We start from the raw sequence: 72089 nt of genomic DNA, 5'->3' as shown, positions 1-72089 counted from the left end.
CTCCTACGATGAATGTGCAGAAACCTAGTACATCAACAATTTTTCTCTTCGCTTAGCTATCCATGGCTTAATTCACATTCCAAATATCAATAATTATTTTTCAAGAGAATATAAAATAAGCATAGTAGTCTACAATGTCATGCCACAAAGTGAAAGGAAATAAAAACAACTTTCTTCAAACCACAAAATATAAAGAAAACAATAATAATTATAAAACTACATCTATGAATCTAATCATGAAGTAAGAACTAAAACAATTTAAGGGACTAACATAATATTTGACCAAAACAAAATTCAAAACTCAATAAAATGCCCCAAACACAAGCAACATATAAACCATTAAAAAATTCCAAGATATTAGAGTTGGACATCAAGGTAGTTTCATGTATTTGAATGAGCCCATTGATGTTTTGTGTTATTCTTGTTAAATTAGTTATTTATTATTTAATAATAGTTGGACACTATCAATGTGAAAAGAAATAGGTCCCTGCCTCATCAAATCCAACTTTATTTCCTGTCACAAAAAAGAAACAAACAATGTAATGATTAAATATGAAACATCAATCTTAAAATAAAATGCATCTAAGAAATGTCACTGTAATGTTACAATGAAAAATAAAAATATAGAAACTATTTTTCCATGAATTTGACATATAGTAATCTTGCATGACCAATGGAACATGTATACCAAAATAAGAGTCCTAGGGTATTTCAATTTCCTAGTTCTCATCTTGGTCCACATTTTCTAAATTGTGAACATGATCTTCTCTAAATTAATTGTCATTATGAGCCTCCAAAACATTATGTTATATATGAATTTCATTAGAGAAATTGGTTATATTGTTTTCTCCCCTTGTATCACAATCTGATCGCCAAAGAGTTAGTGTTGTTTCGTATGGAAAGTTGTCAATGTCATACTTTGTTACATATAATCTTAAACATGTATCCACATGTTTATCAAGCTTGTTCCTCAACTTTGAATTCAAGAATGATAATGCACTAAACATTCTCTCATCCTCCACTAATACCAAAATCATGGTTTGACACAAATATGCTAATTTGAAATATTCTTATATGTTTTCTTGGACGTATTGGCTAGCACTTAAAGTAGTCCATAATCTTGTTATAGCACCATTTTCATTAGGATTCTTAAAAAGAGGATATTGCATCCACATTGTTTTAGCAAAGCGTCCACCTTGTTGATACAATTCTGATGAATCTAAAATACCTTCAATTTGTTCTCCATGTATCGAGACTTTCTTACCAAAAATGGTCTACTAAACATTTTAATATTTTTTGAAAATTGACTTTTAAAGTTCTTGGAAATTGAAAATTGCTCCAACATTGAGGGTACACAACACACATGGCCTCCAACAATTCATCTCAAGGAAATCGTTGTCTTATCTCTAATGATAGTGATCTTGCAATTTTTATCAAATTTTGTCTCACTGAAATCACAATATTATCAAATTTGTCTCTTGACACGGGGCAGTCTTTTATGATTCATCCCATCTTACTAATATAATGAAAGGGAACCATATACCCATGCACTACGATACATAGTATCTCTTTTTCATCAAATATCAAAAAAATTCAGTATTTTCTATATTGATGATATTAGTCCAACTTTTAAACTCTGGACCAGTAAAAGAGTCTTGCATAATATACAAATTATCCAATGCAAGACATGTTGATTTTCTCGCATTTGTGTATTCCACAATATAAATTGTGTGATTCTGAGACATTTTAACGAGGACATTCAATTCATGTAGCATAGGAAGAATTCCACCTACCAATGTCAATAATGTCTCTATATTGGTTATCCGAGAAAGAAGAAATTGAGTTGTGTCTAAATTGTAGAGATTGTCATACATCAACCTTACCAAAGATTTGTGTTGGCATTATGGCATTATGAACATGTGTTGAACTTGATGGCAGCTCTCTCACAGATGGACATCTCTCTTATATACATCTTGATGGGGTCAAGAAGAGCCAAGAGGAGCTAAGAGGAGAGAAGAGGGGCCATTTACATATGTTTATATCACAAAGAAGCAGTTATCGGAACCATTAAGCCATTGGGAGCTTATCGGAGCAATAGAGGCTCATTATCATATATATGCTTATCGGGAGGTATCGGGATTATTAAAACCGATATATGCATGAATTAATATTATCGGGAGTGGTTTGGGTGCGTAAAACCCATATACATATGCTTTATTCAATAAGCAATAGGATGTATGCATTGTCCCCTTTTGGCGCATATATCCCAGGTACATGAGTATTAATACATGTTTTTCGGCATATCGACATCGGGGCTTGTCGACCCGATTGCATTGGACCCAATGGCATTTCAAATATGGTTTATAATAATATCACATCCATCGCCAATAGCAATGAAAATAGCAGACCCGATATATACAAAAAGGAGGGTTAATGGGCATGTCGCATCCGATCCATTAGATCGGAAGTCGGGAATAAGCCATGACATGGGCATGCATTGTTAGCGATGAGGAGCAAACCCGATATATATATAGGTTGGTTAATGGGGCATGTCGCATCTGATCTATCGGATCGGCTATCGGCAAATAGATGATGTTATACAACGATAAGGAGCAGACCCGATATATTATTGTTATGGGTGCATGATGTTTAAAGTCCGCCTTTTGTTGTTTGGACTTGCTTTTTCATTTTCCCGCTATCATCAGTCAAAGCAAGCGAGCCTCAGGATTTCGGATCCTCTGGTTTCGACTCATGGTTTTATCAAAAGCATGACTATATAAGAAGAAAAGAGATCCTTTGGCAAGGCATCGATTATGAATTGAAGATCTTAAGGGAGAATTGATTGGCATTCTTGTGATCATTTAAGGAGCAATTACAGAACCTAAATCAAGGAGAATGCGCGTAGAACAAAGCAAAGGATCGCAAGCTTGAAGTTCAGATATTTCTTCGAGAGAAATTGCATTGCTTCGGGTGTATTGCAGTTCAGTAAGTAGCATAAGAGCAGCCAACCACAGGGTTTCTTTTAAGCAACAATCATTCTTTAACTCTGATATAGCCTCCTCTGGTCTTTCGCTAAAGGGTTCTGGGTGCGCATATTGGGTTTTTCTTGTCTCTAGCCTCCGGGTGCACTGTTATATGTATATCCTGTGCATTGTGTTCTGATTTCAGCATAAACAACCTTTGTTTTATTGGGTGGCCACATCAAATATTTATTTATATTTGATCTAGTGCTTGGGTTGGCGCTTGGGTGTTTTTGAAAGATCTGTTGTATAAAGAAAATATATATTGATCTGATGCTTGGGTAATCCTGAAGAATTGTTTATACTTGATAACCATTTGATATTCTTGGATCCAGTCTGAAAATTAATGAAACATGGTCCTTAAACGAGAGGGGGTTGTAGCTCCCTTCTAGGAGAGACTGGAAAATGAGAGAGGGTTGTAGCTCTCTGCAGGTTGCAGCCTGCATACTGGTAAAGGACTGCACCAGTAAAAATTCATTGTAAAAGAAATTCCAGCTGGACCAGAAAGTGAAGCTATTGACGGGAAAAGACTATAACCACAAGACTACACCCTAAAATGATATGTACTAAAGCACTTTGTTTTTTCCATACCATCATATATGCGGCCATTGCCAATTACTGAGCCATTGGAAGAAGATAGAGACATATTGCAGCAGCTGGTTTTCACCCACATTGGGTTTCCACCTTATATCTGGTGTTCCGTTGTGTGACAATCTGTTTTTAACTGTTCATGTTCATCATTTTATGGTTCTGACATACAAGTTAATTATCAATTTCGGAAGAATAATTTAAAAGCATAAATCTGGATGGTTTATTGAAAAGAAATTAATAATACTGATTCACCCCCCCTCTTAGTATTATTTCCAACAATTGGTATCAGAGCAGGTCCTTCTAAAGAAGCTTGATCACTTGAAGGAGATCGTTCATCATGAGCAACTACGAGAGGGAAGCATCAATCAGGCCACCAATTTTTGATTGGACAAACTTCGTATATTGGAAGGTAAGAGTTACTGCCTATCTTCAATCTCTAGGTACAGAAGTCTGGGACATCATAGAAACAGGGTATACTTTTCCATCAGCTACTCCTACAGATCCAGCTGAGAAGAAGAAATAAGAAACAAATGCAAAGGCAGTCAATACTCTTCTAGGATGTCTATCTCAATCAGAATTCGTGAAATTTATGCAGTTAAAATCAATAAAAGAAATATGGGACAAGATTGTCCTAAGCTATGAAGGAGATGATCAGGTAAAACGAGAAAAACTTCAAACCCTCAGGATTCAGTATGAAAATCTCAAGATGTATAATGATGAAAGTGTGGCTAACTATTTTCTTCATGTAGATGAGATTGTTAATTGTATGAAAAACTTGGGAAAAGAAATAAAAGAGGTTGTTGTGGTTGCAAAAGTTCTAAGATCTTTGTCACCTAGGTTTGAATCTAAGGTTTCTGCAATAGAAGAAAAGGAGAATCTACAAAGTCTTAAAATGTCATAGCTGCATGGAATTCTTACTGCTTATGAAATGAGGAAAGCAGGTCCATCAGATAGGAGAGAAGTTGCCTTCAAGGCTTCAGGCAAAGGAGAATACTATGAATCAGGACACGTGTCAAAAGAAGAAGAAGAATCAAATTTTGTCAAAAATCTCCAACGGGGTGTTGGACGATTCCGAGGTAAGTTACCTTTCAAATGCTTTGCATGTGGAAGAGTGGGTCACTATGCTACCAAATGTCCTCATAAAGAAAATAATGACAAAGGAAAGGAACCTGTTAGATGGAACAAGAAACAGAATGCTAACAGGAAAAGCTATTACACTCATGAAGATAGTGATGGACTCTCAAATAGCGATAAAGATGAACGAGGTAATGACTATAAACTCTTAATGGCTTTTGAGGATGATGACTACATGGATGCTATAGATGAAGAAGGTTTTTATGAAGAAATGTCTAATCTCAAAATTTTCTTAGAAGAGAAAAATGTGATTATTGAATCTCTGCAATGTCAACTAGCTGAAAGAGAAAAACATCTTGAAAAATTGGAATGTGAAATTGTTGGTCTTAGAAAAGAGATTGAGAAGACAAAAGATCTTAATCTTAAATTTGTTAAACGATCTGAAACTCTGGATGAGATCATCAACGTGCAACTTTCTCCATTAATCAAGACAGGTCTGGGATATAATGGAGAAGCATCTCAAGCATCCACCTCCAAAAGTTATCTTGATGCAGTAAGGAGGAGCGAGCAAAGGCCTAATAGAAATCATCAAGTAAATCGGGGACATTTTATCTCAAGAACGAACAAAAACTATCAAGAAAATCGGAGGCAAGCTACAATCAGCCACAGGTAAAATCTTCCCAATTTGCCTCAAGAATGGATGTTGGTAGAAACTACAATCGGTTGGATGACAGATTTGATAATCACAGAAGTTTCTTCAATGGGCAATGTTTCTCTTGCCATAAATTTTGTCACAAAGAAGCTAAATGTGTTGCCTATAAGACAATCATGACTAGAGAAGCTCAAAAACAAAGAAGTATGTATGGAATCAATAAAAGGACCTATAACAATTTTTCCGCCCTTGAAAGTGAAATTGAATGTTCTATTTGTAATAACTTCGGTCACGAAGAATCTGAATGCAGGCGCAGGTTTCGGAAGACAACTCAGAAGGAACAAAGCCTGAATGCCAGAACATGGAGAATGAAGGAACCGCAACCAAAAAGATGTGGAATAGCTTTTTATGTAGAAGGACAGGAAAATTTATGGTTTATCGACAGTGGATGTTCGAAGCATATGACAGGTGATAAAGAAAAACTTGAATCATATACTACTCTAGAGAAGGGAAAGAAGGTTTCTTTTGGAAATGATACTCCTGCGGCCATAAAAGGAAAAGGCATTGCTCAGTTGAAAGAAAAGGTCAAGGCTGGAAATGTTTTGTATGTTGATGGCTTGAAGCATAATCTACTGAGTGTCAGTCAGATGTGCGATCAAGGAACGGAGGTAATATTTCAATCAAATGGATGTAGTTTTCGTGATCTCGATACAGGAAAAATAGTGATCAAAGGCAGAAGAACTCCAAATAATTTATACATATTTGAAGAAGGACAACAACAATGCTATTTGAGCAAGGACGATGAACATTGGTTATGGCACCGGAGGTTGGGGCACCTAAGCTTTTCACAAATAAGGAAAGCATGCAAATACCAGGCAGTCCGTGGTCTTCCAAACATCAAAATTCCAGACAACACAATATGCAAATCATGTCAGTTTGGTAAGCAAACCAGAACTAACTTTCCTGAAAAGGAAGGATCAGCTAGTAGGCCTCTTGAGCTGGTACATACAGATGTATGTGGTCCATTTAGGACAAGGTCACCTCGAGGAGAAGAATATTTTATATTATTCATTGATGACTTCTGTAGGATGGTTTGGTTAGAACTTATGAAGCACAAAGACGAAGCATTCGAAAAGTTCAAGTCTTTCAAAGCCTTGGTTAAAAATGAATCAGATTACAAAATTAAGTGCCTCAGGTCTGACAAAGGTGGGGAATTTACCTCAAATGAATTTTTCGATTTCTGTGAAGAACATGGAATAAGAAGGGAATTCTCTATAGCTAGGACTCCTCAGCAGAATGGAGTTGTGGAAAGGATGAACAGAACAATCCAACAAATGGCTCGTGCTATGCTTGATGAGTCTGGAACTCCCGCAACCTTCTGGGGAGAAGCTACATTTGCTGCGGTTGTTATTCTCAACAAAACAAATGTCCGAGTGAACAGCACTCAAACTCTGCATGAACTCTGGTATGGTGAGACTCCTTCCATAAAGCACTTCAAAATTTTTGGGAGCAAATGCTATATTAAGAATACTGATGAACAGCTTGGCAAACTTGAGCCTAGAGCAGACGAAGGCATTCTCCTTGGTTATTCTCCTCACAACAAAGCATATAAGTGTTACAATAAGAGACTTGGAAGAATTGTTGACAACATTGATGTAGTGGTTGATGAAAAGGGATACATTCCTAGGCAAGTAAGGTATGAAAATATCGAAGAAGATGAAAACTACCCTCCAAATCAGACCAATGATGAAGAAAAAGAACCTCAAGAGGCACCCGAAGAACAGATAATGATACAAGAGAAGACTCCATCCAGGTATGTACAGAAGAATCATCCAGAATCTCAAATTTTGGGACAAAAAGAGGCAGGCGTACAAACAAGAAGATCAACTGCAGAAGCTTCAAGCTATTTGGCATTACTCTCCTCCACTAAACCACAAAATGTAAGAGAGGCATGCAAGGATGAATGTTGGGTCAAGGCAATGGATGAAGAACTTGAACAGATCGAAAAGAACAACACTTGGGAGTTGGTTCCTAGACCAAAGGATAAGAATGTCATAGGAACAAAATGGATTTTCAAAAATAAGTTGAACGAAAATGGGGAGGTAATTAGAAACAAGGAAAGACTTGTGTGTAAAGGGTATGCCCAACAAGAAGGAATAGATTTTGAAGAAACTTTTTCTCCTGTTGCAAGACTTGAGCACATCCGAATGTTCCTTGCTCTCTTAAGCTTTCAAAAGTTCAAAGTATTTCAAATGGATGTGAAATCAGCTTTTCTGAATGGAGACTTAGAAGAAGAAGTATACATTGAGCAGCCAGATGGTTTCATTCTTGGGAATGCTCCAAATCTTGTATGCAGATTGAAAAAGGCTCTCTATGGTCTTAAACAGGCTCCAAGGGCTTGGTACTACCATTTGGACAAATATCTTCATCAACAAGGTTTTTCAAAAGGATCAGCAGATAGCAATCTTTATATAAAAATTGAAAATGACAAGTTGCTAATACTTGTTTTGTATGTAGATGATATTATCTTTGGCAGCAATGAAGAAGCTATGAGTCAAAGCTTTGCCTTGGTAATGCAGAAAGAATTCGAAATGTCCCTGCTAGGAGAACTGACATACTTTCTTGGATTGCAAATCCAACAAAATGAAGACGGCATCTTCTTGTCTCAAACCAAGTACCTCAAGCAGATTTTGAAGAAGTATGGCATGAAGATTCAAAACCAGTATGAACCCCCATGGTTACATGATGCAGTCTTAGTGCGAATGATGAATCAGGAGTAGTTCATCAACCAACCTACAGATCTATGATTGGAAGTCTACTTTATTTGACAGGTACCTGACCAGAAATCATGCATGCAGTGGGAATAGTTGGAAGATTTCAGGCCAATCCTAAGGAAACTCATCTTCAGGTAGTTAAGAGAATCTTCAAATATTTTTCGAGGTACTCAAAACTATGGCTTATGGTATCCTAGAAACACAGATCTCACACTCCATGCTTACACAGATGCAGATTGGGCCGGAAGTGTGGATGACAGGAAAAGCACAAGTGGTGGTGCTTTCTTTATGGGTTCCAGATTAGTATCATGGTTCAGCAAGAAACAGAGTTCAATTGCCTTATCTACAGATGAAGCAGAATATGTGGCTGCTGCATCTTGTTGCACTCAACTTCTTTGGATGATGCATACCTTGCAGGATTTTCAGATCACTTGTACTCCACCTATCTCCATCTTATGTGATAATACAAGTGCAATCAGCATTTCAAAGAACCCAGTCATGCATTCAAAAACCAAGCACATACCAATCAAGTATCATTTTCTCAGGGAACAAGTGCTCGAACAAAAGGTCAAGTTGGAATATGTTTCTTCTAAGGAACAAGTGGCTGATATATTTACCAAACCATTGCCTCGGGAGACTTTTGAATACCTCAGGAAAAAGCTGGGGGTTGTCGACGCATCATCCTGTTGTTAATTCTCAGATTGGTGCTTGTACGCGAGGTTCTTATGGGGTATACACGTACAAGGTTTAGGGGGAGCATAATTCATTGTTGGCATTATAGTATTACAGAAGAAGTAATATGTTGGTAGATGAACTGTAAATAAGGCGTGCACCATATTTGATTTCAGTAGGAGCGAACAGGGCAGCCGGCGGGCCTCTGTAAGTTCCTTTAACGGCACCAGCTGAAGGGAAAAACAGGGCGGTCTCTGTATTATACGTAGCCAGCATAGCTCGACTTTCTGTCATAAAGAACATGGTGTCGCCAACTATTGTGGAATGAAATGGTTGCCAGAAAACTCTGAAGTTGATGTCACTTTCAGAATCCAGTTCATAATCAGGCAGAACAGGTTCTCAGGGGGAGAAATCAGGAGGAGCAAGCTCTCAGGGGGAGAAATAGTCAGGAGAAGCAGATATCCACCCTTTGCCCTTGATGTCAAAGGGGGAGAGTGCTTTTTGGTCGATGTTGTTGCCATCAAGTCCAAAGGGGGAGATTGTTGGCATTATGGCATTATGGACATGTGTTGAACTTGATGGCAACTCTCTCACAGACGGACATCTCTCTTATATACATCTTGATGGGGTCAAGAAGAGCCAAGAGGAGCTAAGAGGAGAGAAGAGGGGCCATTTACATATGTTTATATCACAAAGAAGCAGTTATCGGAACCATTGAGCCATTGGGAGCTTATCGGAGCAATAGAGGCTCATTATCATATATATGCTTATCGGGAGGTATCGGGCTTATTAAAACCCATATATGCATGCATTAATATTATCGGGAGCGGTTTGGGTGCGTAAAACCCATATACATATGCTTTATTCAATAAGCAATAGGATGTATGCATTTCCCCTTTCGGCGGATATATCCCAGGTAAATGAGTATTAATACATGTGTTTCGGCATATCGGCATCGAGGCTTGTATACCTGATTGCATTGGACCAACTGGCATTTCAAATATGGTTTATAATAATATCACATCCGCTGTATATCGCAAGGTATATAGGGTCGCCCACCTCAAATCCTCTGATTGCGATAACTCCGTGGACCCGATGGCGGAGTTAAAACTGGCTTATAACAATATCGCATCCACAGTATGTCGCAATGTATATAGGGCCATCCACCCTAATCCTCCGATTGCGATAAGAGGTAGTGGACCCGATGGGAACTTTAAAGGACCTTTATAATATAACGCATCCATCGCCGATAGCAATGAAAAGAGCGGACCCGATATATATATATATATATATATATATATATATATATATATATATATATATATATATATATATATATATATATATATATATATATATAGGCTGGTTAATGGGGCATGTTGCATCCGATCTATCGGATCGGCCATCGGCAAATAGACGATGTTATACAACGATAAGGAGCGGACCCGATATATTATTGTTATGGGTGCATAATGTTTAAAGTCTGCCTTTTGTTGTTTGGACTTGTTTTTTCGTTTTCCCGCTATCATTGGTCAAAGCAAGCGAGCCTCAGGATTTCGGATCCTCCGGTTTCGACTCATGGTTTTATCAAAAGCATGACTATATAAGAAGAAAAGAGATCTTTTGGCAAGGCATCGATTATGAATTGAAGATCTTAAGGGAGAATTGATTGGCATTCTTGTGATCAGTTAAGGAGCAATTACTGAACCTAAATCAAGGAGAATGCGCACAGAACAAAGCAAAGGATCGCAGGCTTGAAGTTCAGACATTTCCTCGAGAGAAATTGCATTGCTTCGGGTGTATTGCAGTTCAGTAAGTAGCATAAGAGCAGCCAACCGCAGGGTTTCTTTTAAGCAGCAGCCATTCTTTAACTCCGATATAGCCTCCTCTGCTGTTTCGCTAAAGGGTTCTGGGTGCGCATATTGGGTTTGTCTTGTGTCTAGCCTCCGGGTGCATTGTTATACGTATATCCTCTACATTGTGTTCTAATTTCGGCATAAACAACCTCTGTTTTATTGGGTGGCCAGATCAAATATTTATTTATATTTGATCTAGTGCTTGGGTTGGCGCTTGGGTGTTTTTGAAAGATCTGCTGTATAAATAAAATATATATTGATCTGATGCTTGGGTAATTCTGAAGAATTGTTTATACTTGATAACCATTTGATCTTCTTGGATCCAGTCTGAAAATTAATGAAACATGGTCCTTAAACGAGAGGGGGTTGTAGCTCCCTTCCAGGAGAGACTGGAAAACGAGAGAGGGTTGTAGCTCTCTACAGGTTGCAGCCTGCGTATTGGTAAAGGACTGCACCAGTACAAATTCATTGTAAAAGAAATTCTATTTGAAAGAAGATAGAGACATATTGCAGCAGGTGGTTTTCACCCACATTGGGTTTCCACCTTATATCTGGTGTTCCGTTGTGTGACAATCTGTTTTTAACTGTTCATGTTCATCATTTTATGGTTCTGACATACAAGTTAATTATCAATTTCGGAAGAATAATTTAAAAGCATAAATCTGGATGGTTTATTGAAAAGAAATTAATAACACTGATTCACCCCCCCCCCCCCCCTCAGTATTATTTCCAACAATTTGAACTCACTAAATAGTCTTTGAGCTGGTCCATTTAATGAGATCCATCTTGTATCAACATCTTTCAGTAATTTTTTTCCATTCGTAACACCATCTGCAAATTGTTGAAAGTCTAAATATCATTTGAGACTACGAGAAAAGTATGCATGAGTCTCACGTACAAGATCTTAAACTTTTTAAAATGATGGAAACTTGCTTACTATTTTAAATGCGGGATTCATGCTATGAGCCATACAATGAATATTAATCATATATGGTGAAGTTGATAGTTGTTGCCTGACAAAAAAGCCATTCCTTTGTCCTTGCATTACTGATGCTCCATCTTCTCCAGCACATACCAAATTTTTTGCAATCATTAAATAATCCATACGACTTTCCTTCAAACCATTAAGAACAAGTTCATAAATATTTTTAGTTGTAGAAGTCTCTCTCGTCTTTTTAATCCCAAGTAGATAGGAATGCCTAATATGGTCATTAACGATATTAATGCTCATGAAAATCCATGAAGTATTATCTATAACCGTAACCTCATCCAAAGACAATCCCAAAAACCTAGCATTTGCAATCTTCTATTTCAAATCCTCCTTTTCTACTTGAGTTAGATATCTTGTGCATTCCCATCCACTCGTTACACACAAATGAGAAGATGGAAAGCTTGACACATGAAAAATATACAAATTTCATGTGATTTGGATAATCTGTCATATGACGACCTTTAGATAAGATGCGAAATACATTGCTCAATTGTATCATCTTTGATAATAAACTTCTTTCCGTCGTCTTTTCAAATAGAGATATGATGGTTCCTCCACTTGCCTCATGTTTCCTCTCTCTTATTAATATTTTTTATATTCTTCTGCATATTCAATATGTCGACATTCCTCGAAAGGTTTCCATCTAACAATCGATTTCTCTTTATCATTTACAATTTTCTTTTCCTACACCTTTCCTACATGATTCTGTATTATATCTAGCTTCATCTAAAATTTCATTACCTTTCAATTTTTCTAACTACATGAATTACATCTAAATTTTTGAAAAACCTCGTTCTAATTTGTACGAGGTATTTCTTCTATAAATGGAAAACTTGAGACCCAATTTTCTTGGAATCATCTCCCTATGGTCCACTGGCCTTTTTCCCTTTTCGCAAATCGATTATGTCACTTTCCAAGCAAAACTATTTAATATTTTAATCACGAATTTCTATTGAAACTGAATTTATCTCACCATGATCACTTGAGGAACCTCTTATTTCATCCATCGTATCGATATCAAATGCATTTTGACAAGAGTTAACCTCTCTCTCAGTAACGAATTTTTCAAAGGAGCTTGAATCATGAGGAAAATGTGTATTTTTGGATGGAGCCTTTTGAAAGTTTGATAATACATCCAATTCTTTAGATGACCCTTAGTTGTGAGGTATATGTAGTGTTCATGTACTTCTTTTGATATGCATTGTGCTGGACATGTCCTTTCTTGATGTTTGATGTGGGATCATGTTTCTTACTCATTTTTATGTTTCCTTGCTTGATGTGATGCAAAATCGTCTATGTGATGTACTTATTGCCATGATTTGTCATGTTGTGTTTTGAGATCCCTTTGTTGTATGTTGATGGGATCCTCATATTGTCATCATGCATGTTTCCATTGATATCCCTGTTATGCCATGTTTGCGGGGTGCTCATCATACATGAATTTGTGTCATACTAATAAGAGTCATTTTTTATTGAGAGTTCTTGTAACAGAACATATCTTGGAGCCATTCCCACATGAGGGCATTTTCCTTGTATGATAGCGAAATCATCTCTATGTACATCATCACTATTGACAACACTTAATGCAGCGGCCTACACCATATTGACACTGGGGCCCAGAGACGTAGTCCCTCCTGGACGAACTCTATTATCAACGACTTATTCTTTTATGTTGCTGATGATTGTCATGTTCCTCTTCTTTACAACATGCAGATGTATTCATTTATGTTCTTTTAAAAATGAAATTTAACACATCATGAAAGTAAAAGGTCTTGGAAGGGTCCTTTGTCACACCCGGACCTGGATAATCCATGAACGTGGGTCGTATGCAATTGGGAGTTAACTAGCTAATTTGGAAAGAAAACTTATAAAAAAAAATGAAAATTCAGAGCTACAATATTACCTAGGTAGTGATGACATGCCAAATAATTGAGCTTGAGGACTCCTCCATTGCAGTGGAGTAAGAAATAGAACCAGATGCAAAGCCATGTTAGAAGGAGTAATTGTGAATGATAATATTTAAATTTTACACTATAGAGATTATTAACCTTGAAGTTTCAGTAGTTAGTATAAGTTAACTTAGTAACTTAGTGCCATAAATGGGTTATTTATCACAGTTCTAAAGTAATTTTCATAAGTACAAAAACATTATATGGAAAATAGACTGACCATAAGCAGAATATATCCGCAATGAATGAAAATTAAAAAAATCATGAAAATAGCATGATAGCATTTCCTTAACCCCATTTCTAATATAGAATGAATCTAAGTTTCCATAACCCTCTACGACGCTAAGGGAACACAGTGACCATTGATCTACAAGATAGTGACTGAGGATCAAGGATTTGACTTAATGGTCGTGATTATAACTAGAAACACCAAGCCAACGAAAGGAGTCATGCCTATCAAAGGGAAACTTGAAGGATGTTAGAGGCTAGTGAAATCTATTTCACACATTTAAGGAAAAAAGTTTCGTATGTTATTGGAGTCTGAGATTTAACAAATATTAAAAAAGGGTGAAAACCACTCCCTCCATAAAGTATCGATGTAACCCTTTATTAGTGAAAGAAATGAAATCAACCACACACAAAATGCATATATTAACATGGGGAAATGTGTAAAAAACAATAAAGGGTTTTTTTTTTTTTTTTTTTTTTTTTTTTATATCATGAGCCTGTGATAAATTAAACTAACATATTCGATGAGAATACCTACGTGTATTCCAATGGTTGATGATGCCTCAAGCTACTCTTGCTTCTGTTACCAAAATATCAAAACCACCCAGACAAACTGAGCAAAACCTCGCTCCTCAGTCTAGTAAGCCTCTCAGTTGAAGCAGATTGTTCCTCGTGCCCAGAAACCTCAGAACAACCAACTCTCATTCTATTGGTAACTCAAGTCTGCAAAGATCTGTCCTACTTCAGTATCCCCTTCGTTCGTTCTCCCTTCCTCCCTTCAAAACACTTCTTTCTGGTTTATATCTTGTTTCTTGATAGTCGTCGCCCTTTCACCAACAACCCAATGTTTCATCTCCTCGTGACACCCTCCCATGTCACGTCATTTATTTTAATATAAATGTATTATGAATTTAAGTTTAATATTCACTTTTTTTTATATATATTTTTTAATATAAAGGTCCTACGATTATACTAGGAACCCTACCCTTAGTTTATTTATTATTTATATTTTTCTCTAATAATTTTATTAACTTATTAATATAATTTATTAATAATCTAAAATGTGTAATTATATAGCCATATTTTAGGATTTAGCTTAATTTTTAACATTTATCTTTTATAATTATCTTTACATTATACATTTTAAATTTAGTATTTACCCATTAATCATGATGTATTTAAGCAATATGGGTATTGATGGGTGAATATAACTTCTATTTGAAGAAGCATCATGATATTTAATACGTATAGTTAATTTAGTATATAAATACTAGTGAGGTGCATGGGACACATGCATATGTAGCTATCATGTGCATGCATCGTATGCCTACTATTATTCTTGTGTTCTCTATATTATAGATAGGTTGTTACAAAATGAAACCCAAAAATAAGAAATTAGGCAAACAGAGAAACCCCTATTTCCCCAAATTGGTACTGAAGGAAAGAAAAATTAGAGTTCGACGGGCCGGAAATAATGAATATGGATAAATTTAGCTACAAAGGAAATTTTACCATTCTATGTCGGTAGAGAAAGTACCTTGCAACCAATACCTTCTTGGGGCTACGAATATGTGCCACGAACCTTGCCAGAAAAGTTGTTAGTGGAAACAAATGAGAATTTACTCTAGAAAGAGCAACACTTATCTCAGACCAAGTAAATTCTAAAACTAACAAGAGATCCATGAGTTTAGCTAAAGGGGTTTAGATGTGTAAGAGGCTAGCTAAGTAACAATTCCATATGTAGCAAAATCATTCCACCAAAAAGTAAGAGTATTTACTCAAGGAGTTAATAAAACATGAAAATTAACCCTAGCATGGTCAGATGCTTGGAAACTTGTAGAATTGGTTCACCAAGAACTACATTGCTTTACCTAACATGTAATCTCATATAAACATGAAAAGGAAGATGGATTCATATGTCATTATAGTGGGTATTAGCTTCCAGCTGTAAGGAATCCCTACCTTAAGGTGATGCTCTAAGTGGAAGACACCAAGTTACAAAATGGAACCGTGATAGAGAACATGTGTCACCCCAAGTCGAATGATAGAGTTTTCAAAATGAAATTTTATCCATTAGATCACTTGAGCATATCCAAACTATCCATCTAAACAATTCATGGTGGGCATGTGACCATCAAAAGGGTTAGAATTATGTGGAAGTAACCAATTTGATACCCACATTTCCATGACTCCTATTAAAATGCACCAATTTCATGGGAATTTGAGTTATTGGAGTTTTCAAAGGACTCATAATTCCTTACAATAGTTAAATATTAACCAAGCCAAGGATGTCATATGCATTTATGAACTGAGGACCATACCAAGGGTCCTTAAGGCACCAACACACCACTACCAAAAGTTCATTTACACAATTTAACATGTCAAATGTTTGGTAGTATTGTCACATAAATTAGAGAGAGGAAATTTAGCACCATAAAACATCCCATTACCTAGTTCATGGCAATCATCATGTAATTACCCTGAATGTAAAAATGTTAGGTAAAATCTTCAGGTATTTAGAGAACCAAATTATAATATATCAACATAATCTAAAGAGTATTCAAAGATGCAAGAATGAGATCTAAAAGAGCTTATGCAATTCTTGAAAACATCAAAGTAGATGTAGTAAGAGAAATGTATACAATTTATATTTGGTAAAATAGTGTAATAGTAACCCTATTTAAAACTTATTTTTATGAATCCATGATGTTGATCTAATATATGATGGACCAGTTATAGTTAAAATACTATTGAATGTATTCTAGTCGTGGAACAAGTCAAAGAAATGAATTTTGTGGAAACTTTAGAAACCAAGATAATCTATTTACAAAAAAATAGACTCATTATTGCAAAAAAAACTCACAAAGACAATATTCTAAATCATACCCTACCTAGTAAGTTTGTGCAAAAAAATTAAAATCAAATTCGGTATGTAATTGGTGTATGTTATAAAACTCTACCACGTGAGGATAATCCACCCACTTACTAGGTTTTTACATCACATAAATTTTGAGCATATGTTCTAGTACCTAGTTTACTCATTCAGTTTTCCTATCCATAGGTTGATGGTAACTAGTATTGAACTGCTCTTGGGCACCTAAACTAGTAAATAGAACCTTCCAAAAAGTGGAGGTAAACTTTACGTCCCTATCAATGATTACCATTTTTGGGTATTACATGTAATATAAAGATCTCTCTCATAAAAATATGAGTAATTTGCACATCATTATAAGTTGATTGCACAAGAATGAAACGAGAAGTTTTACTTAGTTTTTCTACAACCACTGTTATAGAGTCATTCTTCTTTTTCGACCCTCATAGATGTATAGTAAAGTATAGCATTAATATTTTCCATTTCTACTCACGAATGGGTAGTGGGTGGAGTATACCTACTAGGTGTTGATGTTCAACCTTTACTTGTTAGCGCTCCAATCATTTCACCAAGTACTTGGTCACTTCTTTCTTCATTTAAGGACAAAATTAATATTTTCCTATAGTTGTAATTAATTTCTGGTCACCGCAATGTGCAACATATGGACTTCTATGATATTTGCCAAGAAAAAATTGCTTAACAATTTGTTGATCAGGAGCATAGATTTGATTTTTATAAATGAAAAAAATTTCATTGTTAATATCATATCTCATCCTCCTTTCACGACTACTTTATTTTTTATCATGATGCTGTAGGAAATGGATTTCAAGATATTTTAAGGTAGCATCTGTAATCTAATTAGAAAAAACAAATTTCAGTTGATTGTAAGTGATTTCATATACACAATTCAATCTTCTTTCTAGAGAATCCACTGACCAATACTCCTTCTCTTTCACATACTTTATATCAAAGTCAAATTCACTGAGAAAAGTAGTCCACCACACTTCTTAAGCATTTAGATTTGGCTTCTTATAAAAACTAGTGAAGATGCTATGGTTAGTCATTAAGATAAATTTCTTCCCGAATAAATAATTTCATCATACCTTGAGAGCATCAACTATTGTAGCTAAGTATAGATGATAAGAAGAATAAGGTTATTCATGTTCTTTCTATTTTTGAGATTCATAAGCCATGAATCAGCCTTGTTGAATTATAATGCCTCCCACCCCTTCTTCACATTCATTAGTATATAAAATAAACTCCATTTCCAGTTTTTTTCCCTTATAATGCGTGTTCTTGTCAACAAGTATTCTAGTTGATCAAAACATTGTTGATATTTTGTTATGCATACCATTGACTCTCCTACAAATTTATAATACTATATGTGGATTCTTCTTGTGTTCCTCCATATTCTTAGAATAAATCAGGATATCGTCAATAGAAATCAACAAGGATTAGTCAAAATAGGAATGAAATATATTATTCATAAGATGCATGAATGTGGTTGGGGCATTAGTGAGCCCAAAATGGAAAACAGGAAATTAATAACCTTTGTAATGAGTTTTGATTGCAGTCTTGTAGATATCCTCATCCGTTATCCTTATTGATGGTACCACGAATGCAAGTCAATTTTTGAAAATATATTATAACCCTTGACTTGATCAAATAGGTCGTCAATCCTTAGTAGTATATATTTTTTTTTGATAGTCAATTTTTTAACTACTGATAATCGATATAAAGTCTCACAGTGCCATCCTACTTCTTAACAAAGAGGATAGGGTGCTCCACAAGGAGACACGTTGCAATGCATGTATTTTTTGTCTAACAATTCTTGTAATTGAATTTTCAATTCTATCAACTATGGTATGCTCATCTGATAGGGTGCCTTCGACATTCGGGAAAATCTTGGAACTAATTCAATGGTGAAATCTATATCTTGTTTAGGTGGTAGTTGTGGTATTTATCTTAGAGAGACATCAGCAAAGTCCTGAACAATTGACAGGTTTTTTAACGTTGTTGTTTTCTCCTTATAATTGGCATATCCCAACTAAGTTGCATATATTTGGCAGTATTTCCTAATAAATTTCCCTATTTGTGAGGTTATAATTGGTCTTAATCTCATAGACCTCTTAATTCCTTGAATTTCATATCCTTCCCCATTCAAAATTTATTGTCTTTTCGTTACAGTTTACAAGAGATGAATGACCGTCGACCAGATCCATACCAATTAAGACATCGTAGGACCCTAAACATAAAACATCTAAATTTGCTATTATAGGTTGTTCCACCGATTCAACTAAAGAGTTTTCTACTTTAGCCACTACTCTCCCTTTTGCCCCTATGGCTAATTCAACCAACCACATGGTCTTAAAATTATTGACTTGTAAATGACATAATTCCACCATCCTAGGACTTATGTAACTTAATCTTGTTCCAGAGTCTATTAGAATAGAAATCGTGTGCTTGAATTTCTTACCTTCAAATTCAATCATGGTAGGTTGATATTCTGCTTGATGATCTTCTAGTGCAACATTGATTTTAGGTATAATTTTTGCCACTTACCCAGAGTTGAAGCCTACTAGATGTTTGTTACTTGCTCAAATATTCCACAATAGGGACAATTCTTTATATAATGTGGTCCTTCACATCCCCAACACTGTAATGGTGGTTTTTTTGGCTGGTTGGCTTTGAGTATGGTTGTCTATTCTACAAATTTTGATTCATTCTGTGATCAAGGTTTTTGCCGACCTTTCTCCATGGATTTTCCTTGTTGATTTCTATGGGAATTTATAAAATTTACAGTTCCATTATTTTTATCATTTTGTGGGTTCTTTTTTTCAAGCCTTATTATTGTCTTTCTGCTACATTTCTTGATAACAAGTTCGAGCTTTCCTTACAACATTATCCATCATTTTAGGATTATCGAGTTCTAGTCATTCCTTCATATGTGTTGGAAAACTATTGATAAATCATTGCACCTTAGCCTTTTCTTCCCATATATATAGCGAAAATACTACAATAAGGAGGTAAAATTTTCCACGAATTCATCAATGGTTAGTTGTCTATGCTTAAGATCATGGAACTCTTTCACATTGTCATCGTACAATCATTCAGTTAGATACATTCCCTTGAAATATTTCTGGAAAGTTTCCAAGGTCATTACCTATTAATGAAATCCATCAATTGGCTTCACTTCTTCCGATCACAAGATTGTTTTTCCGTGTAGTTGGTAAATTTCTAAGCGGGCTTTCAAACTATGATTATGTTCATAAAATTGGAAGTACTTATTCATGTTAAATAACCATGAATGTGTTGCCTCTTCTACCTCTCCATCAAATTTCAAGTGTTTTATCTTTTTGAATTCTCCATGTAATTCCAATTTCACTGTCTTAGCACCTTTCCACATATTACTCCTAGAAACATTTCCTCACTCTTCCTCATCTATCTCTCTATAACCCTCTTATTCTTCTGTGTAACTCCTTTCAGGTATATTTTTCTCCCTCCTATTGTGGGACCTTGCTCTGTTTCCATTATGACGGATAGGGATTGAATTTCTATGATTTTGTCTCTGCATTAAACTTTTCATTATCCATTTGTATTCATTCATGATACTTTCATTATCTACCGTTAAATTTTCCATTTTAGCCTTTAGTTATTGCACGTTTTCTAGTAGTATGTCCATTTTATTATGATGGTCATCCCCTAATTGTATCCACATTTCTCAATTGGGTCCCACAAAAGGTATTGAACTAGATCCTATAAAGGGTCTTGTTGGTGAGGGAAAGCTACACTAGTTCCCATCCATAGATGTTTCCACACTCTCTGAACCATACAATACAACTTTGTATTATCGTGCCCAATTATACCATAGTGTAGAAACCTTGACTCTCATACCAAGTGTAACCTACCCTAACAATTTTTCATTTTAATATATCTAATATCTCTACCATGCTATATATGTTGTAAGTAATCTCATAATGTCTATATGTATGAGTTGATTTAGACTACATTAAAGGATGTTTGATTTGATTTATGTATCCATGTTAATGCAACATTAACTAAGTCATGATTGTCTCGGAATTCGAGCTTAACTTGATTATACGACTTGATTAGGATGTTTGATTTGATTTATGCATCCATGTTATATGCAACATTAACTAAGTGATTATTGTCCCAGACCTCGAGTTTAACTTAATTGTATGACTTGAATGAAATTCGTAACTCCTTGGGTCAATCTCGTAGTGGCCATATGATGTATTGAGAGACATTAACTTTTGATCTATCTAGGATCTCGTCCCATCACATGTCATATAGCACTCTTAGCACTAGGGATTTGTAATATATCTACGACTCTCTAAGATTGGGTTCTGATCGACAATGTAAATTGAAGGGGATGGTTGGAGGGTCCCCAACATCGTATGCGGCTCATTTGCCTAATTTCCCCTTGTCATAATATAGCTCTGCAACTTGGAAACTAAGGTTTCATTTTTATGGAGACACCCTCATCTATCTATGTCGACTCACTTAGTTATCTATATGACTTAAACCCTGAGGGCCGAGGGTTTGCAAATTACTCCTATTAGCACTCATCCTATAGGATTCGTGAGAATGAAGGGATTTCCATAATTTCCCACACTATGTTTTTTTACACAGGTAAGTTACAATTGCATCCTTTTCCATGTTAACATGTAATTAAACTAAATTCTTTCATGCTTTCGTACAAATAAATTTGTTTCATTTCTTGCTTCTTGTAGGTGCTAATGGAATATCCTCGTGAGAAGGGTAATTGTAGAAGATGAGGGTATTTGAACAGGTAAATTTTATCATTCGCATTTTACTGTTTCCTCAATTTGTCCTTTGTCATTCTAGCTTGGTCTTTTACTGCTTGTTGAAGAGTAGTGAATTGCTGAGGTCAACCATTTTATGATTCTTTACTTACTGATGAGCTTCTTTTCTTTTAGTGTAATGTCATGGTGTGCTATATTAATATTTTTTTTTACTTGGTTGGTCACTTACAAGTAATTCTTCCGTGGTTCCTTGATCGCTTTTCTTGAAAATTCACGGCTCCCTTCCCTAGATTCTTCTTTGAGAGTTTATTTCTCTATTGAATTTCCGCGGGTGGTCACATGCCCCTCTTGGGATTTTCTAGTTGTTGAACGTTAAGAGATTTTTGTGCAGTGAGGCTCAACAATGAGCTAGGGTTTTCAAAATATTATTATTATTATATAGGTACAATCTACCATTTAAATGAAATAAAAGTCCACGACCATACCCTTGTTACTCTATAGGAACTCTATCCACTGTTATCATGATGGACCTTTCAACTATGAGTAATGTTGGTGTAGTTATTTATGAGTTTAGTGTCTAAGAAAGAACCCTGGTATGTTAATGTAAAGCTATGTTTCTCTTTTGATATTTATGATTGATTCTAGGCCACATGAACCTTCCCAATTCTTGGGTTGTATTCTATGTTAAGAATTTGTTTTAGTCGATAAATTTTTTTGGGCCTCACCCACTTCGTCAAAGTTTCTTTGTCAAGGTTTCTTTCAATTTCTTTCAATGGAATGCTTTTAAGGAATGCTCGTTTGGTAGACTTATGTATATTGGATTCTTTAATATAATTATTTATATTCCACAATTACAAATTTATGAATTCTTGCTATCCTATATTATAACACTTTTGGTTCAATGGCTCATTTTCAGGTGCCTTATAAAAGGTCAGCAAACTATTTTCATTATCAGATCTTTATTTCAATAGTATTATTTAGAGTTCTTTCCTTTTTAAATCTGTGAGTTGGTTCCAAAATGCATTAGAATTTGCTATAAATTGTATTTTTCCTTCTTTCTATTTGGTCAATATATTTGGATCCAATTTACAGTATTAGTATATTTCATAGTTTTCTTAACTCTGAGTAGTCCCAAACTATTTCTAGGCAGCTGTAACTTGGTCCAGCACAGGAACTAGCTCAGACCTCCTAAGGGGATGTTGTTCTAGCCTATTGGTCACTGCTATTATTGTTCTCTCTTTGATATTCTTTACATGATATCTCTATTAGATTCCAGAAACACTTTAGATATAAATACAATGGTTTTCACCCACATTGCCTTACTAGATTTATTCTTCAAACAGTATAATTCAAACATATATTACAATTGAAGACCTTACAAACAAACAAACAACTTTCATCTTGAGGATAGTAGGTTTCTCAAGACTTATCTTTCTTTCTTCCAGCCATCCACAAAACCACAGGGAAAGGAATGTTCCTCGTGACTTATGAGATGGACTCTCCTTGAGTAGTTGCATATCCAAAAGGAGAAGTTGCATATCCAAAACAATTTGAGATTCAGAACCATCATGGATTCACCCAAGACCACTTGATCCCAACGAGATTCAGTCTAGGGTTTCAAATAGAATTCCACTCCCCCAAATAGCTCAAGAACTCTATGAGTGGAAGGGTCTTACCTCATTTAGTGTCCTTTCAAAGGTTTAGTTTTGTTATCGTCACACTCCTCCAAATTTGAATCTGGTATTTCGCATCTGAGATGTCTTGTCTCAAGAGATGGAGGTTTGGAGGGAAAATTTCCTACCCATAACTATCTTTTGTTCTAGAATATGAAACTTATTTTTAAATTACCTTTGAGTGTAATTTTATGACTAATTTTAAATATTTTTATGATTACATTTAAACATTCATGCTTTAGCAAGTCTATAATCTGTCAATTAAAGAAATAAAATAAAGTAATTCAATGTTACTATATTCAACCAAGGTATTACAAAAGTTCTCAATCATATTTAAAAAAAAAACTTATCAACATAAAAATTAATCCAAAATATCTGATTTTAAAATTAAATCAAATGTTTCACGTTAACCACTACATTGTGCTTGTGATGTATATCATAAATAATTTTAAAATTAAATGTTCCGTGTTTAGCTTTGTGATGTGTTAACCACTTTGATGTCTTTGAGATGTATATCATAAATCAACTGGGCAAAGAAATGGTAGCATTCATTTTTTAAATATATTCAAGTTTAAAAAAGAAATTGTATTTTTTTAAATCATTAATACCATGAAACCATTTTACAATATGGATTATTTATTTTTTATATTTTTAACATTAACAATCACCGGTTGCAATAAATATTTAGAAACAGGAATTGAATTAAGAAACAGGATCAGCGAACCGCCATTTTCAATTTTTATTCCTGCCATGAAATCATGAACGGGTATCGATATTCATGTTTATTCTTGGAATGATTAATTTCAAATCCTACAACAATACCCTACCTCTAACTGAACGAAGGAAATACGGAGCACGAGAAACATCAATATGTATAAATAGAGGCAGCCATTAGAAAGTTGAGCCAATTAATTTCCGGCTAGATTTAAAGGATTGAGTGTGAGCAGCTTGTGAATCGTCAAACCGTCGTCGTTCAACTGCGATGCTAATATGATCTGCTGGCTCGTGCTTTCCAGCATCAATGGAACTCTCATAATTCCTTAGAAACTCCGCCTTGCCATTGACCTTCAATTGCTGCTGCTCCTTTGAATCCGAAGGGCAACATCGATTACTTGGAGCATTGGGTGGGCAATGAGGTAAAGCTGGAGGGCACTTAGAAACTGCTCGTGCTGCCCACACCCCAACGGAATAATGAACGCTACGTTGGTGTGAAGGAGTCGGAACATGGGGATTGGGTTGAGGAGCAGCTTTAAGAGAAGATCGAACACTACTGCTTTTATGCGGTCCTGGAGGAGTGGGAACATTTCCATTGGATTGGTTTGCCGGGGAAGCGGCAACCAGAAAAAATGGGCCTTCCTTAAAGAACGACGTCGACATAAGTAGGGCTAGAGCAGTAAGTAGAATGACAGAAACATTAGTTTTCATTTTCCTGGGGAAAGGCATCGTCCGTGGAAGGATCTAATATCGTGAAAATATTCCGTGGATGGATGTTCAAGGAAGGATCTAATATCGTGAAAATCTTCCGTGGATGGACGTGTTAGATGGTTGATAATCTGTAAATATTGGAAATAATGAGAGCTATGGAAACCTGAGCTATACTTGCAGATGAAATATTTGAGATAATCAGAGTTATGGAGACGTGATTTATCGTTGAGTTGTAGTTGCAGATGAAATATTTGTTGCTTCAATACAATGCAATGCATTACTCACATGGAGGGAGATATGTTTTTATATACATACAGAGAGGGCGAGGAGCGGAGGACGACCCTGAATTGTTGAATAGAATTCAATTTAAATAGAGGATGGACCAAGGACAGATTCTTCGTTCGTAGAGCAGACGGGAGATAAGCTGAGCGATTGTTTAACGTTCAACGTCCTCAACTTAAACGAGTGGTTTCAATCTTGTGGGTTGAATGTGTGACTGTGTGGAGAGAGCGGAGATTAGTAATGCGTGCCCAGAAGGTGTTGGGATGTTTGACTTTGTCGTCTGATTCATCTCTGGTGTTGAATTGACTTCGCCTTATAATCTGGAGTCCTGCTTTACTTTCTCTGTCACACTCGGGACTGACCATTGACAGAAATCCAGAGAGTAAGTGCCCAAGTTGCTCTTTCTTGCGAGAGTAACTGCAATAAAAGGTATTGGTTTGAGTATTCGAGAAATAACTATGGAATTTTATATATATTGGGTATTCGAGAAATAACTATGGAATTTTATATATATATATATATATATATATATATATAAAATATCGACATTTTCGTATGATGTAATTGAAGGCAATGTAGGTTCATTATTTTAATTTAGAGTTTTAAGTTAAAATTGTGGGGTTAAGTAATCGTATTTCTTGCTTTGTCTATAAATGAAATGTTATCCATAATTAAATGAGCATTCAAGCTAATTTTATTCCATGTTTTTTATACAATTTTAACTTTCAAAAGAATAAAAAAAAATGTAAAATATAAAAAAATATCAAAATCTTAATATTGAGTTAACATATCTTTATTATTCCCCGGATGTGGGTGTTTAACGTTGCATTCACCGCGATGGGACTAGAGTGGGCGGAGCCGAGACGTCACCTGCCAGCCTTGTACAGTGGACCGAAATCCATGTGGAGGGAGGATCATATGCACGTGGGTTTAACAGGGTGTAAGGGAATGTTTGATGTTAACATTAGTTTGTCATCCCTCTTCGCACGTGCTGGCTAGTATCGGCTCTCGGCTCCCATGAATGCCATAGTTATGGCGGGAGGGTCTCAAGGTAGGGAAAATGCTTATTAACCAGTTTCTGCCATGGTTACACTCTGTTATTCCTTGTGTTGTGTTGGATGGGTGCGGGTGCTCCTAGCTCGAAGCCTCTGTGTTGGTTGGGCTCTTGCTCTACTTCATCATCTCCCACTGTGGCTTTGGGCTCTCGTCCACTGGCCTGTGTGTTTGGACTGCGATATACCTCTCCAGTGGTTTGTTCTGTAATTCATTACGGTGCTGTCATGCCTCGGCTCCACTAAAGAATCCTCAGCCGCAGAGGCACCGCGCGGGGCGGTCCTTCTCGCTCTTTCTCCGGTGATGCCACCTCGAGTCAGTACCCACGCTCTCGCAGCGGAAGAGGGAGAATTCTGAGGCCCAGCCAATTTCTCGAACCCAACTCCCTAGGCTCCTCGGCTCAGAAATCCTCACTTTCAACTGTTCTCTTAATCGCCCTCGGATCACTGCCCATGTTTCAGTCCTCTTTCTAGAGGAAGCCCAAGAAGAGGGTGAATTCAGTGTTCTGATGCTAATTACAGGTTCACCGCGAGAGATGGAACCGCCAACTAGCATTGTCAATGAAACTACAATGGCACCTAAGCCTCCGGTTTCGAACGAGAATGAGGCGGCCCAAGCTCAAGACCTGGCTGACAGAGGATGGTGCAGGATCATCGAGGAGATTCCGTATGTTTAATCAAGCTTTGCAGCTTCTTAACAGGTTTTGCGGCCCAGCAGCGAGGTCTTTTTTGTCAAATGTGTCGATCTTAGTATCTACTATTGTGTCGAGGTCAATCTTTTGTTTTTGTTGTTTGTTTTTGCTGTTTGTTTTTGCTATTTGTGTTCCTCTAGATCCCCTGCAAAGGACTGTAAAAGAAGGTCTTGTCCAACATCTGTGCTCTGGACACTTGTTGTTTCATGCGGCCTTCCTTTCTGGCTAGCTGGTTCATTTTGCTCACTATGCTGTAATTTTAAACTTTTAATGTGAATAGTAGTATAGTCTTATTTAGAAAAAAAACATATCTTTATTATTTAGAAATATGCATGTTAAAAAATGAAATAAGGAAACTATCTTAATTAATAAATATATATTATTTATTGTTGGAGATTTTTTCTTTTAAAGATCTCCAATAATATAAATAATTGTATAAACCTTCCATCACTTATATATTATTTATTTAAATCAAATTTGTTGATATTATTAAAACTATATTTAAGTAAATTATAATCATAGTATTTATAACTAAATAGTTCTTTCCACCCAATTCTGTTAAAGAGTAAACTAACTGTAGAATCCTAGCTCGGTAAGGAAATGAATTAGCCTTACACTTGGAAAAGCATACCATCTTATCTAATATTTTCTTTATCATTGTGCAAGAAAGTTGTTACAAGTTAGAGTCCATACTTGATTGCACTTTCATTATCTTCATCCTTTTTCAAAATTTAACATATGTTGTGGGTTTGTTCCTTCTTTTTTGTTCTTTGTTTATTTCTTTCTTTGATTGAAGTTGGTTTTCCCTCTTAGAAGTGGTCCAACCGAAAATTTTGATTCTCAAATCATGTTAATCTCTCCTTAAGACAATTGGATTATCTTTACTTTACTTATTTGTTTTTTTTTTGTAAACTAAGGTAAGATTCTATTACTGAAATATAATGTACATACATACGCAGGACGCCACCCGCCCTGAAGGGAAACCGGGTGGCCTTCGATAGTATATAACAGCCATCCAAAAAAAGTAGATGTTCAGTCTATCTAACCATGCCAGCAATCCTCCTATTCGTCCTAAAAACATACTATTCGTAACTAGAAACCAGACCATTTACTATATCAAAAATACAAAAAAGTTCAAGAAAAACCTCCTATCGACCTCTGCATTTGCTACTGCTTCATGGCTTCAGGCTTGCCCTCAGTTTCTGCTTTAACCTCTATACCACTTGCTTTAAACAGCTGGACCAGCTTATCCATCTTCCTATCCTGCATGAGAAGAGTCAGTTGTATATTCTTCAGTTCTCTTTTAAGGGTGGGCATTCCTTGAGCTAGCTCCACCATTTCTACTGCCACTTGTTCCATAGCCTTAGCGAGTAGTCGCTTCATACCCCAGTATACATGTAAGGATTGCTTATAAAGGGACATTCGCCCTCTAGTGTGTCCCGGATCAGGGAGAAGACTCGCCCAATCTTCCATTTCAGGGTCAGATTGTTCCTGCATTGCCTCTTCTTCCAGATGATCTATAATTCTCCGAATTTTAGGATTAGTCTCATTAAGATAGGCCTCCTCTGCCTCCTGCAGCTTCCGCCTCATATCCTTTTTGCCTCTCCCCCTACCTCGGACTCCACTGGCTGGACCATCCTCATACCCTGCTTTATTTGTTCGACTCCCACCACTACCTACAGGCCTCCCTCTGTTCCTAGCGCTCCCTCGGCCTCGACCGCGACTCCTTCCGCGCCTGTGGCCCTCATCCTCTGCTGATTCTTCCGACTCCTCTTCTGTATCCCCCCTGGCGTCCAATGGAGTATGACTCCGCTTGCTAATCCCAACTTTTCCCCCAGAGGCGCTCCCTCGGCCTCGACCGCGACTCCTTCCGCGCCTGTGGCCCTCATCCTCTGCTGATTCTTCCGACTCCTCTTCTGTATCCCCCCTGGCGTCCAATGGAGTATGACTCCGCTTGCTAATCCCAACTTTTCCCCCAGAGGTCGGCCTCTGTTCCTCCTCAGCAAAATAAGCCCGAATATCAAACTCTTCCGAATCTTCCGGTATGTCCAGGTAAATGCAATGCGGTGGTTCGTCAGCAGCCACACTCTTTCCTTTCACATCCCTACTCGCCCCCTGGCTGCGCGTTCGCCTTCCATCACCGCTATCGGGGTTCGCAGCCATACTGTATATCAGAAATTTCGTAAACCGACTACTGTTCGCTCCCACTTGCACGATACTATACGCAGACAGAGGAGCTGAGCCTCCCCCCCTCGCTTGACTGTTATTCACTCGCAAATTGAACTGTTGTAGACTAGCATGCAGCAATAAAATCCTTCTCCTTCGACAGGCATACAAGATGAGAGCGTTGCGCCATCTACAGGCATGCACCATTATAACCTCGCTCGGCCACCTTATTTCCTGACTGCTTGGGTTCCTCCAAGCCTGCTCATTATTACACGTCTCAGGTCTTGGATCGTGATGTGATACGATCCCTGTCCGTCTGACGCCACCGCTCCACCACCTCGGTACCTGACCCGTATTCCTTCTTGGAATGATCATTTCGCACAAAACCTTAGTAAATTTACGCCTCCTGAAATGAATTCTGACGACCTTATTCTTCATACCCCCGATGGTATCATTAATGAACCTGTCCCTTCCCCTCCGATTCATTATGCGGAGGCAACTAATCCGTCCGTTCAAGCGTGAGCGCCTCTTCATTATCTTGTCGTAAGATGGCTGATAACGCATTCCACCGTGGATCCGCCTGGAGAACTAACCAACTACCATCCAGCGTCCTATTCGGCTCGCCACATGCCCAATTGGCTAAGAAATCAGCAGCCCTATTACCTCGCCTCAGAACATGGGTGAATGTAATATAATCAATCGTCCGCATCAGTCCTTCAATGTCCTGTATGATCGCAGCTGTCCTCCAACTTTTTGCCACATGGTCCCAGCTTTTGCCACCCCTCAATTTCTTTAACATTTCGATCACTAATTGGGAATCCCCTTCAATATCAAGGCTACGAAATCCATTTCTTGCGGCAATTCGCAATCCATGATAAACCCCCCATAACTCGGCTTCATTATTGGACATGTCTCCTCCCCATTCTGCATATACCCACCGTGAAATCCCTCTACAGTCTCGGAATATACCTCCCCATCCTGCTTGCCCAGGATTGCCCTTTGATGCGCCATCGAAGGACAGTTTAATTTGGCTATCTCCGGGGAAGCGAAAATGATTTGGGCTCTGCATGCGGTACCTAATACGCTTGTCAGTGTTGGGATATAACATTGTATAGTCAATATTCAATTTTGATAGAATTCGCTGCTCAACCAAGTTTAATTTCCAATCATCTTCACTCCAGGGTTCAGATAAGATCGTCTCTTTGATCGATCGGCAAACTTCGTCCCAAATTAGTGATTCATGGCAACACCTATCTCTGAAAATTCTACGATTCCGTTCTTTCCACACCGCCCATATTACAAAACCAACCGCTAGACTCCATATCCTCCTGATAAGTTTACTTTGAAACTGCCCCTTTCCCCATTGTAAAATGGTATTCCTCAGACTATCTGGATCTCGGTTTGTCTAGCCAAAGAGTATCCGAAGTTCTTCCCACAAACTCTGAGTATACATACATCTGTTCAGTAAGTGTTCCTGGTTCTCAAAGTCCTTGCTACACAAAGAGCACCGGGATGGACCAATCATTCCTCGTTTCTGCAAATTGTCCCAAGTCAAGATCCTTCCTCTACACACCAACCATGCAAAAAGTGTTACTTTTGGCCACCATTTACCTTCCCAGAGCTTTTTCCAATCCACTGGTTCGTCCACCCTTTCCTCCTTCGTTATCCAGTAATAAGCCTCTTTGACTGTGAACATACCTTGCATTGTTTTACCCCATCTGAGGATATCACTGCCTGCCCTGATCTTAATTTTCCGCGAGTCCATTTCTCTAATATACGCTTGCTGGGTTTCCAGACTACTTCTCGCAGCCCATGCTTGCGGTCTTTTCCATTTCCTCCACATATCGTTCAAGTCTGCTCTATGCCAATAATCCCTAACATATTCCATTCCTGCCCCCTGCGCTACAGCTTGTAGTTCCTCATGAAAGATTTGAATTCTTGCCAACTGCTCACGCTGTTGCCATCCATCCTCCCAAAACCGCACTGAACTTCCATCACGAATCTCCCAAAAAGCAAAGTCCCGAACCAGATCATTATTCTTTCTTGCTAATTCCCATATTTGCGATCCTCGCGGAGTTTCTGCTACCCGGAGGCGTCCTTCAATTGATCGTGGCATATCATATTTATGATTCCATATTCGCTTCCATACATCCGCACCCCCCTGCACCCATCTCCACCATAACTTTGCCCCTAAAACCTTATTGACTAGTTCCAGATCCCTGACCCCTAAACCTCCTTCCTCTTTCCGCCTGATTACATGTTGCCATGAAACCAAAGTCCATTTTTTCTGCTGCGTAGGTCCCCCCCAAAGGAATTTACCCAATATTTCTCTCAATTTGGAAAAAACAGCTTTAGGTGCAGCCATAATTGACAAAGGATATATAGGGATAGATAGTAATACCGATTTTAATAGAACAATTCGACTTGCTATATTGAGTATTCGAAACGACCAACTATCTAATCTTTTCCGGATCTTATCTAATAACCATTGCCAATTCTTGATGCGCGTTGAATTGATATCTAGCTGAATACCCAAGTATTTTGTGGGTAGTTCCCCCTGTCTAAAGCCTAACACTCTAGTTAAATGGGCCTTAACAGCTTCAGGGGAGTTAAAAATAAAAGTACAAGATTTATCGTTATTAACCGCCATACCTGAAGCATTCATAAAAACTTCTAAGACATATTTGAAACCCCTTACCTCTCTGAGCGACGCTTCTCCGAACAACATTAGATCATCAACAAACTGTTGATGTGTGATGATCAGATTATCTCCCCATAAACGAATGCCTTTGATCCTTCTTTCCCTGACCTCCTTCTTAATTTTCCTGCTTAATCCTTCCATAGCCAGTATGAACAGGAACGGCGAAATTGGATCCCCCTGTCGGATGCCCCTGGTGGCATTAAAGGTATCTGTAGGTATCCCATTAACCAAAATTGAGAAGTGCGGAGTAGAGACCATACTACTTATCCAAGCAATCCACCTGCTGTCAAAACCGTAAGCTTCTAGAACCGCTTTTAGGTAATCCCAATTCAATCGATCATAAGCTTTAGACAGATCCAATTTCATAAGCATCCCTTTCTTTTTCCTCTGTTTTAACGAATGTATTACTTCCTGAGAAACCACAATACCGTCCAAAATTTGCCTACCTTCCACAAACCCGGTTTGTTCAGGCGCAATTAAACTGGGCAGAAGAGGTTTCAAGCGCTTCGCAATCACTGTAGATATAATCTTATAAATTACATTACACAAGGCGATGGGTCTAAAACCCTGTGGTTCTTCTGATGTTCTGCTCTTAGGGATTAATGTGAAAAAAGTTGAGTTAATACCAGTCCATATTCACTGCCTAATGCGTGATTCCTCCACGGCTTCCAGTATTTCTTTGCCTAGAAATTGCCAGCAGGCCTGAAAGAATTCAATTGTGTACCCATCGGGCCCTGGTGCCTTATTTTTAGCCATATTCATCACAACTTCTTCTATCTCCTCCATGGTAATTGCCCGCATTAATGCCTTATTTTGGTCCTCTGTAACGAGTCTTGGTATCTCTCCGCATATATTACGAATTGCCTCCCTTCTATCCCTCTGATTTTCCGTGAGCACCCCCTTAAAGTAATCCACTAGAGTCTTTTCAATATCTTTCTGTTCGACCACTCTTTCTCCCTCTGCATTCTTAATTGAAAAAATTCGATTCCTCTGCCTATGTTGAATCATAGCTTGATGAAAAAATTTTGTATTTCTTTCGCCTTCCCTTAACCATCGTACCCTTGATTTTTGTCTCCATAAAATCTCCTCTTGTTTTCGTCGTTCCTCTAATTGGCTTATAATACGCCCTTCCTCCCTACTTTTAACTTCATTTCTGCCTTCCAGTATAATTTGTTGCTGTAGATCCTCCATTTCTCCCTCCAAACGCTGCTTAGCCTCCAAAATATTCCCAAATTCTTTCCGGTTCCATTCTCTGATCCTTTGTTTTAGTTCCTTAAGTTTCAATTGAAGAGTATGCATTCTCCCTCTGCCCTGACTAGTGCATTGATTCCACCATGCTTCCAGCTTCGTTATAAATTGTGGATCCCTAAGCCAAAAAGATTCAAAACGAAAAGGTTTCTTCCCTTTTGTCAGCTTGATATCAACCTCCAACCGAATGGGCCAGTGATCAGATCCAATGCTAGGGAGAATTTTAGCTTCAATGAACACATCCCTGTTCAAAATTTCCTCCGATAATAAAAATCGATCCAGTCGAGAAGCAATTTGACTATGTCCTCCGCGACGGTTGTTCCAAGTATGTACACCATTTATTGTTTGTATATCGATTAATCTCAAATCTCTGATCATATCATTGAACCCTTCCATATTCAAATCTTCTCGCCTTACCCCCCCTCTCTTCTCGCCTAGATGTCTAATCAGATTAAAATCTCCCCCAATTATCCACGGGAGGGTCGGAAGAAGATGTCTCATAGTATAGAGATTCTTCAAGAAATCCGTTCTGTCGCTATGGTGATGAGGCCCATATACCCCAGTGAATAAAATTCTGTCCCCCATCCCTACTAATCGAAACATACCTGAAAGTATTCGGGGTAAAGTATACCAATGCTCAAAAATAACCTCCTCTGGATTCCACAAAATGGCCAGTCCCCCTGCTGTCGCTATTGCATCTAAAGCCATAACCTCATATCCTATTTTCATCTTCTTTACAAGTTCTACCATCTGTTGACTTTCCATTTTCGTTTCCTGAATAACCATAATACTCGGCTTGTCTTTCTTCACTCTTTCCTTCAAATATCTCTGTTTGCCCTGACTATTAAGTCCCCGTATATTCCAACTTAGAACAATCATTTTAAAACTTTCGAGGTGGTTGGAGAAATACCTCCGACAAGGGTATCACCCTTCCTGAGTTTACCAGAGTCTCTCCCACAGCCTGAATTGACTCATTCAACGTTCGTCTGCCTTTTTTCCTTCCAGTCTTACCGTGACTCTCGCCTTCAATTATTTTAGTGTCCTGATTATCATGATCCGGCCTATGTTCTAAACAACTAGCCTTCTTCTCCTTATATCGTTGAAAGGTTTCCTTATATAATTGTTTCTCTTTCTCTGGGATAAACCGTTCGTCCAATTGTTTCCAATCAGTAAGTAACTTCTTCATGATTTTTTCCTCCTCTGCACCCACTTCTTTTACGATTTCCTTCCCCTTCCTAGATTGATCTATATTCAAATCATCGCTTACTCCCTCCGCTCCTTCCAGCTCTCTGCTCGGGCTTCTACTTTTCCTCTTTCCATCCTTAATAATTTCCATTGGCGCTACCACGTTAATCTCCTGAGCCTGTGCCGTTGGGTTTGTTTCATCATTCTCATTCTCTTGTTTTCCGTCATCATCCTGCATTTGAAGAATATTGTACTGATTATGACCCTCAGGAATTGAGTTCCTTTCTTGGGACTGCATTTTAGGAATCACAAAATTGGGTCTCCTTCACCTTTGTACCTCTTGAAACTCCTGTTCTTCTCCTATCTTCCCATCGCGTGAGCGAATTCCACCCGTCATCTCCTTTGCCACTGCCTCTTCTTTACCTTGTTGGCAATCCCTTACCAGATGACCATAAACATGACAGCGACGACATCGAAATGGTATATGTTCGTAATCAATAGGTTGTTGCCAAAGTTCATCCTGATACTCAAGCTCAATAGATTCTGGTAAAGGGGCTGAGATATCCATATATACACAAATCCTTGCATACAACGTATATCTACCCCGTTTCATAGTTTCAGCCACCTTCACAAAAGTACCAGTTGAATTACCAATTCCTTCCAGTATTTCAGGCTCCCAAAATTCATCAGGTAAGCCAAAAAGGCGGACCCATATCGGTGCTGCCTTGATTTTCTCTGCATCAGGATTATATCGATCTTCCCAGTACCGTGTAAACAAACCCGCATTATTCATGAAGTGTGGTCCCTCTTCAAAAACTCTTTCCTTGTCCTGTAAATTTGCAAAAATGACTGTAAAAAACCCCTTAGCACCCAATTTAAGATCAATATGACCTTTGGGTTTCCATTTCTGATGGATCCATCGTATGAGATCCCTTTCAGAAGGCCAATATCCAATAAATTTACAAATTAACGCGTGATCTCGCATATAACACCGGTAATTTTCCAGCTTATTACTCGGAATGACATACCTGGGCTTTTTCTGTGCCCGTGGAAGGCATTTGTTGACCAATCGAGCTTGCCATTGGTGACCCATAACTGGGCTTTCCTCAGATGATCCCGGCACCCTTCCATTCCCGCTACTGTTACCAGCCATGACATCCCTAAAGGAGGGGATTTCACCCCTCCCCTGTCTGGCCTCCATTGCTTAACTTACCAGCTTCGTTCTACTGACCCCGAATTCCGCCCCTTAAATATTGCACAAGTTAACCCTTGTGCTGTATAACCTAGTAACCCTTGTGCAAAGTTTGTGTAGAGCGAATTAGGCAGATTAACTCTGCATATTTTTTACTTTACTTATTTGTTATTCAAGCAGTGAATTATAAATATTTTTGTTGATCTGAACTAGTACTATTTAAATTGATATCCATTTTTTTGTTATTGAAAGAGTGAAATATAAATAAATTGGAGCTTTGAGTATTAGTTTTATATCAAGATGGTAAGAAAAAGCATTAGCATTTTTGCTAGGCCCATACCATCTCTAATCTACGACAATGATAGCCATTTATTTTATGATATTGATGTAGCATGCCTCTCAACTTGTACAAGGTAGGCTTTCAGGTGAAAGATTCAAATTTATTCATAGTTTATTATTACCATTAATAAGTATTCAATGTCAATTATTTAATTATTTACAGTTTAATTTATCAGGTATGATATTATATTTTTTTCGAATGGTTAATATTGATTTGTCAATTTCATTTTGTTAATGTGAAAAATATATGTCATAATTTTGTTTGTGTGAGTGAAATTATTTTTTATTTATATAAAAAATATATAAATTTGATTTTCTTTTTTTTTAAGTAAAAACTTAAATATATTTATATTTATTCATTTATAAAAAATAAAAATAAAATTATCATATTAATTAGATTTCATTTAGATTCAAGTGTAAATTTTATATGTTTTCTTCATTATTTTAGTCACATATAATTTAATTGTGTTTTGTTAGTATATGCACACTATGCTAGAGAAAAAGTCATAATCATAAATGCTATAATTGTATATGATGTATTTCATTTCCTGTTGATAAATAAAATCTTTAAAATTTATTAATACGAAAATAAAAATAAATAAACACATAATAATTTCGTATTAATATAGGATAATCTCATATTAAATATATTATTATAAAAATTTTAAATTTTCTTACTAAGAAAATCAAATTTAATAACATTAATTATTATATTATTTGAAATAATAAAATTCAACCCTATCTTAACTTAATTTGTGAAAAAAATAACTACTCTTAATCAAGTCTAGACATCTTAAATGTCAAATGCAGGCTTACCTACGGAAATAATATGAAAATAATTGATTAGCTTAATGAAACATAAAGTCTCAAAATGTCAAGCAAATTAGTTTAAATTGTACCTAATTATATGGTTTTCCTCTAAAATTCTTAGCGGATTCACACATTTGAAAAAGAATTATGGAACTTTGGAGTAAAGAATACTTGCACAATTGAGAAAATTCCCCATATAATGAGAAGTTTTGAAGTTTGAACATGTGATCAAATATGTCATCATCAATAAAATCATTGAAGTTCAAATTTTTCATATTAATTTTTTATTTTATTCATAACTATTTAATTATTTATAATCTAATTTATAATATATAATATAATTTTTTTCAAAATTCATAATATTGTTTTGCTAATTTCAATTTATTAATGCTAAAAATATATATTATAATTCTTTTATGTTAATGCCATAATTTTTTATCTATATATAAAAATATATAAATTTGAAATTTATTTTTAAAATTCTTTTTAAGTATGGAATTAAATATATTTATAAAAAATAAAAATTTAATATATAATGTTATTTCGGTTTAGTTAACATTTAAATTTAAATTCTAAATATTTTCTTGGCTATTATGAGCCTCACATATTTCAATTATGTTTCTGCATAATATGCCATAGAAAAAAGGTTTATCTTAATTGTATATAATAAATTTTAGTTTTTCATTAATACATAAAATATTTAAAACTTATTAATAAAAAAACATATAATAATTTCATATTAAATATGTCATTATAATAATTTTGAATTTTCTTATTAAGAAAAATTAAATTTAGTAACATTAATTATTATGTCTTTTGGAATAGTGAAAGACAACCCTATCCTAATTGGCTTTGTAAAAAATCAATTACTCTTAATGAAGTCTAGACATCTAAAATGACAAATTGTAAACACACATACAATATACCCTAGATAATAATAAATTAAAAAAATTAAACAAGTCTACATGGTGATGGCATCAATCATTATGTATGAACCTTATAATACAACTTCATATTTTTACATATATCATACATATTAAACAAACTTTGTATGCATATACATCAATACACAACCATATTGTTATTAATAGCACTAGGTATTATTGGCCAGCTTGTGTTTGTCAGTATGCCATTGGATTATTTCATATGTGGCTTGGTGCTACATATATGGCCTCAGCACACGCTAAAGGTAGAATAATACTCGTTTCATATATGTGCTTGTGATAAAATTTAGCCTCACATGTGACCATTCTTGTTGATCTTAAATGTTTCTGGAGATTCCACTTGGCAACTTACAGAGGAGGCATTTGGCTCTGGCCACACCGTTGATCCACATGTCAATCTAACCAATGCTGGAATTTGGAGTGGGTAGGGTAATTCCACCCCCAGAACCCTAACAAATTTTTCATTTTGTTCTCCTTGGTAAGCCTCCTGTGTGGCTTTGCATCTAGTTCTAGTTCTTACTCCTCTGCAATGGAGGAGTCAAGCTCAATTATTTGGCATGTCATCACTACCCACGTAATATTGTAGCTTTGAATTTTTATTTTTTTTTAAGTTTTTTTCCAAATTAGTGAGTTAACTCCGAATTGCACTCAACCCACGTTCATGACAGGTTTAGGCTTAAGGTGCCCCAGGAAAAACTTGACACAATGTGGCAACTTCAAGAAAGGTAAGCTGCTATTAGCCCTTCTCTTATAGGTATGATTGTTCTTAATTGGGTGCATATTGATAGTTCTCTAGGTTTGGAGCCACAACAGGGCAACTTACTCATTGAGATAATTTTCCCTTAATCTTATAGTAATTTGATTTAAAGAAACCCTTCCAGTATTTGTGGTGATAATTCTTGATCTGTTTTTTTTTCTCTATTAGTTACAGGTACAAACCTATTCCATTCTTCTCATTTCTAGATGTGATTATCTCCTTTGTGCTTGATCTTACTCTCAACCATATTTCCAAGCTTTCTTCTTGGAATCCGATGGGTTACTTGACGGTCCTCTCCACTAGTTACCAAGCTGATATTTTCAGTCAAAAGCTAGCTAAGTTCTAGAGGTCGGAACCCTCTTGGGTTCTAGGTTTTAAGTTACATCGATGATACAGGGTTTGGCCCTCATAGATAATGAAATTTTATGTATTGTTTTTTTGAATTCTCGGCTACGACCAATTTGTATCAAATCTAGCTTGGCGTCCACAAAAACCAACAAGTTCCTCCTTTAAAATAAAAGTTAATTTCGAAAGAAAAGATGAGTTTCTCTAATTTTTCGATAAGGAAACATATATTCTAGTAATGACATTTATTCTATTGAAAATATGCTTATTCTCATCTCTTGTTAGTATAACTTTCTAGGTATTAAATCTGTGCTTTTTTACTATATAGTAGGTTATACAGATGATTAATTTTTCTCTGCTACTAGTTTAATGGCACCAATTTGTTACATTTATTGTTGTCCCATACACTTGAGTTTTCCATCAGCATGTATCCAACTCTTACAATTTTAGTTTGTTTTCAATAGTTCACAGCAGTGGTACTTTACTGTGTGGTTTTGAACCCTTTAGGACTCTATTTTTGTTCAGTAATGGATAAAACCTTCCACTCTGTTTATATATTATTTCCTTGTTGAAACTTGTTGTGTTATTGATTCTTTAAGCTAATTTGAAGTTTTATTGTACTTCCATTCGGAAAATATATGGGTTTTCCTAGTTCCTGAACATTGTCGAGACCATATTGATAGTACAAGTAACCAACACTCACCTTGTGAACATAATAATGAGTGTTCTAAGTGACATAGATTTTATTAGATCTGGGTTCTGCTCAAGTATCCATTCCCACTCCACATGGTTCACCTGATAAATGTAGCTACATGATGTTTTTGTATACATAAATATTGACATATTTGAATTAATTATGAAAGGAAACATAACTATATGTTTCAATACTGTCAAAACCCTTATGCGTAAAAAAAAAATTATTTACATGAAACTATAGCTTACTTTCATAACACTATTTCTCTGAATAAAAGGAAAGAATTATCTACCTCATACATAGTTTGGGAACTCAAACAGAGGAGCACCCTCTTCCCTTTGTGTGTGTTCGGAAGACCCTCTTCCCTTCGTGCGAGTTCGAAATCATGTTTGAATAAAAGGAAATACTTATCTTCCTCATAGATAGTTTGGGAACTCAAAGAGAGGAGAACCATCCTCCCTTCCTGCGAGTTCGGAAATCACGTCTCACTCCCCCTGAGCTTCCCAACAACCAATCAATTTTATTTAGTGGAAATGACCTTCTCTAATCACTTACAGACCTCAAGACTCTACAATCGAGTCTGAATCTACCAATGTGGAGGGTCCCACTAAGTTTAACCCAGCTCAAGAATGATTCTCCACCTATAGTACACAAATGATTCTTGGTCGAGATATCTTCCTTCTAAAATAACTTGAGTCTTTTCGATGAATAGGTAAGAGAAAGAATCCCCTCTCTTCCCCCTCATATTCCTTCATCTCCTCGGAGGTAGGATCAAGAACATGAACATATCACTGCCTAGTAGTTAGACAAACTGTTTAGGGTGTCATGTTTGATTTTTCCAAACACATTAATCCAACAACAAGTTATGCATATACCATAAATAAAATAAATATTTATTAACATGTTCATAGAAACTTAAAACTAATTTTCTTTAAGTTCTCTTTAACAACCTCATTTCAGTTTATAAATGAAATACTATTAATCAATCAGAACTAACTCAAAAGTTTAGTAACTTATTAACTAATAGTTACTCATGTATGGGGTGTGACATCTTCCCCCTTTTGTTTGAAACATTGTCCTCAATGTTTAAACTTGATCTTGAAACTGATCAGGATATGCTTGTTGCATTAATTCTTTATCTTCCCAAGTGGCCTCCTCTGGGCTAAAGTGTCACCACTACACTTTAAATTGGGTGATGGCTCACCTCTGCAGCATTATTTCTCTTTTTTATAGAATATGCCTGGGTTCTACCTGAAACTCTTCTACCGGTTCTACTTGCATGACACACAAAGAATTATGTTTAGTTCTAGCTAGTTACCAATCAAGTATAGTTAATTCACAATACTTTTATTACGTGCATATCTTGCCAATTTATAATGTTTTTGGAATCACACATATATCTTTTAAGCGGACAGACATGAGACAAAGTATGAATATCATGTACTAAGGCTTAAATATAAATTACAAGAAGAAAAACATATGTAAGAAAGTGAAGTAGTCGAAAGGGTTGAGTTACCTCATAATATAGCCAACATCATATAGACCTTTTCCTAGTCAAAATGAATAGGACCAATGGGAGTAAGAAGGAAGGATATCCATCCTCACTGTACTTAGAAGTATTACCTCTCTATAGTTAACCTATTATTCAACTACTATAACAGTGAATACCTTACGGGTACGGAATTTGTAGTTACCGAAATCAAAATATCATCATAAAAAAAAAATGTGGAATACTCTTATGTTGAATGAGAAATCTAGTCCTGAGCAAGTAGGAATAATGATCGAGCTAAGAGTATTCTAGATATTTTAATTAGAATAAAGAAAAAAAATAACATAGAGAAAAAATATAAATGATGAAGAAGTAAAGGTGTGGGCCTTGCACGATCAAGGATTCGTGTAGTTTGTGGAGGGTGTGTAAGTGCAGATGTTGTAAGTCATACAAACATATCAGAAGTAGTGAGCGTTATCTTACTATATTGTATCTTACTAAAAATACAATCATACTATGTCAATTATAGAAAACAATAACAAGAACGACTAGAGGAAACAAGCTAAGTCATTGAAATAGTGTGGAGTATGTAGTTAGAATACATAGTGGTTGCAAAACTAGAAAATCTTACTTATAAACCCCAACTTAGCTAGACACATAAATGAAATCATAATGCAAAATAAGAAAATTAAGCCAATTTCAGTTATATGGAAATAAATTTACTTTCAAGAACACAAGTTCAATGAAATTTTTGAATAACAAAATTGAGAACAAAATATGTGTGCACACAGGCACAACAAAAATCATTATTCTAAAAGGAGTTAGTAAAATTTCATTATAAACATCTCAAAAATTTGATATGGAGCCCATAAGGTGAGTTCTTCACGAATTATAAATGTGAATGATAATATTTAGACTTTACAATACATAAATTATTTGTCCTGAGGGTTGAGTAGTTAATATAATATAACTTAGGACCATTAATGGGTTATATATCACATTTCTAGAGTATTTTTCATAAATACATACACATTACATGGGAAAAAGACTGTCCATAATCCGAATACATCCGCAATCATTGAAAAAAATAAAATCATGAAAACAGTGTGGTAACGTTTCCTTAACCCCATTTCTAATCTATAATTCATCTATGTCTCTATAACACTCTACAACGCTAAGGGAACACAATGACCATAGATCTGCAAGATAACGACTAAGGATCAGGGATCTGACTCAATGGTAATTCTTGAAACTAGAAACCCCAAGCCAAATAAAGGATTCCTACCTATCGAAGGGATACTGGAAGGATGTTAGAGGCTAGCGAAATCTATTTCACATATTTAAGCAAATAATTTCTATATGTTACTGGAGTTCAAGATTTACCTGATATTAGAAAGGGTGAAAACCACCCCCTGAAAAAAGTATGGATGCAATACTTTATAATGAAAGAAAATAAATGATCCACACACAAAATGCATATATCAATAGGGGAAGAAGAAACCCCAAGAAAGGAAATTAGGCAAATGGAGAAACCCCTATTTCCCCAAATTGGTATTGAAGGAAAAGAAAAATTAGAGTTCGAAGGCTCGAAAGTAATGAATATGTATAAATTTAGCTACTAAGGAAATTTTATCATTCTATGCCGATAGAGAAAGTACCCTCCAAACAATAACTTCATGGGGCTATGAATATGTGCCATGAACCCTACTAGGAAAGGGGTTAATCAAACCAAATGAGAATTCAATCTAGAAAGCGAAGCAGTTATGTGAGAGCAAGTAAATTTTAAAAATAAAAAGAGACTTTTGATTTTACGTAAAGGGGTTTAGCCGTGTAAGAGGTTAGGTAAGTAACAATGCTATACGTAGTAAAATCATTCCACCAAAAATTAAGAGTATTTATTCAATGAGTAAAAATAACATGAACATTAACCCTAGCATCGTGAGCTACTTGTAAATTTCTAGAATTTTTTCACCAATCACTACACTGCTTTACCTAACCTGTAATGTCATCTAAAAGTAGAAGCGAAGATGTATGCATATGTCATTATATTGGGTATTATATTCTAGGTGCAAGGAATCTCTACCATGATTAAGGTGATGCTCCAAGTGCAAGACACCAGGTTACAAAATGAAACCATGATAGAGAATAGGTGTCACCCCATGTCGAATGATAGAGTTTTTAAAGTGGAATTTTAGCATAGATCACTTGAAGATATCCAAACTGTCCATCTAAATAGTGCATGGTATGCGCGTGACCATCAAAAGGGTCAGAATTATATGGCAATAACCAATTTGCTACCCACCTTTCCATGACTCCTATAAAAATACACAAATTTCATGGGAATTCGAATTAGTCGAGTTTTCAAAGCAGTAATAATTAGTTGTAGTAGTTAAATATTGACCAAGCCAAGGATGTCCTATGCATCTATTGACCTAGGATCATAGCAAGGGTCCTTAAGATGCGAAGAGACAATTACCAAAATTTTATTTACACAATTTTACATGTCAAATGTTTGGTAGTATTATTTCATAAATTAGAGAGAGGAAACTTAACACCATACAAATCCTATTACCTAGTTCATGGTGATTATAATGTAATTACCATGAATGTAAAAATGTTAAGTAAAACCTTGGGTTATTTCCATAACCAAATTATAATATATCCAAATAACCTAGATATTATTCAAAGATGCAAGAATGAGCTCCGAAAGATCTGATGTAATTCTTACAAACATCAAGGTAGATGCAGTAAGATAAAAGTTTACAATTTATATTTGGTAAAATAGAGTAAAGGTAACCCTATTGAAAACTTAATTTTATGAGGCCGTGATGTTCATTTAATATATGACGGACCAGTTGTAGTAAAAATACTATTGAATGTATTCTAGTCCTCGTACAAATAAAATAAATGAATTTTGTGGAAACTTTAGAAACCAAGATAATCTCTTTACAACAATATAGACTCGTTACTGCAAAGGAAAATGGATAATGCCAAAATTCCGAAGCCATACCATAGTTAGTAATTTTGTGCGAATATATATATATATATATATATATATATATATATATATATATATATATATATATATTTGTATGAAATTGGGGTATGTTACAAAACTCTATAAGGGGAGGGTAATCCACCCTCTTAGTAGGTTTTTACATCACATACATTCTCAGCATATCTTCTAGTACCTAGTTCACTAATTCAATTTTCCTATCCATATGTTGATGGTAAGAAGTATTGAACTTCTCTTGGGCACCTAAATTAGTGAAGTGAGCCTTCCAAAAAGTGGAGGTAAAATTTACGTCCCTATCAGAGATTATAATTTTTGATATTCAATGTAATCTAAAGATCTCTGTCATAAAAATATCAGTAATTTTCACATCTTTATAAGTTGATTGCACAAGAATGAAACAAGAAGTTTTACTTAGTTTGTCTACCACCACCGTTATAAAGTCATTTTTCTTTTTCAACCTTCATAGACATGTAATAAAATCTAGAGTTAATATTTCCCATTTCCATTCAGGAATGGGTAGTGGGTGGAGTAGACCTATTGGGTGTTGATGTTCAACCTTTACTTGGTGGCCCTCCAAGAATTTCACCAAGTATTGGGTCACTTCTTTCTTCATTCCAGGACAAAAGTAATATTTTCTTATAGTTGTAATTAATTTTTTGCCACTGCAATGTGCAACATATGGATTTCTATGATATTTCTCAAGAATAAATTACTTAATAGTTTGTTGATCTGGAATGTAGATTCAATTTTTATAAATCAATAAATTGTCATTGTTAATATCATATCACATACTTCATTCATGATTACTCTCTTTTTTATCATGTTCCTGTGGGAAATGGTATTCAATATCTTTTAAGGTTTCATCTCTAATCTAATTAGAAAAAATAAATTTCAGTTGACCCTATACACAATTCAATCTTCTACTTAGATCATCAATTGCCCATTTCTCCTTAGCTTTTAGGTACTTTATATGAAAGTCAAATTCACTGAGAAGATAAGTCCACCACACTTCTCGAGTGTTTAGATTTGGTTTCTTAAAAAAACTAGTCATGTTTTTATGGTTAGTCATTAAGATAAATTTCTTCCCCAATAAAAATTATCGCCATACCTTGAGAGCATGGACTATTTTAGCTAAGTCTAGATGATAAGACGAATAAGGTTATTCATGTTCTTTCAATTTTTTAGATTCATAGGCCATGAATTGGCCTTCTCTCATTATCATGCCTCCCACCCCTTCTTGACATGCATCATTATAGACAATAAACTCCATTTCCAGTTTTTTGTCCTTAGAATACATGTTGTGGTCAACAAGTATTTTAGCTGATCAAAACATTGTTTATATTTTGTTATCCATTTAAAATCCCTTTCTCTCTTCTACAATGATGTTAGGGGTTATGCTACTCTAGAAAATCATTCATTGAAATGGTTATAACATATGGTTAACACAATATAGGATCGAATGTCTACAACATTTTTGGGGACAAGCCACTCCATTATTGTTTCAATCTTCTTAGGGTCTACTCCTATCCCATATTGAGTGATATTATATCCAAGGTATTGTACCTGATATTTATAGAATTCATATTTACTATATTTGGCATACAATCGACTCTCATGCAATGCTTATAATACTATATGTGGATGCTTCTCATGTTCCTCCATATTTTTAGAATAAATGAGGATATCATCAATAAATATCGGCACAAATTTATCAAAATGGGAATGAAATAGATTACTCATAAGGCACATGAATGTGGTTAGGGCGTGAGGGAGCCCAAAAGGGAAAACAAGAAATTCGTAATCTTTGTAATGTTTTTTTTCCTTTAGTCTTGCAGATATCCTCATCCCTTGTCCTTATTTGATGGTGCCAAGAATGCAAGTCAATTTTTGAAAATATAGTAGAACCTTTGACTTCATCAAATAGGTCGTCAATCCTTAGTAGTGGATATTTTTTTTTGAGAGTCATTTTCTCAACTAATGATAATATATATAAAGTCTCAGAGTTCCATCCTACTTCTTAACAAAAACAAGAGGGGCTCCATAAGGTGAAACGTTGGGACACATGTATTTTTTGTCCAATAATTCTTGTAATCGAATTTTCAATTCTATAAACTCTAGTATGCTCACCGAGTACGGTGCCTTGGACACCAGGGAAACTCTTGGAATTAATTCAGTGGTGAAATATATATCTTGTTTAGGTGGTAGTCCATGTATTTCTTCTGGAAATACATCATCAAAGTCCTTAACATTTGGCAGGTTTTCTAAGATTGTTATTTTCTCCTTTGAATTGCTATATCCCACCTAAAGTGCACAGATTTGGCATCCTTTCCTAATACAACTCCCTATTTGTGAGGTTATATTTGGTCTTAATCTCCCAGACCTCTTAATTGATTGAATTTCTTATCTAATAACTTCCCCATTCAAGAAACTGGTTGTCTTTTCCTTACAGTTTATAGGAGACCAATGAGATTCTAGCCAATCCATACCAATTAAGACATTGTACGACCCTAAAGGTAAAACACTTAAATTTACTCTTATATCTTGGTCCTTACACCTTGGCCTTTCCTTCCCGTATATAAGGAACATACTGTAATAAGGAGGTAAATTTTTTCATGAATTCATCCATGTTTAGCTGTCTAAGATGAACACCATGGAAATATTTGTCCTTGTCATCATACAATCATCTAGTCAAATACTTTCCCTTAAAATATTTTTGGAAAGCTTCCAAGGTCATTACTTATTTGTCAACTCCATGTACTCGCTTCACTTCTTCCCATCATAGGATTGTTTTTCCCCATAGTTGGTAAATTGCTAAGGGAGCTTTCAAATTATCGTCATATTCGTAAATTGGAAGTACTCATTCATATTAGCTAAACATGAATGTGTTGCCTTTTCTACCTCTCCATCAAAGCTTGGGGGTTTTATCTTTTTGAATTCTCCATGTAATTACAATTTCAATCTCTTAGCAACTCTCCACATATTACTCCTAGAAACATTTATTGACTCTTCCTCATCTGTCTCTCTATCACCCTATGATTCTTGCATCTATCTCCTTTCAAGTATATTTTCCTCCCTCGTCTAGTGGGAGTTGCTCTGTTTCCATTATGAGGGTTCGGGATGGAATTTTTATGATTTTGTGTGTCCATTAAAATTTTCATTATCCATTCCTATTCATGCATTATAAACTTTCCATTTTAACCTTTATTTATTGCACGTTTTCTAGTAGCACAATGATTGTATTATAAGGCTCGTCCCCTAATCCTATCCACATTTCTGAGTTGGGTCCCACAAAAGGTATTGACTAGATCCTACAAAAAGTCTTGCTCGTAGGGTAAAGTTGCATGAGTCCCCCTCTAGATTTGTTTCCACTCTCTCTGAAGCATGCAATACAATTTTTTAGTATCGTGTCCAATTATGTCATAATGTACAAAGCTCGACTCTCATACCACCTCTAACCTACCCTAACAATTTACCATATATCTAATATATTTACCATGCTATATATGTTGTAATTAATATCAAAATATCTATATGTATGAGTTGATCTCGATTGTATTAAAGGATGTTTGATTTGATATATGTATCCATGTTATATGCAACACTAACTACATGATTATTGTCTTGGACCTCGAGCTTAAATTGATTGTATGACATGAATGAAATTTGTGACTCCTTGTGTCAATCTTGTAGTGCCCATATGATATATTAATAGACATTAAATTATGATCTATCTTGAACCTAGTCCCATCACATGCCATATAGCATTCTTAGGTTTAGGGATTTGCAATAGATCTATGACTCTTCAAGATTGGGTTTCAATCAACAGTGTAAATCAAAGGGGGTGGTTGGAGGGTCCCCAACATTGTATGTGGTTCATTTACCTGATTTCCCACTATCATAATATAGCTCCGCAACTTGGAAACTATTGTTCATTTTTATGCAGACACCCTCATCTCTCTTTGTCGACTCGCTTAGTTATCCCTATGACTTAAACCCTGAGGGCCGAGTGTTTGAAAATTACTCCTATTAGCATTGATCCTACAGGATTGGTGAGAATCAAGGGATTTCCAGAATGTCTGACAATGTGTTTTTTTATACATGTAAGTTCCAATTGCATCCTCTCCCATCTTGACATGTAATTGAACTAAATTCTTTCATGATTTCCTCCAAATAAATTTGTTTTATTTCTTGATTCTTGCAGGTGCTAATGAAATCTCGTCATGAGACAGGTAATTGCACAAGATGAGGGTATTTTAACTGGTAAATTTTATCATTGACATTTTACTATTTCCTAAATTTGTCTTTTGTCATTTTAGCTTTGTCTTGTAATGCCGACATTCTCTCCTAGGGTTATTCTTGGAGCTCGTTGAATAGCAGTGAATTGTTGAGCTCAACACTTTTATGATTATTTACTTATTGATGAGCTTCTTTTCTTTTACTGTAATGTCAAGGTGCAGTATATTAATATTTCGTTTACTGGGTTTGTCTCTTACAAGTAATGACTCCATGTTGCCTTCATCACTTTTCTTGCAAATTCATGACTCCCTTCCCTAGATTCTTCTTTGACAGTTTATTTCTATGTTGAATTTCGAGGTGTGGTCGCATGCCCCTCCAGGGTTTTCTGGTTGTTAAATGTTAAGAAATTTTGTGTAGTGAGGATCAAGAGTGAGCTAGGGTTTTCAAAATCTTATTATTATTATTTAGGTACAATCTACCATTTAAATGAAAGAAAAGCCCATGACCATACCATTGTTACTCTATAGGAAATCTATCCACCGTTATCATGATGGGCCTTTCAACTATGAGTAATTTTGGTGTGGTTATTTATGAGTTTAGTCTCTAGGAAAGAACAATTGTTTGCTAATGTAAAACTGTGTTTCGCTTTTAATATTTGTAATTGACTCAGGGCCATAGGATGGGTTGTTCATTTACAATTTTACTACATTTTTTCAGTTCAAGTATATGTGTATATATGTTCAAAACCCTTAGTACACCCACGTGGTCAACATTTCTTTTAATGTAATTCTTTCAAGGAATGTAGGTTTGGTAGACTTACGTATATTCGATTGTTTTATATAGTTATCTATGTTCCACAATTACAAATCTATCAATTGTTGTGATATTATATTATAGAAGTTTTGGTTCAATGGTTTATCTATGTTCCATAATTACAAGTCTATGAATTGTTGCTATTTTCATTATGAGATCTTCATCTGAATAGTATTACCGAGTTCTTTCATTTTTAAATATGTTAGTTGGTTCCACAGTGCATTAGAATTTGCTAAAAAGTGTAGTTTTCCTTCTTTCTATTTGATCAATATATTTGGATGCAATTTACAGTATTAGTATAATTCTCAGTAGTCCTCCACTGTTTCTAGGTTGTTGGTAGCCTCGTCTAACCTAGGAACTAACTCAAACCTCCTAAGGGGATGTCTTTCTAGCCTAGTGGTCACTGTTATTATTGTTCTCTCTTTGAGATTCTTTACATGATATCTCTATTACATTCTAGAATTGACACTTTACATATAAATACAGTGGTTTTCACCCCACTTTTCATTACCAGATTTATTCTTGGAACAGTATAATAATAAATTCAAACATACATCACAATTGAACACCTTAAAAACAAGCGACAACTTTCACCTCTAACCAAAACAATAACGAATAAGGATAGCCATCGACAAAAAAATAACGAATAAGGATAGCCATACATAAAACTAAAGGGAAAGGGATCTTCCTAGTTACATATGAGATGAACTCTCCTTGAGCAGTTTCATATCCAAAAAAAATTCACATTGAGAACCATCGTGGATTCACCCAAGACCACTTGATCCCAACCACATTCAGTCTAGGGTTTCAAATAGAGTTCCACTCCCCAAACAACTCAAGAACTCTATGAGTGGAAGTGTCTTACCTCCCTAGGTGTCCTCTTAAAGGTACATTTTTGCTATAGTCACACTCCTCCAAATTTGCATCAGGTATTTCCCATCTGAGATGTCTTGTCTCAAGAGAAGCAGGTTGGGAGGGAAAATGTCCTTCCCCATAACTGTCTTATGTTCTGGAATATGAAACTTACTTTTAGATTACTTTTGAGTGTAATTTTATGACTAATTTTAAATATTTTTATGATTACATTTAAACATTCATAGTTTAGCAAGTCTATAATCTGATTACATTTAAACATTAAGGTTTTAGCAAGTCTATAATCCATAACTTAAAGAAATAAAATAAAGTAAAGTAATTCAATGTTACCATATTCACCCAAGGGTACTACTAAAGTTCTCAATCATATTTAAAAAAAAGGGTCATTAACATTAAAATTAATCCAAAAATATCTAATTTTAAAATTTAATCAAATATTTCATGTTAACCACTTCAATGTGCTTCTGCAATGTATATCATAAATAATTTTAAAATTAAATGTTCCATATTTAGCTGTGTGATGTATTAACAACTTGGATTCCTTTTAGATGTATATCCTAGATCAAGAGATGGATTAGCCTGGGCAAAGAAATGGTTGCATCCATTTTTTTAAATATATTTAAGTTTAAAATTAAAAAAAAAAGTTGTAATTTTTAAAATCATTAATACCATGAAACCATTTTACAATATGGATTATTTATCTTTTATATTTTTAACATTAACAACCACCGGCTGCAATCAATATTTAGAAACATGATTTGGATTAAGGAACAGGATCAGCAAACCGCCATTTTCAATTTTTATTCCGCTCCTCAATTTTTATGAGGAGCGGAGGACGAACCCGAATGGTTGAATATAATTCAATTTAAATAGAGGATGGACCAAGGACAGATTCTTCGTTCGTAGAGCAGACGGGAGATAACCTGAGCGATTGTTTAACGTTCAAAGTCCTCAACTTTAACGAGTGGTTTCAATTTTGTGGGTTGAATGTGTGACTGTGCGGAGGGAGCGCGGAATAGTAATGTGTTGGGATGTTTCACTTTGTCGTTTGATTCATCTCCGGTGTTGAATTGACATCCCACGATAGTAAGCAGAAGAAGGTGCAACATAGCAAGAAATTGGAGGAAGGTAATTGAGATGTGTCTGATTTTAATCCGTGGGAAACCGAAGGTGCAACATAGTTAGAAATCGGAGGAAGGTAATTGAGATGTATCTGATTTTAATCCTCAGGGGCAGCCTTGATGTGTATATCATTCTGGGAATGTATATAATCTTTGGTCAATCGGTGATTTTCCATTCAGATTTCGAATACCTGCAAAGTAGATTTGAGAATACAGCAATATCGAAGAGATTGCGGTCATATATATTTATAATAATAAAACTGAGTTATATAAATTAATTAAAAGCAAAAAAAATTGTTTTGCATCGAAATAATTAATTTTATCTCTTTTATATAAAGAGATGAAAGAATTAAAAATATTTTTATAGTTATTTTTTTATTTTCTAATAGGAGGGAGATTTGTAGTTTTTTTAGATTAGATAATGACTTCACACATGGTATCACTAAAAATAGTTGTTGTTTTGTATCTATCATTAAATTTAGAAATTAAGTTTTGTAGTTTTTTTAGATTACATAATGACTTCACACATGGTATCACTAAAAATAGTTGTTGTTTTGTATCTATCATTAAATTTAGAAATTACGTTTTGAAAGAAAATGTATAAACAATTATAAACTACATTGCTGCTTAGTCTTTATCATTAAACTTAAAAATTATGTTTTGAGAAAATTTCTATAATCAATTATAAATTATATTGGTTAATGCTAAATTAATAGTGATTAATAGACATTTCTGGAATATGAGTCTTAAAATTGAGATATGAAGTGAATAAATTAATTAATTAAAAAACTAGTTTGTTGAAATTCAAGCAGTTATTCAAAAATTTATATAGAAATCTAGAATTTCACTGTTGAAACTCCTAGAAAAACCGTTAATCAAAAATCTATATAAAAATCTAGAATTTCACTATTGAAACTCCTAGACTTTGATATACACTTTAATCTTTGATTTGTGGTTATTATTAAGAATATGATGTACTCTAACTAATAGACAAAATGATTCTTTTCACCAGATATAATTTCATGCAAATTTGTAATATTTTGTTATTCAAAATACATTTTTTATTGCATTAATTGATTTAGTGTCTTAACACATCCTTCTTCTTGCAATTGAATTTGTAGATTAAACAACTTAAACTAATATTTTTTCAAATGTCTGTTGTCTTTGGTTAAAAGTGACCAAAAAAAATACCTTCAAAAATAAGGTCATTTATTCCATTAACTAGACTACAATTTTTAAAATATTTCATGGAGACTAGAGCGTACAACTCCTGTAATAATAATAGATAATTAAATTAAAATTCTGAAAATTGTGTTAAAAAAAAATATAAATATAAACATATTAACTTATATTTAAAAAAATATACATAACATCAATTCACTTTCTTATATTTATTATTTCAAATCAAATACAATTAGATTAAAAATAATTAGAAATATATTAAATATACAAAATTTGAATAATACATTAATAATTATACATGTTTACCAAAAATAAACCAAATTTATATTTACTATTTTTATTTAAATAAATTTATTATATTACACATTAATAAAATAATATTAATTAAAAATATACATTAAACCATATACACCATATACAGCAAATCTCCACCCATTCATGTGAGACTGAGCTATGAGAACTAATTCTCATGTGAGACTGAGTTATGAGAACTCATTCAAATATAACCGCACTACATTTCTCTTATTTTCACTTAACATTAATTTGATGAGGTATTCAGGGCTCACTATAAGATCTCAGATGTTGTGAAGCCTTTTGTCAGCATATTTTGAAGTAACCCGCTTTATTTGGAATCACACCTACGGCATTCTTCACACGCTTTATAACGTGGAGTCCTGCTTTACTTACTCTGTCAAACTGCGGACTGAGCATTGACAGAAATCGAGAGAGTAAGTGCCGAAGTTGCTCTTTCTTGCAAGAGTAACTGCAATAAAAGGTATTGGTTTGGCTTTCCAAGGAATAACGATGGAGTTTTGCATTTTTATATATACCTAATAGACACTGTTGAACGGCAATATCGCAAGGAACTGCAATACGGCAATATCGCAAGGAACTGCAATAAAAGGTTTTGGTTTGGGTTTCCTATGGAGTTTTGCATTTTTATAAATATATATATATATATATATATAACAAAGATTTTTTCATTTCATGTAATTGGAGATAATAATGTTCATTACTATTCAACTGAAGATTTAATTTAGAAATTTATGTTAAAATTGTGAGGCTATGGATTGTATTTTTTACTTTTATCTATGAATGAAATGCCATCAACAATTAAATGAGAGACTCAGTTAAATCTATCTCATATTTTCTATAAAGTTTTATTTCCAAAAGAATTAAAAAAAATATTGAAAATATCATAAAATATCAAAATCTTAGTATTGAGTTAACATATCTTTATTATTTAGAAATCTACATGTTAAAAAATGAAATAAAGAAACTTTCTTAATTGATAAATATATATTATTTATTGTTGAAGATTTTTTCATCTCTAACAATATGAATAATTGTGTAAACCTTCAATCATTCATATTATTTATTTAAATTAAATTAGTTAATATTACTAAAACTATATTTAAGAAATTATAATGATAGTACTTATAACTAAATCTTCCTTTCGACCTAATTTTGTTCAACCTTAAAGTAACTTTAAAATCCTAGGTGGGTAAGTAAATGAATTCACCTTACCCTAAAAAAAAAAGCATACCATGGCATCTCATATTTTGTTTACCATTGGTGAGGAAATATTTTACAAGTTAGAGTCCATATTTGACTGCACTCTCATTATCTTCATCATTTTCAAAATTTAATATAATTTGCAGGGTTGTTTTTTTCTTTTTTGTTCTTTCTTTCCTTCTTTCTTTGCAGGTTTGTTCTTTCTTTCACTTGTTTGTTCTTTCCTTCTTTCTTTGATTGCAGTTTGTTTTCCCTCTTAGAAGTGGTAAAGCTGAAAATGTTGATTCTCAAATCATGTTAATCTCTCCCTAAGAAAATGGGATTATCTTTACTTCACTTATTTGTTATCCAAATGGTGAAATATAAATATTTTGGTTGATATGATCTAGTACTATTTAAATTGATATACAATTTTTTGTTATTGAAAGAGTGAAATATAAATAAGCTGGAGCTTTTAGTGTTAGTACTTTTATATCAAGATGGTAAGAAAAACTATTAGGATTTTACAGCTACACACCATTAATGACTTTCCCCTCATACTTATCTGTATGTACCATACCTCTCAAGTTGCACAAGGTAGGATTTCGGGTGAAAGATTCAAATTTATTCATATTTTATTATTATTAATAAGTATTCAATGTCAAGTATTTAATTATTTATAGCTTAATTTACCATGTATAATATTATATTTTTTCAAATTGTTAATATTGATTTGTCAATTTCATTTGATTAATGTGAAAAATATATGTCATATTTTTTTTTGTGTTAATGAAATTATTTTTTATCTATATATAAATTTGAAATTTATTTTGAAAATTTGTTTAGGTATAGAATTAAATATATTTATATTTATTCCTTTATTCATTTATTTATTTATAATATTAATTAGATTTAATTTAAATTCAAGGTTAAATTTTATATGTTTTCACATACAATTCAGTTGTGTTTTGTTAGTATATGGAAAACTATGTTAGAGAAAAATCCATAATCATAAATTCTATAATTGTATATGATATATTTCATTTATAATTGATAAATAAAATCTTTAAAAATTATTATTAAAAAATTAAAAATAAAAAAAAATTATAATTTCATATTAATATAATATAATCTCATATTAAACATATTATTATAATAATATTAATTTTTTTTACTAAAAAAAATAAATTTAATAAAAGTAATTATTCTGTCATTTGCAATAGTGAAATTCAACCATATCCTAACTGAATTTGTGAAAAAATAATTACTCTTAATCAATTTTATACATCTTAAATATCAAATGTTAAATAATTGATTAGCTTAAATTTCCTTCTTAATTGTCTGTCGATGAAATTAGAGAATACTCCATTATAGTTAAGCCTAATGTAATGAAATATAATGTCTAAACATGTCAAGTAAATTAGTTTAAATTGTATCTAATTATATGGATTTTGCCTAAAATTGTTAGTGGATTCACACATTTGAAAGAAAATTATGAAATTATGTAGGTAAAGAATGCTTGCACAATTGAGAAAATTCCCATATAGAAGGAAGTTTTGAAGTTTGAACATGTGAACATATGTTCATATCAATGAAACCACCTAAGTTCAAATTTATTGATATTAATTTTTTATTTTATTAATACACATTTAATGTTAAATATTTACTTGTTTATGCCTTAATTTATAATGAATAATATTTTTTTTAAATTCATAATATTTATTTGCTAATCTTAATTTAATAATGTGAAAAATATATATTATAATTCTTTTATGTTAGTGAGATGATTTTATTTTATTGATATATAAAAATATATAAATTTCTAATTTATTTTTAAAATTATTTTTAATTCATATCTATATATATATATATATATATATATATATTAGATTTAGTTTACATTTCAGTTTAAATTGTAAATATTTTCTTCACTATTATGAGTCTCATGTGTCTCATAACTGTATATGATATATTTAATTTTTCATTGATAAGTAAAATAATTAAAATTTATTAATAAAATAAAAAGAAAAAGAAAAGGAAAAAGAAATTATATTAATATAAGATAATCTTATATTAAATATTGCATTATAGTAATTTTGAATTTTCTTATTAAGAAATATTAAATTTAATAAAACTAATTATTATGTCTTTTCGAAATAGTGCAACTCAACCCTATCCCAATTGGCTTTGTAAAAAGTTAATTACCCTTAATTAAGTCTAGATACCTAGAATGTCAAACTGTAAAGTGCACATATACAACATACCCTAGATAATAATAATAATAATAAATAAAACAAGTGTACAAGGTGATGGCATCAATCATTATGTATTAACATTATAATACAACTTTATATTTGTATAGATATCATACATATTAAACAAGCTTTGTATGCATAGACATCTATACACAACCATATTGTTAATAATATCACTAGGTAGTATTGGTGAGCTTGGGTTTGGGCATATGCAGTTGGATTATTTCATATGCTCCTTCGGTGCTACATATATGACCTCCACACATGCTAAAGGCCGAATAATACTTGTTTCATATATGTGTTTGTCATAAAATTTAATCTACCATGTGACCATCCTCGTTGATCTTAGATGTTTCTGGAGACTGTACTTGGCAATTACATCAATGATAGAGGGTTCAACCACATAGTTAATGAAATTTTATGTATTGTTTTTTTGAATTTTGGGCTAGATGTATTTGTATCAAATCTAGCTCAATATCCACAGAAACTGACGAGTTCCTCCTTTGAACTTAAAGTTAATTTCGAAATACAAGATCACTTGCTCTAATTTTACGATAAAGGCAATTATATATTGTAGTAATGACCATTATTTTACTGAAAATATGCTTATTCTGGTCTCTTTTTAATATAGCTTTTTGGTATTAAATCTATGCATTTTTACTATATAGTCGGTTATACCTATGATCAATTTTTCTTTGTTACTAGTTTAATGGCACAAATTTGTCGCATTTATGGTTCTCCCATACACTTGAGTTTTCCATCATCATGTATCCAATTCTTAAAAATTTAGTTTTTTTCCATTAGTCCATGGTTGTGATACTTTACTATGTGGTTTTGAACCCTTTCAGAATGTTTTTTTTTTTTAAGAATGGATAAAACCTTCAACTTTGTTTATATACTATTTCCCCATTGAAACTTTTTGTCTTAGTGATTCTCTAAGCTAACTTGAATTTTTACTACCCTACTTCCATTCAGAAAATAAATGGGTTTGTGTGGTTCCTGAACATTGTTGAGAGCATATTGACGTCACAAGTAACCAACACTCACCTTGTGAACATAATGTTGAGTGTGTTGAGTGACATAGATTTTCTGAGCTCTAGGTTCTTCTCAACCATTCATTCCCTCTCCACATGGTTCACATGATAAATGTAGCTACATGATGTTTTTGTATAACTCAATATTTACATATTTTCATTTGTTGAGTACAGTTAGAACTTTTAAGAAAGGAAACAAAACTATATGTTTGAATATTGTCAGAACCCTTTTTTTTAACAAAAAAACAAACTTATTTACATGAAACTATAGCTTACTTTCATAACACTAATTCTATGCATAAAAGGAAATACTTAACTCAAATAGAGGAGCACCCTCCTCCCTTCCTGCGAGTTCAACAATCACTTCTCACTCCCCACTAGCTTCCCAACTACGAGGCACTTTTGCTTTGTGGCAATGATCTTCTCTCATCACTTATAGACCTCAAAACTCGATAGACGAGTCTAAATATTCCAATGTGGAGGGTTCCACTAAGTTTAACCCAGCTTAAGAATGATTCTCCACCTACAGAACACAAGACTTCTTGGTCGAGTTCTCTTCTTTACAAAAGAACATGAGCCTTTTTCATGAATAGGAAAAAGAAAGAACCCCCTCTCTTCCCCCTCAGATCCCTTTATCTCATGGGAAGGAGGATCAAGAGCATGACCATCTAACTTCCTCATAGTTGGAAAAACCATTTAGGGTCTCCCGTTTGAGTTTTCCAAACACATCAATCCAATAACAACTCATAAGTATACCATAGAGAATATAAAGATTTATTAACATGTTCATAGAAACTTAAAACTAATTTTCCTTAAATTCTTGTTAACCTTCTAATTTCAGTTTTATGATTAAAACAATATTAATCAATCATAACTAAATCAAAATTTTAGTAACCTATTAACTAATAGTTGCTCATGTACAGGGTGTGACATATTCCCCCTCTTGTTTGAAACATTGTCCTCGGTGTTTAAACTTAATCTCGAAACAGATCACGATATGCTTGTTGCATTAATTCCTTATCTTTCCAAGTTGCCTCCTCTAGGCTAAAGTGCCACCACTGCACTTTAACTTGGGTGATGGCTCTCCTCCACAACATTATTTATCATTGTTCTAGAATATGCAAGGGTTCCACGATGAACTCTTTGTTAGGTTCGACCTACATGATATACAAAGCATTATCTTTAGTCCTGACTAGTTACCAATCAAGTGTACTTAATTCACAATACTTTTATTACCTTAATAGCTTCCCAATTTATAATTTGTATCGAATCATACATATATATTTTGAGTAGAGAAACATGAAACACATTATGAACTCATATATGAATTGGTAGTGCAAGTCTATATTCTATATGTCCTAACCTTTCCAATATTTGGAAAGGTCCGCAATATCGAGGTGCAAGTTTTGCACAACTTTCCCATACTAAAGTAGTTTGTTTGGCTTCAACCCACCTAAAACTCCTTGAAGGTTCTTCCTTTATCTGTGTAGGATTTTTTCCTATCCTGAGTTGCTCTTAGGTTTTGTCACACTTTCCTTACCACTTGCTCCATTTCTACTAACAAGTCAGGTCCGAGAATTAACTTGTCCTCCATGCTACTCCAATTAGTAGGAGTTAGGAAACTCTTCGCATATAGCACTTCAAAAGGACTCATCTTGATTGACTCGTGATAACTATTATTATAAGAGAACTCCACAAAATGAAGATATTCTTCCCACTTTGTTGGTTGCTAAATCACATACATTGCGAAGCATGTCCTCCAATACTTTATTAACCCATTCAATCTATGCATTAGTTTGTGGGTGATACATTATACTGAATTGGATCTGGCTACCGAATCCAGTAAAGTGATCCTTCCAAAACACACATGTAAATTTTACATCCCTGTAAAAAATTATTACTCTTAGTATTCCATGCAACTGAAATATTTCCCTCATGAATGTGTTTACAATTGGAACAGTTCAAAATGTAGTCTTAACGAGGATAAAATGAGCCACGTTTCTTAATTTATCAACTACAACCATAATTGAGTCATTTTTCTTCTTGGACCTTGGCAAGGATGTTATAAAATCCATAGTAATGGTATCCCGCTTCCACTCAGGTATAGGTAGTGGGTGAAGTAATCTAGCTAGGTGTTGGTGCTCAGTTTGGACGTGTTGACATTCTAAGAACATATCCAAGTACTCCATAATGTCCTTTCTCATTCCTGGCCAAAAACAATTATTTGTAATTGTAGAAAATAGTCTTTGATACCTAGGATGAGCGACATATGAGTTTCGGTGGAACTCATCTAACATAAATTACTTGACTGACATCTGATTGGGAATGAATATTCTTCCATTGAAATTCAATAAATTGTGATCATTAATGTTATAATCAAATTATTATTCCGTATTGTATATTGATTTACTTTTCTACCACATAACTTTGTACTTAGGGTATTTAGAGGTAGCTTCCTTAATTTGTTTGAAACTGTCAAATTCTATCCGGCTGTAAGCAATTTCATATACGCAATGCATCTTGCTGCTTAGCACATTTGCGACATGATTCTCCTTTCCTTTCAAATGCTTGATGATGAATTCAAACTCACTTAGGAAATAGTCCACCTAGCTTGGCGAGAATTGAAGTTGAGTTGCTTAAAGAAATTATTTAAACTACTATGGTCTTTCATTAACAAAAATATGTTCCCCAATAGATAATGTTGCCAGATCTTAAGGGCATGAATAATCACAGTTAATTCTAGGTCATCGGCATAGTATCTTTGTCCATGCTCTTTCAACTTGTGGATTCATAAGCTATAAACCTCCCATCTTGTATTAAAACCCCTGCAATGCCATCGTCGCAAGCATCTGTACACATTGTAATAGGTATATAATTTTAATCATAGTGGAAATTGTTAATGATTGTTTCAGATTTTCAAAACTGCATTGACATTCTTCCGTCCATCTAAACACTCTTCCATTATTTTTGGAGGAAGTGATAGGTTAGGCAATTCTAGAAAATCCCTAAATAAAGCGATGATAATATCCAACCAAGCCCATAAAATATCTAATATCTACAATGTTCTTAGGAACATACGAGTTCATAATGGTTCTAATCTTCTCAGGGTCTGCTAATAAACCCTCACATGAAATAACATGCCCCCAATATTGAATCTCTTCCTTAAAAAATTCACATTTACTGAATTTAGTGTAGAGTTGATTTTCTCTTAGCATTTCCAACACTATCTGAAGAAGCTTCTTATGCTCCTCTAGGTTTCTTGAATAAATCAGAATATCATATATTAAGATCAAGAAGAACTCATCCATATAAGGATGAAAAATGTCATTCATCAAGCTCACGAATGCAGCTGGAGCATTGGTAAGATGAAAAGGTAAAACAATCAATTCATAATGAACATAGTGGGTTCAAAATGTTGTCTTGTGGATATCCTCCTCTTTTATTGTGATTTGTTGATAACCTAACCGTAAATCAATTTTGGAAATAGGGTAGCACCCTTGACTTGATCAAATAGGTCATCAATTCTTGGTAATGGATACTTGTTTTTAATAGTTAATTTATTTAGTTGTCGATAGTCAATCCACAACTGAAAGGAACTATCTTTATCTTTTTACTAATAACACTATGGCTCCCTAGGGTGACACACTTGCTGACATATATCCTTTTTTGAGTAATTGTTGTACATGTAGCTTTAATTTTGTTAACTGAGGAATACTCATGTGGTAAGGAGTTCTCGTTACTGGGGCTACTCTTAGAATGAGCTCCATGGTATATATATATATATATATATATATATATATATATATATATATATATATATATATATATATATATATATATATATATATATATATATATATATATATATATATATATATATATATATATATATATATAGGGTGGTAATCCCTGTATCTCCTACAGAAATACATCTACAAATTCTTATATTGCTGGTATTTTTTCTAGATCTTTTCTTTTATCTTTAGAATTAGTATATCCAACCTGTACCACATATATTTGACAACCTTTCCACGTAATGATTCTATATATATATATATATGGTAATCCTGTATCTCCTACATACATCTACAAATTCTTATATTGCTGGTATCTAGATCTTTTATCTTTAGAATTAGTATATCCAACCTGTACCACATATATTTGACAACCTTTCCATGTACATATTCTTAATTGGTTTGATGTGGTGGGTCACAACTTTATACCTCGCTAAATACCTTACATGATCTGCCTCTTTCCTTCATCAGTAAGGAAGCGAACAGTCTTTTCTTTACAATTTACTACGGACCAATGCTTCTCCATCCAGTACATACAATTTAGTACATCATAATATCCCAAAGGTAGTACATTTAAGGTTACATTAACTTGTTATCCCTCTACTTCCACAGGACAATTCTCTATTTTGGCAACCACCCTTTGCTTTTCCCCAGTGCGAGATCACAATAACCAGGGATTTTTAAATTTAATACTTTGGAAATGACATAACTCAACTACCTTAGGATTAATGCATCTCAGACTAGCACTGGGGTATATTAAAATAGAAACATAGTGGTCAGCTACTTTATCTTCAAATTTTACCATCATAGGCTGGTATTCAGCTTGGTGATCCCCCAAAGAAACATTAATCCATGGAATACTCCTTGAAATGTCCCCAACTATGGAGGATTCATGAATATTAGAAGTTGGTTTCATTTGGGTACGATGAGGGAATTTTTTGTAATAGTGAGGCTTTCCACAACCCCAACATGTAAAGGGGGATTTTGTGGCTGGTCGACGTCTGACTTACTTTGTGCTTGAGTTTTCCTGTTTTCATTTTTAATTTTACTTTTTTGTTGATTCCTTCTAGGCAGTCCATTCCACTGTTTCTTATGTGTACCTTTTCCTCCAACACTTTTAACATTCTTGAAGTTTTGAAAAAAAAAATTGTCCCTTAGCCATCGTGTTCCAAGTTCCCCTTTCTACTTCAGATACTTTTAATAGATCCATATTTTCTGGATAGCTTAATCCATTGTCTTTGGGCTATCAGATACCAACCTTTCCTTCATTAAAGTTGGCATACTACTTGTGAACCATTGTACCTTAGCCTTCTCCTCTAGGATATAAGGTACATATCTCAATGGGAAAATCTTATAGATATATAATAAATGGGAAAATCCCCATGATAAATAGGAAAAATGGAAGGCGATTTTATAAATAATATAATATGCATATATAATTTTTTTCATGAATCTCTCACCATATTATATTGTCTTGTAAAATCGTGGTGAATTTTTCATTGAATTATAAAATCTTGTAAGATCTTGGTGAATCTTTCACTAAATAATAAAGACTTTGTAAATGGATAATAAATTTCATAATCACTATTTCTTGTAATAGCTTCAAGCCTTGTTAATCAATCCATCAAGAACGAAAACAAGTATATTCCTTATATGGAATATAAAGATATTTCTCATGGAAAGTCAATTAGGTTTAGTGCAGGTGCTAGGTATGGATACAGGGCACCTAGAGTCCTATACTACCTTCTTTTAGCCCAAGGCACAATCTATATTGTAGGAATTATACAAAATATGAACGGAATCAATGGAAAAATGAAAGAGAAGATCTGGTAAATTTCAGAAGTGTATTGGGGAATGTGTAATGGTAAAAGAAGAAATGTAGGAGAAACAAGTCTTATGACTTTTATGACAATGGGACCACTACACTCAAAACTCTCCATTGTACCTTTTGGGTTGAAATACAAAGAGAAAATAAAAGTAATCAACACAGAACAACCCCATTCATAGAAAATGGTCAAATAAAAAAGAAAATTATATAAAAAGTCTCAGACATTCACACAAAGAAGAGTTTCTTGTATCAATCCCTATAATTTATGTTTTCCATTCACTTTTGGAAAGAAGAAATGATAACGAGGAGTTTTCATAGAAGAAGGCTCAGCAACAAGATTCAATAAGTGAGTGTATTGCAAATGAGCCCCATTGCACTTCTCTTACTGTTAAAACTAGACAAAGACCCAACAACAGGATAACTTCTATTTATGAAACCTGATACTGATCCCAAAATAAAAAATGTTGAATAGTTATCTTACTAAATTTACTTAGACTAAAGATCCTAAGTTGAGACAATGTAGAGAAAGTACCTGAGTCACTGTGAAATATATACAACTAAATTAACATATTCAAGGGCTCGAAACCATTACAAATACCCATAATGCAACACCTAGTTCCAGAGAATCAATGCATGTCTCATATTCCTAGATTGTAGAAAAATCAAAGATCTGATTTGGGGTAATTCGATAACTGCAGTTCCTTCATACTTGGGTTGATAAATCACAGATGATAGAGGAACAAGGGCTCATCCAAATCGGAATCAAATCAAGCCTGATGCAATCGAAGGTATAACATTCTTTCAGGAATTCAAACCCATGGAGGCTCTTTGAGCGCAATAGTCAATGAAAGGGGTATCACTTTTCTTAGGCTACCTTCCATCCACCAATCCGATTATCAAGAAGTTGGAAAGGAAGAGGATAATCTACTACATACTCCTTTTTGAGATATATTATGTCCAGTTGGATGGTTGAACACTAGGTACCATCACCAACTATTCAAGTCTTGCAGTGGTTCTCCAATCATCATGAAAGAAACATGACACCTTCCCCTTTTGACTTCTAAAAGACTGACCAAAATATTGGTTTTTCGGTGTTGAGAAATCTTCTCTTTTCTTCAAGAAAAAGAATATTTCTACTTTTATAATATTTTTTCTAGGATTTAAATGGAGAGTTCCAAGAACCAAAATCTACTTTTCTATTTGTTGCACCTCTAGGAATGATCCTGTAGCCATGTTTTTCAAATACTTTTGGTGATGTCTTCATAGCTGTTACAACTAATGTTAAGCGTGTCCATCAGACTGGTACAATTGTGTTTCATGCCATAATATGAGTACATCATCTTAGTGCTCTAGAAAATTGATTACAGAAAAGCGTCATTTGCAAATTCTAGGTTTCCTACCAGATCCTTATAGGAATTTATGGTAGGACCCTTCCTACAACAACTATGTAGAACATATTACAACCCTCAGAATTAATTCCAACTTCCATCTCTCTCTGACATTAAGATATTATTGGATTCCTAGTGAGACAGTAGTGAGACTATTTTTGTGTTTCACGGTTGGCAGAGTTGAAATTTTATGTTAAGGCCCTTCCTACAACAAAAAGGTGTAGGATGTATTCGAACTTTTAGACTTAGTTCTCTCTCTCTCTAAAATAAAATATTACTCGTTGCCAAGTGAGACATCAATGACATTGTATTTGTGTTTCCACGGTGGGTGAAAAGTTTTCATTGTAGGATTAAAGTTAACTTTATAGATTGGTTAGAATAAAAAAACTGACTATCAAGGTCTTCACATCATCATATTAAAAGTACACAATATCTTGTGGACCTTTTCGACTTTCAAACCTCTTTTTAGTTTGCCTATTTAGGCCTCTTGACATTTTATATAGAATCAATTAGAAGGGCTAGAGTCCTTTAAAATGTAAACCTAATTAAATAAAACAAAGTAGTCATATTATCGACCATATATATTATAGTAGAAAGGAGGACAAAATTGAATAGAAGGTAGGAGGTTATGGGATTTTAATATCTGTAACTACTCCCAGTGAAGAAGTTATTTGGAGAAATTCATCTGAAAATGCAGCAAGTTATTAAGAAAAGGGATAAATAACCATGCCTCGTTAAGAGAGAACAAAGATGTGCTTAATTCTATATTATTTTTGGAAATTAATGAAAATATTATTTATTAAAAAGGACAAAAATTCATTTCCACTAGGAACAGAAAGATGGCCCTTGGTAAAATTCGCCCATTCATTTCCGAAGAAATAAACACATTACACAAAATTATTGTTGAAGAAAGATTTGGAATAAAAAAGCATTAAAATTTGATATTTAAATAAATTGTCTATTTCCTATGGGCTTGTTTTGTTGCAATTCAATTTTCATTCAACAACTCAATTATCAAGAGAAGCTACACATAATGAAGAAGATACCGAGAGATGGGTTTGGATGGAAAATAAAATTGGAAATTTTGGAGTGACCTCAATGCACAACAATGATATTTTGGTTTGTTAATAATAGATCTTGCAGACATAGATCAATAGAATCATGAAATAGTTGTTTTGCAGTCCTATCGTCTTGTTCACAAGTGAAAATGGGAAATAACAGAAAAGATACCCAGAAATTCCTAGACAACAAAATAATTATATTGTTTAATGTAAAAACCAATAGATGTATTGCTCTGAGAAATAGACCTAGTGGACATATGACATTGCATCAATGGATTAAAAAATCAGTAGTTTTGCAATGCGATCTTCATGTTTATTAGAGGGAAGAAAAATATTTTTGAAGGGAAATAATATCACCACATCAATGCAAATACTGAAAACATACTTACCACAATACATATTGTAATTGACACTACATATATTTGTATCACAAATAACTTATGATCCACAATTGATTCAACTTAATCCTTGAAGCTTTAGGGGATATTTAGAATTTGAGGTTTGAACACGAAATTGCAAATTGTTATTATTTTCTTTGGAAGTTTAGAAAGTGCTCACAACACTCATTGTTATGAGTCTAAGTCGAGTTCTGCAGATTTAAAAGATCTCATTGTTACGAATGAGTAGGTTCGAAATAAATCCTAAAGGAATTTGTCCACCATGATTTTGAGAAGGAGAAGGGATGCCCTAGTTGGCATCTAAAACACAACTCTTAATCAACTTTAGCTCTCAATAAGCACCTACTAGCATACGTAAAATGTAGCTTTACCATCGCTCTTGCTGAAAATGAGGCCCAAACTACAGTGTGCACAACCTACGCACTGGATCTAGACATCATAAAATAACAAAGAGACCCATCACATTCTTATCTTCATTGTCATGCCTCAACAAATGAAGGAAATAGAAAATCCACATCCAACTGTCCCAAGTCAACTGCTTATTCCTGCCACAATTTGGGTTTTTCATACTTAAATCTTTCTCATGCACATGCCCTAATGCCTCTAACACACATACACAACAAGAAAGACTAGCAGTTACATCCCTAGTTGGAAATGCTACAATATCTTGCAGTTGGAGAAATTGCGAAGGAATTCCCCATGATTTCCCATCCATTAAAGTTTTATAGATAAGAACAATGGTATCGATGTGAAAATTTAAAGCCCTAGGTGACTAATGTCCTTATGATATCAATTAAAAAAACAAGTAGATTGTTGAATTTAACTAATGTTGAAATTAAATTTCAAACCATAACCTCAATCACACACTAGCTAAAAATTAAATAGAAGAATCATAAAAATTAATTTCACATACACAAGTAATTACTCCTTCAAATAAGATTTTCAACCCTTGAAAAAGTTACAAGGAAACCTCCACACACTGCCAAGAAATCAGGACTGCACAGTTACCAAAACCACCCTAAACTTGAGCTTCTATAGGTTGCTTGAGAGGTACACCTACCAAAAAAAGCTAAAATAACAATTCTCTATTGTACAGACTGTATGAAAGGGGGCATATGACCCTGCTGTATGGATTCTGTGTGGATGTATAGAAGTGTCTGCTACCGATAAATGCCTATTTCCTGGCTTCCTGCACTCTCTCTCTCTCTCTCTCTCTCTCTCTCTCTCTCTCTCTCTCAAAATCACTCAACCTCCTCAACCGCTCATGTGTTTTGAAAGCCTTCTCATCCCTCTTTTTCTTCCCCCTCCTCATTTTCATGTTGTTTAGTTTATAGGGGACTACAATGAATGAATATTCCTTCCACTTCTAAGTTTCATTCTAAGAGGAAACAAATTAGAAATGGAAATGGTCCTAAAAAACATTTCAACTGACATAAGTGTTTTGGTCGTTCTAATGAAGAATGCCTTCAATAAAAAGAACTCAAATCACATAAGCTAATGGTTGAGAAAATAAAATAAAATGAGGAGAAAGATAAACTAACTACTATTTCTCCAAATCCATTATTAGTCCCAAAGGAAACTCATTACACCTTTGTCCTTTATAAAGAAGCTTTGTTCAAGTAAACTTGACAAATCAAAGATTAGTTTGCCCAAAGCATAAATAATGACAACATGAAGAATCTTATTTCAGAAAATCTTAGAATGTCTCTTAATTTTCCCTCTAAACTTCATCCGCACCATTTTTAGGCTGAATGAAAGAAAATAGAAACCAAAGCGAATAGATAAAGACCATCTATAATGTTACATTTTCTCACCTTTCATTGAAAATGTTGAGTGTGACTTAACATTTGTTTATTATTGTGGCCTTATCCTTGAAGAATCCTTTACAACATGACGACCATGCAATCAAAGATGCATATGACAACACTAATAAAATGGTACGAACAGGGATGAGTCTATAAATAGGAGTCTTCTTCCACCTATTCATTTTCAATATATGGTAAGTATATCTTCACTTCTAAAACAAAACCTGAAGCTGGGAATTAAAACTTGATTAGTCACATATCAAAAAAACAGACAAGGAATGCTAGATCTATAAACACATAATTATGTAGCACTCCTCCACATTTCTCTCTACTAACTAAAATAATGAATTACAATGCAACAATCTCAAAATTTCTATTGTTTAACCATCACAATGAAGTTCATTTTCTAACCATAGTGAAGTTCCCTGCCATTCCTTTATCGAATAAGAAAGAACTAGGGTTACACTATATGCGGGCAATACCAGTGGTGTGCCTCACATGAGTAGCTAAACCCTAACCCTAATGCACCTAGTGGATATCACCATCATGTGTGGATAACACTACTTCAAATACAAGACCCAGTAGGGTAGACTGAATGCATGAACTCATGCACCCAACACACTTAGAAAACTACACCATTCACAGTATAGATATTCATGCATGCCCTCTCCTCGATGGGTAAGTGTGCCTTTCTAATTGAAGACAATACATTCATACATTTTCCTCGTCGAGTGATCCTACTAAACTATTGCACCTCCATTAGAGGATCTCTTATGGGCCCTCTACTAAACATCAACTTTCCTTTGTATAAGCTGGAATGTATTTATTGAAGGATGATGTTGTTGCCGAAGGAGAACAACTACTGAGAAATAGATAAAATCTAATATTACCTCCACTCTTGTATCAGATAAAAGTAAAATCGTTGTTCGATTAAGAAATACTATTAAGAAATTTTCTCTTTGTATATTCATCGGGCCAAAAATGAAAAAGGATAGTTGTAATTTTCTTTCACATGACGAAATAAAGAATATTTTGAATGCCTAATTTGCATTTTTTGAGGAACCTAGTTGTCTTTCTCATTTAATGATTACACTAACAATATTGTTCGCACTTTTCATTATATCTATATATATATATATATATATATATATATATATATATTGTTTACTGGTATATGTTAAAAACTATGTGTATAAAGGAATCTAGGGGTGCTTTGGCAAGCACCAAATAAGAAAGGCCATGGATAAGTTTTATCAACCTATAGATTGCAACCCACCTTGGAACTTTAACCTTTGCAGTCATTTGTATGCCTTGATATAGGTATTTTATTATATGATGTACTTAAAAAGGAGGGATCTCCTTGTCTACAAAATTGTTATTCCTTCTTTCCTGTCCAAATGGCTCTAGAGGAAATCAGGGGCAATGACCAATGTTATTTGAGTTCTCTATCATCAAACAGTCCAACAAGGAAGCCTCCTACCAAGTAACCTATCCTCAAATAAAGGGATAATAACACCCCATAACTCCTGAGCAAAAATACAAATGAATACCAGCACGTGGTCTATTGTTTCCCCTTGACATTTGCATAGAGTGCAAATTCCAGGACCCCACCTTGCCCTATTTTGTAGAACCTCTCACATCAAAACATTATTCATTAGGGCCAACCACATAAAAATCATGGATTTCATTGAAGATTTAACGTTCCAAACCTTCCCCACCACCAAGCTACTACTACTGCTTCATCATAAAAGATAGGCTTGTACTGCAAGCTAGCTGTTAATAGTCATATGGTAGGATCATTGGATGATACAACTTTCTTCCGTGAAGAAGACATGGAGATAACTCTTTGCTCCTAAATGCATCCAATTTTGAGTTTAAAAAAAAAATTGCTTCATTTTGTATTGGGCAACAACAAAATATACATAATTTCCTTGTGATAGAGTTGCTAAGATGCAATATTCATCTACAAACATTTACCTATCAGTATGAGAAAACCTACATTTTCAAATATAACTAAAAGAAGTTGAAAAAATTTAACTTTTGTTGCATATGTTGTATGGATAAGTGCTCTTGCAGCCACTGTAAGTTATAATTGTAAAATCAAGGTAGATCTTCAAAACAAAAAGGGCATTGGGAAACCAATACAAGGATCTGCAACAAGATCATAATGTCTTCTAAGTGCAAGACCAAGTAAAAATATCTTCAATGATAAACATGGTTAGAGTGATGAAGGCATGCAAATTTTTCACTCACAATACATTCAAAAGCATAACCCCTAATGGTATTTTTAGTAAACTAGGACAAATTTTTGTTACATTTGTAGTCTCGACATAAGATATTCTCCGGGCACTAACCCCCAAGCATTGCCAAATTATTCAAGTAGTTGAAGAGAAGGACCATCACAAGGAAGATTTTATCACCACTCAATCAGAAAATGACAAGTATGGACTACCTGAATTTGACAAAGAACCATTAGTAGATGAGGAAGGACCGCCTAAGTCTGATGAAGAACTATCTTAGATGAGGAAGACCAAGATTTCACAAAGAGAATGAGAACACTAAAGAATACATTCAAATACGTATGAGCATACAACGAATTTGCAAAGGGAAAAGCTTGAAAACCACACCTTGAGAGAAAGAAGGTAGGATCATTGGAAACCAAAATACAAGAGCTAATGATCAATTACAAGTTTTGTCTCAAGACAAGAAATATTTGAAGACAATTTATGAGTTCCTTGATTCTCTTCTCAACATTGACTCGTATGCGATCTCGGTTTCTATGTTGTAAAAGTATGTAAGGTCAACACCTTTTTTTTGAAAGGACCATTAGGTTCCAATGAGGACACTAATATATGAAGCAGTCATCATCCTAGGTGTTGAGATCAACATTATTTCTTGTATCTACTGGGATGAAGTACATGTCCAACCACCTTTGTCTCATAGTATAGTGACAATTCAACAACCAACCACACATGAAAACCTTTTCTAAAGTTGATTGAGACTAATATTGAATGTTATGGGATCAAGACATATGCCAACTTTAAGATCTTGAGTAGACATTCAGGAGCAACATATTAGATGCTCTTCATAAGAACATGAATGTAGTAAATGAGACACACATTTTATATTGTGAAATTGCCATTAATGTTTGGACAACACTAAAAGAAAGTGATCATTCCATTTGATAATACTAGGTGAGAAAAAAAACAAAAACTAATACAATTGATAGGGATAATTTATCAATGTGAAAGTTTGATATGGGATATCTATATGCAACTATCCATAAAGCAATAGAGAAAGAGCTTGATGACTAAGGCATTTTTCACATGGAAAGTTCAGCAAGGTAATATCCTTACATAACCTTACAAGGATGAGCGCATAGAAAAAATGAAATCTACTTGAGGTATGTCAAAAACCTATTTTGAGTATAGGTACATAGCATAACCCCAATAATAGAAAATTTCTTAGAGAAGACCCCTTAGAACATATAGATGAGCTTGAGTGAAGGATGAATTTTTTCTCCAAGGAAGAAAGGGCGAATCAATTATTTCCAATGACAATACATATGCCAACTTACCAATGCTAGACGAGTACACATTTCCACCATAGTTTGCCCCCATCACCCTATTAAGCATCTCATGGTCTTGAATTCCTAGACTCCCTCCCCATTTCGAAAGACAAAGATTATCTCATGAAGAAAGTGTCCATTTTATGATACTTTGAGCTCCGTGTCATAGGAATTTTCAGAATATAGCAACAATGTCTTTGTAAATCTCTTTTGAGTATAGAAGGATAAATAATTGGAACACCAGAATGGCTTGAAGAACAAACTTCAATAGAGTGGCCCTTCTTGAAATATTCAACAACAAAAACGTCCAATTTGTGAGCCACTTTGAAATTGTGTCTCATACCTTTTTCTAGCAACTCCTACGTAGGGGATTTGAGATGAAGGGGATGCCAATAGTTTTGGCCAGAAGCACACCAATAAAAAAAACCAACTATTTTTTAAACTAGTATTTAATGGAATATGTTGCTAATGAAAATTGAAATCGTGACCCAAAGTAACTAGATATGATACTTCAATATGATTAAGAAGGGATCCCAAGCCTATTTTTTACAGTAGTATGCAATGGTTGATACTCCTAATGAAAATCAAAATGGAAACCTAAAGAAATAAGATATAATCCTTAGAAAATATGATTGAGAGGGGAACCCAAGCTTATTTTTTACACTAGTATTCAGTGGATGATATTGCTAATGAAAATCAAAATGGAAAACCAAAGAAAATAGATATAACTTTTTTCAATAACCTCTTCATACTATTCATCGACCACATTTTAGAGATTACATCATATAACTAATATCTGGTTATGCCCCTATAGAAAACAATATTATACAAGACTAAGAAAAAAATATTATAGTACCAGAGTAAGAAAATAGCCAAGACAAATCACTGAAATGTAGAGACATAATACATTCAAACCAAACATTAAAGCTTCTTTGATGATGTGTTAATCATAGCTGCAACTACTTATAGGAGAAGGGGTTTTAACTTTGATTAAATCGAATTTAAACTACAAAGACATAAGAAAATACAACAACCATTCTCAAAGCTCGCTCCTAAATAAATAATCAGAACAGTCAAAACATCTGCACATCAAAGAACTTACCAGTTGCTTTTCCATCACTTCTATATACTTCGATTCCATAATAGCTAGCTACTTTAAGCTATCTCACAACTAAAACAATGTTTTGATAAAGGGCACAATATATGAATGAAGTTATATCATCACATGGACCAAGGAAAATAGATGAATCCCTTACATCTAAATACAGAATGAAAAAATTCATGTAACCTAGTAAAGAATTCTTGTTGAGTGTGATATAAGTAGCATCCAAAACATTTTCTACTCTTGCAGTTACACCATCAATTCCCTTTCCAACACCATTAATATATACCATGTTGCAGTCAAACAACTAAATCCAATAGAAATCAATATACAAGTAGGTTGTTTACTCCATCATATGAATAGAGGATCCTTACCAAGGGCCTCAAACCAACTACAACTAGGTGATTGTCACTATGACCAGACACCAAATTATAATAGAGCATTATGCAATGTCATAGATTCAAAATTCATGTTAATTATCAAGTTGTACAAAGTGGGTCCATAGCTTTTCAAAGATAAATATTTCTTCATTAGATGATCTATTAGAAGATTATAAGTTACAGTTATGTGCATGATATATTATATCATATGTCATTATACATGGAGCAGTTAGAAATCAGTCTACTGCCATAGACTGAAATGGAGTACAACCATATTACAA

The sequence above is a fragment of the Pinus tabuliformis genome, chromosome J (genome assembly GCF_031772625.1).
Source record: "Pinus tabuliformis cultivar Carrire ecotype Pingquan chromosome J, CPIR1, whole genome shotgun sequence".
Classification (NCBI taxonomy): domain Eukaryota; kingdom Viridiplantae; phylum Streptophyta; class Pinopsida; order Pinales; family Pinaceae; genus Pinus; species Pinus tabuliformis.
The sequence above is the reverse complement of the archived record's forward strand: the minus strand, read 5'-3'. Positions refer to the sequence as shown.